This window comes from Pan troglodytes, chromosome X, assembly GCF_028858775.2.
Source record: "Pan troglodytes isolate AG18354 chromosome X, NHGRI_mPanTro3-v2.0_pri, whole genome shotgun sequence".
NCBI classification, from domain to species: domain Eukaryota; kingdom Metazoa; phylum Chordata; class Mammalia; order Primates; family Hominidae; genus Pan; species Pan troglodytes.
In genome coordinates, this window is record NC_072421.2 from 102,260,055 (window position 1) to 102,332,143 (window position 72,089).

At 38.5% G+C, this 72,089-nt stretch overlaps 1 pseudogene; it reads left to right on the forward strand.

The window, feature by feature from the left end:
* Positions 1-27,137: 27,137 nt before the first annotated feature.
* Positions 27,138-51,166, forward strand: LOC100609564 (uncharacterized; annotated as a pseudogene).
* Positions 51,167-72,089: the final 20,923 nt, after the last annotated feature.

Here is a 72,089-nt window from a genome sequence, read left to right on the forward strand (position 1 = left end):
AATATAGCACTCTTCCCTAATATTCATCCACTGGCATTTGGCATCTAGTTAATTACAAATGATTGTAGATTTTTATTATTGAAACAGCATCTAACAGATTTACTTGTGTGTGTTTGTATTGGGATGTACAAGGAAATGTGTTGTTTAGAAGGAATGAAATGTGAGGTGTCAGGTGACAAAAAAAGATGCTTTCTAGGGCTTTTCACCCAACTTGTTCCTTGTTCAAGATAACTTCTATTTAACTTGCCTCCAAATCAAGCCCTGAATATCATGCAACACAACAGAGAGATCTTCTCATAAAGTAATTGTCTTTTAGACTCATCTTGAAGTGTATGGAGTCATTTTAATAGCCATAGGGAGTTGGGCCTAGTCCCAGCAAATGCCCAGTTGAAAATTTTATGGAAGATGGAGTAAGTCTTTTTTTGCTCATTGTACTAATATTTACTGAGCACTCATAATATATCAGACACTGTTCTAGGTATTGGGCACATAAAAGTTTAAAAGCTTAGAAAAAAAATTCTGCCCTCATGTCACTTACATTTTAGTGGAAGAAACAGACCATTACCAAGATAAATATGTAGAATATATAAAACCTGTACGGAGTGGGAATGATCAAAAGAAAAAAGTGAAGGAAGGAGATTGAAGTGTATGGATAAAGTTTTAGTTAAAGGGGCCAGGGAAGACTTCACTGAGGAGGACTCACATGAAGGAAGTGAAGGAACTAGCCACGTGGATATTTGGGGGAAGAATATTTCAAGCAGTGGAAGCATCAAGTGCAAAGGCCCTGAGAGGAGAGCATGCCTGGGGTATTAGAGGAGAAGCAATGAGGCCAGTGTATTCAGAGGGGAATGAATGTAAACAAGAAGAAAAGATGAGGTCAGAGAGGTAATCGGGTAACTGGGTAGGTCCTGGTAAAAATCTTGGTCTTCTATCCAAGAGAAAGAGAGAGAGAGAGGGTGAAGCTCTGACTTATGTTTTAACAAGAGCATTCACATTGCAATGATTGCAATAGACTAAAGAGGACAAGAGAAGAAGCAGAGAGAACAGTTAGGAGGCTACTGCAGTAATGCTAGTGAAAGAAGATGATGGTTCTAGATGGTAATAATCAGAGTAGAGCTCTTAAGATTTTCTGACAGACTGAATGTGGGATATGAGAGAACAAAAGGAATCAAAGTTTTGGGGCTGAATGCCTACAAGGATGGCATTTATGTGTTAGTGAAATGGGGAAAGCTGCAGGAGGAGATTTGGGATGTGACAAACATCAGAGCTCTGTTTGGAGTATGTTTGGTTTGAGTTGCCTATTAAACATCTAAGAGAATTGTTGTATAGGCTTTAAATGTATGAGTCTGGATTCAAGGGAGACATTCTGGGTGGATATGTAAATTGGAGACATAATCACATAGATGGTATTTAAAGCCATAAGATTGGGTGAATTCACCTAGAAATTACTACATATAGACAAAAGGAAGATGTCTGGTGACATGAGAAAAAGATTTTAAAGTAGTATGCATATAATGTTCTCTTTTCTTGGGAAAAAGTGCTTATAGAAAGAAGAATGGAAATATGTTTACCAAAATCATCTCTGGGTACTAGGAATATTGGTGATTTTCATTTTATTATTTTATGTTTTTCCATATTTCCCATATTTTCTTTAATGAAAATGGATTGCCTTTATAACCAGAAAGCAGAATAAAACAATAAATACCATTAAGAAAAGAAGATTTTTATCTAGAGTTGTTCTCCAATGTCTAAAATAAAACATTTTTTTGTGTACAGTCCCTTCCACATGCTTACATCCTCAGATACCCACAGTGAACATGCTGAAAAAAAGGTTATTTGAATCAAATTACACATGACATGATTGGGACTTGCCATCAAGGACTGACAATACAGATGTTTCTATCCTTACATGGAGTTGAATTAATAGAACTAGATAAAATGTGCCTGGACAGTAAAGAATATGAAGACCTGGGGACAGTTAAACCCAACAGGACTACATCCAGCCAGAATAGATTGGGACCCTTGGGGCTGAGTCAAAAATCACATCCTTTGGGAAAAGAGAATTAATTGAACGCTTGTTCTACTCTCTTGTGACATTCTTTTCCCTGAAGGCCTTTTGCCTTCTTTTTCTAGCAGCTCCCATTCAGGGAACAGGGTATCTGCTAGTTCAGCAAGCTACTCTTAAATGTTAATAACTTATTCTTGGCCAATTTTTCACACATAGGAAAGTGTATCATCTTATCATGTTGAGTTTTAAAGATCATATAATTTTTTTCTTTTGAACATAGAAGCTCTAACACTTCTCTTTTGCATTCTCTTCATCTCCCCATTTGATTATAATAAGGATTACCCTCCCCCTTCTCTGGTGGTGACTCAGACATAACTAAAGGGGGCTTTTCTCAAACTTCTTTTGGAAAAGAGAAAACCGTCAGTGTTTGGCTTGAGGACAAACCGAGAATATTTTAGCTAAGATGCAGGATGGTTGATACAGTTATGAGTGACTGAAAAGGGAATTGTAGTGGAAGAGGCATTTGCGTTTTGAGCTATGGCATTTGCTACTGTGTTAGCACTTTGTTAAAAGTGTGTAAATGCATGGTAAGTTTTTTAAGCAGAAACTTGGAAAATTGGTACAGAAATTTATTTTTGCATATGCTTGCCTTTCCATTAAGCAGTAAGTGTAATCCTCTCCCTGATGATCTGATGATCTACTTTACTTTTTCCTTTTCTTCCTAAGAATGCCGTGACCCAATTCCAAATGTTTTGTTGCACAAATGAGCTATGTTACTCCCTCTTCTGGACTCCAAATGTCAGACCAGGCTCCCTCCAATATTCTATGAATTTTGGCGATTTTTGAAATCAAAGTTAGGACAGTAGATATAATCTATATTCACCCCCAGCCTCCTGCTCAGACATACATACCACATACACACGTGTGTACACACAGAACACATGTTGAAAGAAAGAAACTTCTACCTTTGTCTTCTACTCTTAATAGCAAAGATTGAGTCCTAAGACGGCCCGCACTTATATATGAATTTAGATCAACAATGTAATCAAAGGCATCAAATTGTAAACATTCTGCCTAGAACTAGACTTGAGATCTTATGGAATGAATACAGGTCTTGGAGTTCTGAGATCTGAGTGTAAATCTTGCATCTGCTACTTGCTAGCAGAGCAACCACTGACAAACTACTTAAGCATTTATTTAATTCTAAGGCCTTACATACTTGTTCTGATGGCAACCAGTATCATGGGGGTTGAAGTTAGACCTGATTCAAATCTACTACTTGGACAATTTGGGTTAAGTGATTTATTGCTTTAGACTCTGTTTCATTGCCTATGGAATTAGGATAATACCTGCTTTTTCAGGGCTTTTGTGAGGATTAAACAAGAAAATGTATACAATATGTCTAGGAGCAGCATTTGGGACATATGGTATATTAAAAATTCTCTCATTATTATTGTTGTTGTTATTTCTCTTCTTAGTAGCACAAATATTTTCTTACCTGTGAAAACCAGAGGCTTTCACTAAGTCAAGCCAATAGCAGGAGAAAAAAGGTAGAATTTCTCATTTTTCAATTGTTGTGGATACATAGTAGATGTATATATTTATGGAATACATGAGATGTTGTGATACAGGCATGCAGTGTGAAATACTCAACTCATGGAAAATGGGGTATCCATCCTGCCAAGCATTTTTCCATTGAGTAACAAACAATTCAGTTACACTCTTTATTTTAAAATGTACAGTTATTGTTATTGACTATAGTAATACTGTTGTGCTATCAAATAGCAGGTCTTACTCAATCTTTCTAACTTTTTTTGTGCCCATTAACCATCTCCACCTCCCTCCTATCCCCCACAACACTTCCTTGCTTCTGGTAACCACCTTTCTATGTCCATGAGGACAATGGTTTTGATTTTTAGATCCCACAAATAAGTGAGAACCTGCTAAGTTTGTCTTTCTGTGCCTGCTTATTTCATTTAACATAATGATCTCCGGTTCCATCCATGTTGTTGCAAATGATGGAATCTCATTCTTTTTATATTCCATTGTGTATATGTGCCATATATTCTTTATCCATTCATCTGTTGATGGATACAGATCCCTTCCAAATATTAGCTATTGTAAACAGTGCTGCAACAAACATGGAGGTGTAGATACTTCTTGGATATACTTATTTCATTTCATGTAGGTATATACCCAGCAGTGGGATTGCTGGATCATATGGTAGCTCAATTTTTAGTTTTTTGAGGAATCTTCAAACTGTTCTCCATAATGGTTGTACTAATTTACATTCCCACTGACAGTGCAGAAGGGTTCCCTTTTCTCCACATCTTCACCAGCATTTGTTATTGCCTGTATTTTGGGTATAAGCCATTTTAACTGGGGTGAGGTGATATCTCATTGCAGTTTTGATTTGCATTTCTCTGATTATCAGTAATGTTGAGCACATTTTTATGTTCCTACTTGCCATTTGTAAGTCTTCTTTTGAGAAATGTCTATTCAAATATTTTACCCATCTTTTGATTGGATTTTTAGATTTTTTTCCTATAGCATAGTTTGAACTCCTTCTATTTTCTGGTTATTAATTGCTTGTCAGATGGATAGTTTGAAAATATTTTCTCTCATGATGCGGGTCGTATCTTTGTTGATTGTATCCTTTGTTGTGCTGAAGCTTTTTACTGCGATGTGATCCCATTTGTCCCTATTTGATTTGGTTGCCTATGCTTGTGGGGTATTACTCCAGAAATTTTTGCCCATACCTATGTCCTGGAGAGTTTTCCCTAAGTTTTCCTGTAGTAGTTTCAGCGTTTGAAGGCTTAGATTTAAGTCTTTAATCCATTTTGATTTGATTTTTGTATACAGTGAGAGATGGGGTCTACTTTCGTTCTTCTCCATATGGATATCCAGTTTTCCCAGCAGAATTTATCGAAGAGATTGCCTTTTCCCCAGTATGTGTTCTTGGCATCTTTGTCAAAAATGAGTTTGCTGTAGGTATGTGGATTTGTTTCTGGGTGTATCAGTCTGTTCTCACACTGCTAATAAAGACATACCTGAGACTAGGTAATTTATAAAAGAAAGAGATTTGATTGACTCACATTTCCACAGGGCTGGGGAGGCCTCAGGAAACTTACAGTCATGGTGGAAGGGGAAGCAAACATATCCTTCTTCACATGGTGGCAGGAAGGAGAAGTGCAAAGCAAAGAGGGAAATGCCCCTTACAAAACCATCAGTCTCAGAAGAACTCATTCACTATCACAAGAACAGCAGCATGGGGGTAACAGCCCCCATGATTTAATTACCTCCCCCCAGGTCCCTCCCATGACACATGGGGATTATGGGAGATAAAATTCAAGGTGAGATTTGGGTGGGGACAGAGCCAAACCATATCATTCTCCTCCGGCCCCTCCCAAATCTCATGTCCTTTCATTTCAAAACACAATCATGCCTGCCCAACAGTCCCCCAAAGTCTTAACTCATTCCAGGATTAACCCAAAAGTCCATGTCCAAAGTCTCATCTGACACAAGGCAAGTCCCTTCCACCTATGAGCCTGTAAAATCAAAGGCAAAGTTAATTACTTCATAGATACAATGGGGGTACAGGCGTTAGATAAATATACCCATTCCAAATGGGAGAAATTTTGGCCAAAATGAAAGGGGCTATAGGCCCCATGCAAGTCCAAAATCCAGCAGGGCAGTCAAATCATCTCCTTCTCCTTCTCCTCCTTCTCCTCCTTCTCCTCCTTCTCCTTCTTCTCCTTCTTCTCCTTCTTCTCCTTCTTCTTCTCCTTCTCCTCCTCCTCCTCCTCCTCCTCCTCCTCCTCCTCCTCCTCCTCCTTCTTCTTCTTCTTCTTCTTCTTCTTCTTCTTCTTCTTCTTCTTCTTTTTTTGAGACAGAGTCTCACTCTGTCACCCAGGCTGGAGTGCAATGGTGCAATCTCAGCTCACTGCAACCTCTGCCTCCTGGGTTCAAGCAATTGTCCTGCCTGAGCCTCCCAAGTAGCTGGGATTACAGGTGCCCACCACCACGCCTGGCTAATTTTTTGTATTTTTAGTAGTGACAGGGTTCTGCTGTGTTGGCCAGGCTGGTCTCAAACTCCTGACCTCAGGTGATCCGCCTGCCTCGGCCTCCCAAAGTGCTAGGATTACAGGCATGAGCCATCACACCTGGCCAGGGAGGTCAAATCCTAAAGCTCCAAAATGATCTCCTTTGATTCCATGTCTCACCTTCATATCACGATGATGCAAGAGGTGGGCTCCCATGGCCTTGGACAGCTCCGGTGGCTTTGCAGGGTACAGCCCCTCTCCTGGCTGCCTTCATGGGCTGGCATTGAGTGTCTGTGGCTTTTCCAGACCTACGGTGCAAGCTGTCAGTGGATCTACCATTCTGGTGTCTGGAGGACAGTGGCCCTCTTCTCACAGCTCCACTAGGCAGTACCCCAGTGGGAACTCTGTGGCAGCTCTGACCCCACGTTTCCCTTCTGCACTTCCCTAGCAGAGGTTCTCTATGGGGGCTCCACCCCTGAAGAAAACTTCTGTCTGGCCATCTAGGCATTTCCATACATCCTCTGAAATTTAGCCAGAGGTTCCCAAACCCTTTGTGATTTCTGGTCAAGAAGGTTTGAGACTTGCACCCTCTGAAGCAACAGCCTGAGCTCTGCATTGGCCCCTTTTAGTCTTGGTGGGATGCAGGACACCAAGTCCTGAGACTACACAAAGCAGCAAGGCCCTGGGCCTAGCCCAGGAAACCATTTTTTCCTCCTAGGCCTCTGGGCCTGTGATGGGAGCAGCTGCCATGAAGACCTCTAACATGCCCTGGAGGCATCTTCCCCATTGTTTTGGCAATTAGCATTTGGCTTCTTGTTACTTATGCAAATTTCTGCATCTGGCTTGAATTTCTCCCCAGAAAATTGGGTTTTCTTTTCTACTGCATTATCAGGCCTGCAGATCTTCCAAACTATGCTCTGTCACCTTTTGAATGCTTTTCTGCTTAGAGATTTCTTCCACCAGATACCCTAAATCATCTCTCTCAAGTTCAAAGTTCCACAGATCTCTAGGGCAGGGGCAAAAAGCCACCAGTCTCTTTACTAAAGCATAGCAAGGGCTTCTTTTGCTCCAGTTCCCAATAAGTTCCTCATCTCCATGTGAGACCACCTCAGCCTGGACTTCAATGTCCATATCACTATCAACATTTTGTTAGAAACCATTCAACAAGTCTCTAGGAAGTTCCAAACTTTCCCACATCTGTTTTCTGAGACCTCCAAGTCTCTAGGAAGTTCAAACTTTCCCACATTTTTCTGTCTTCTTCTTAGCTCTTCAAATTGTTCCAACCTCTGCCTGTTACCCAGTTCTAAAGTCGCTTCCACATTTGAGGGTATCTTTACAGCAGCACCCCACTCTCTGCAATACCGAATTACTGTATTAATCTGTTCTTGCATTGCTAATAAAGACATGCCCCAGATTGGGTAATTTATAAAAGAGGAGGCCTCAGGCAACTTACAAACATGGTAGAAGAGGAAGCAAACATGCTCTTCTTCACATGGCAGCAGGAAGGAGAAGTGCCAAGCAAAGAGGGAAAAGCCACTTATAAAACCATCATATCTCAGGAGAACTCACTCACTATCATAAGAAAAGCAGCATGGGGGTAACTGCCCCCATGATTCAATTACCTCCCCCTGGGTCCCTCCTCCCATGACATGTGGGGATTATGAGAACTACAATTCAAGATGAGATTTGAGTGGGGACACAGTCAAACCATATCACTGGGTTCTCTCTTCTGTTCCATCGGTCTATGTATGTATGTTTATGCCAGTATCATGCTGCTTTGGTTACTATTGCTCTGTAGTATAATTTGAAGTCAGGTAATATGATTCCTCCAGTTTTGTTCTTTTTGCTTAGAATAGCTTTGGCTATTATGGGTCTTCTCTGGTTCCATATAAATTTTAGGATTTTTTTTTTCTATTTCTGTGAAGAATGTCATTGGTATTTTGATAGGGATGGCATTGAATCTGTAGATTGCTTTGGGCTCTATGGACATTTTGACACTACTGATTTTTCCAATCTATGAACATGGAATTTTTTTTTTCATTTTTTGGTGTCTTCTGCAATTTCTTTCATTAGTGTTTTATAATTTTCATTATAGAGATTTTTTACTTTTTTGGTTAATTTCTAGGTATTTAATTTTATGTGTGGCTATTGTAAATGGGACTACATTTTTATTTCTTTTTCACATTGTTCACTGTTGGCATACAGAAATGCTGCTGATTTTTGTATATTGATTTTGTATCCTGAAATTTTACTTAATTTGTTTATAAGTTCTAATAATTTTCTTGTGGAGTCTTTAGGTTTTTCCAAATGTAAGATGATATCATCTGCAAACAAGGATAATTTGACTTCTTCCTTTCCAATTTGGATGCCCTTTATATCTTCCTCTTGTCTGATTGCTCTATCATGGACTTCCAGTACTATGTTGAATAACAGTGGTGATAGTGGGCATCCTTGTCATGTTCCAGATCTTAGAGGAAAGGCTTTCAGCTTTTTCTCATTCAGTATGATACTAGCTGTGGGTCTGTCATATATAACTTTTATTATGTTGAGGTATGTTCCTTCTATCCCCATTTTTTTGAGGGTTTTTATCATGAAGCAATGTTTAATTTTATCAAATGCTTTTACATCATCAATTGAAATGATCGCTAGGTTTTTATCCTTCATTCTGTCGATATGTTGTATCACATTCAATCATTTGCATATGTTGAACCATCCTTGCATCCCAGGGATAAATCCCACTTGGTCAGGATGAATAATTTTTCTAATGTATTGTTGAATTCAGTTTGATAGTATTCTGTTGAGGATTTTTGCATAAATTTTCATCAGAGATATTGGTCTGTAGTTTTTTTATGTGTTTTTGTCTGGTTTTGGTATCAGGGTAATAATGGTCTCATAGAATGAATTTGGAAGTATTCCCTCTTCCTGTATTTTTTGTAATAATTTGAGTAGAATTGGTATTAGTTCTTTAAATGTTTGATAGAATTTAGCAGTGAAGCCATCAGGTCATGAGCTTTTTTTGTTTTGTTTTGTTTTTTACTGGGAGACTTTTTATTATGGATTCAATCTTGTTACTTGTTATTGGTGTGTTGATGTTTTGGGTTTCTTCCTGGTTCAATCTTGGTAGGTTGTATGTATCTAGGGATTTGTCCATTTCTTCTAGATTTTCCAATTTATCCAAAAAACGTTTGAATCTTCTATATTGGTCTGAATTTTAAAAGAAATATCCTACTGAGCTTTTGTCTAAATAAGAATTAATATGTTAGTATTTCTAAAATGTTCCACTTTGTGCTTTTCTTGGTATGGATTCAAGTTTATAGTGGTAAACACATATAAATAAAGGCTGCTGCCTCCTACTCTCCTTTATAGAGCCATTGTGAATGGTTAATAAGGGTGATTAACCCTTAAAGACACACACAATGCCCCAGCATTTTAAAAATAACTTGTATTTTAGATTTATCTCTGGTCTTTGTGGGAGAACCCTATGACTCTCTCAGGAAATACATTTTGGGAGTGACCATTTACTTGCACTAGTGAGAATTAGAGACCATACTTTGTTTTGTGGACCTTTTCAGCTGTAGTCAAAGTAAAATGACTGCAGTGTCTTGAGTAGAACTGAAAATTGAAAGTACCTGCATCAGTGGTATTGATCCTGGAGGATTTCATTCCTCATACTTCCCTAAAATATTTGTCCTCTGTTTCTGAATGACAGTCAGGGATACCCCCTGAAAACTGCTGCCCATTGAGCATGGGATATCATCTTGATGAATTATTTCAAAACTCTATCAAAGTGTTTTCCAAATATCTAGTGATCTAATGAGGCCATTCAGGTCCTGATTTTCATCCAGGCCTTGTTTTTAGATATTAGCTGGGAAAAGTACAGAGTGAAGACTGACTGTCTGCCTTGGCACAGTCAGAGGGATCTTGTGGCTCAGCAGTTATTGGCTACCTAACTGGAAATCAAACCAATATAGCACTTTATCAAGTATATGTAGTAGTAACCACAAATAAGTCAACATTTTATTAAGAGGAAAGGGGTTGGGGAAACAATTGGCTCAATTTGCCTTACTGAGATATAGAAAGCCTGTCATAGAGGACCTCTTCTAAAATATCAAGGATTCAAAGCCATCACTTCAAAGCTTAAAAGATTTAAGGGAAAAGATGAAAATCCTATGACTTCCCATTGGAATAATTCCTGGCTGGCCTGCCTGCCTGCCTGCCTGCCTGCCTTTCTTCCCTCCTTCCCTCCTTCCTCCCTCCCTCCCTCTCTTCTTCCCTTCCTTCCTATTTATATCAGATATAGAAATTTTCCTTGCAGGTTCTATCTTCATTGATTTCTGTACTCCTTTCCCATAGTATGACACCATCATCATGATTAACATCATTGGATACTTATTATGTCCTAGACACTGTTCTAAGTAATTTGCACATATTGACTGACTTATTCTTAGAAACCTAAGGAAGGTACTATTCTTGTGGAGGCACAGAGACACAATGTGCCCAAAGCTTCCCAGCTAGTAAATGGTGTAGCCAAGATTCAAAGATAGGGAATCTGGTTTCAGACTCTGTGATGATAACTACTGTGCTATTAACTGCCAACCTCAAAAGTACACATGAAAAGATGATGCAAATAAGCCGTTATTGTTAGGCCAAGGTTCGTTTCTATTTTTTCTTTGTTTTTTAGTAGTGCACTGAACAATCAACAGTCTCTCAGATGGCATTTAGCTGTCCCAGTTTACACATTTGCAGGGTGGCTGGCCAGTGCTTAAGGTGTGACTTGGAACTGATGTGGGTGGATGTCAAATCAGTGACCTTGGCAGATATTTGGATGGAGAATATTTGCTTGTCAGGTGTACCCTGTTTGCTTTTCCTCCACAGGGTTCATGTAGAAGTTTCCATAGTGTAAGACACATTCTCCACTTTTTTCCTGAAAACCTAGTACATTTCAGGAAATTAGAACCAGTGAGTTTCTAGGGGCCATCCATCAGGTGCAATATCAGGTGCTGATTTGTCACTGACTGGCAGGCTCTTTCCCAATTCAAAGCATGAGAGGACTCCAAACTTCTTTTTGTGGTTGGAGTGCCCCTGGAAGTTGATTCATGTTCTCATTGCAATTTCTTTTACATTGCATCTTGGCATAATGCCTTTGACTAAAAGGGATGTTTTCTGATGTCTCTGCTTTAATTTAGAAATAACCAAACTGATTTTTCCAACATATCTCCAAAACTGAAGACACATGTGCCTAGGAAAACAGGGGTTTCTAATGAAAATGCTGACACAATCTCATGAATGCTGAGGTTTTTAACAGTCTGCCATTCAGTAAACTAGTATTTTTGTGTCCTATGAAAATACCAAACATCTGCTTGCAATGAGCGTACTTAACACCTTTTGGGTTTCTTTTTAGCTAAGCTGAATGCACTTGGGAATGAGTGAAACTTCAGATAACACCGGCAAAAAGTTTGAAATAAGGAATTTTTATTTGAAAACCATTTTGTAAGCATAATGGTACCCATAGTACAAATTACAAACACCATTCAAAACAACATGGTAGCAAGATGTTTTCAAATGGTGCAAAGTCCCTGCTCACAGGTGTGAAAGCCAGCAATGGGCCTGTGAACTAAGGCTGGTTAGTAGCATAAGTGGCAAGAAGGTAAAATATAATTGAAACTAAGAGGCAAAACTTTATATTCCAGGGTTCAAAATAAAGGACAGGAATCAGAAGCTAAAGTGAATGTCAAAGCCTAGGTAGACACAGTGGGACAGTTGGCAAAAGAAAACTTTATGTATTTTTTAATTTTAAAATTCTTTATTTTTAATTGACATAAAATTGTATTTTACATGTCAATTAAACAATTTTATATGTCAATTAAAGGTAACATGTACAACATGATGTTTTGAGATAGGTATACATCATGGAATGTCTCAATTTAGCTAATTAATATATGCATCACCTCACATATTATTTTTTGTGGTGAGAACACTTAAAATCTACTCAGTGATTTTCAAGATACAATATATTGTTATAAAGTATACATACCTGGTTGTACAATATATCTCTTGAATGCTTTCCTCCTAATTGAGAAAAGCATGTGTGATTATTAGAGTTGCCTAACTAGTCTTCCTGCCTCAACCCTTTCCCCCACCCTAATTATTTTCTACATTGCTACCAGAATCTTTCCTGAAGAACATATCAAATGATGCCTCTCCCCTATAGTAATCACCTGGAAACATTCAGTGATTCCCTATAGTATACTGAAACAGGTTTAAACTTCTTTAAGGGTTTTCATGATTGGGACCCAAACTATTCTTTCAGCCTTCTCAAACACTGTTTATATCCCTGGACATCTGATACTTATGCTCAGTGGTTCTAAATTGGGACTGGTGGCATTTGGAATTCCGTTGAGGTGTTTTGGGTTGCCAAAACAGGTGAAGAATAATATGGGTATTTAGTGATCTGGAGCAAGGGATGTCAAGCATCTTGTGTTGAGCAAAACAGACCCTTACCATTTTAGACTTGCCCGATCAAAATGACAATAGCACTCTTGTTGAGAAGCTGCAAGTTTCTAGCTAAACTGGATTGTTTTCAGATCTTCAGAGATAGTGCATGCTTTCCTAGTAATGTACCTTTGCTTCTGCTCTTCCTTCTCCTTGCTATGCTTGCCTCTTTATTCATTGTTACCTGTTGCATTCCCATCGATCCTCAGGGTCTAGCTTTCCCAAGGAATTCATTCTTCTTCTTTCCTACCAGAGTTGCTGAGCATACTGTGATATAGTAGAAAAAGTAGTAACATGAGAATCAAGACACCCAAATCTTTGCCCTGGTACTGCCACTCACCAATTGTGTGACATTGGCAAGTGGTTTTTCTTCTCTGAGCCTTAGTTTATTCATCCATAAAATGAGCAGGTTAAAAAAATGAGGGGATTGAACTAGATATTCCCTAACATTCCTTCCAGGACTAGTTTTCTATGGGCCCCTTATCACCTATCTCATTTTATTTTAATCACAGTCTAGGATGTCTTTAGATCTCTCAACATAGCGTCTTGTACATTGTGTACCTCAAATAGTTGACCTGATTGGTTCAGAGGGCTTTATATTCCTTGCCTTTTGTTGAAGATGACACCGGCCATTGATGTTGTAACTTTGTTGTGCTTAATCCAGTAAATATATATGTATGGGCTAAAAGAATGGCAGGGACCAGTTTTCTAAGGTCACTTAATAAGACAAGGAAGAGCCATGTTGGGTAATTAATTTGTTGGGAAATTACTAACATTACCTAACCTCTACAGAAAAGATCATACACATTTAATGAATGTAAAAGAATATAGTAAATTTTGGGTTTTTGCTACATGTAGAAAAGTCTTCTCTGACAAAGTAGCAGTAATTATGAAATATATATCATGTAGGTTTATATTCCTGTGGCCTGCAACAGGCTATTTGTCTTAAAATTAGAAGTTTTGTAGGCTTCAAACATGTTCAACTGGCACTTGCCTTGATATAATAGTTCCCTTAGAGATTGGTTGGAATCACATTTATGTTGTCCAGCTGTGTATTCACAACTGTGAGTCTGCATTATGATATATGGGCACAATGCTCAGTACCTAGTTTGCATAATCTTTCCCAGATGTGGGGTTTTTCTTAAGCCTTCTTAAAGGGCTGTCACTAAACCTAAGCATCTTGGCTTGGTTTCTATTTGAATCTGAGAACTGCCTCAGCTGTTAACTTGGTGAAGCCAATCATGTTTTCGCTGGTATTTCTCTAGTGTTGCCACTTTCACAGAAAGGTTTGGACACATGCTGTGTCATTAATGCCCAGTTTTTTCCTTTCTTTTTAGTAAGTCACATAAATGTATTACCTGATTGTCATGACATCTAGGATTTTTTTTGTCCTAGGCCTATCTACCTTGAAGCAAAAAAGGTGAATTAGGCTTTGATCACCTCCTCCTCCAGCCTAGGTTTAATTAGTGACCTTTTGAATTCATGGGGCCCCTGTTTTCTCCATTGCTGCCTGCTCCCAGAATAATCTTAGCCCTTTTTTCCACATTCCAAGCCATGTTTTAGAAAGTTAATAATAGCACAACAAACATTTCCATAGCACGGTATGATTCTGTGTACAGGTTGCTACATATTATATTCAGTGAATGATAAGTGCTAAGTAAGAATAACTCAAAAGAATGAGAGATGTAAGTCATCCTATGTTCTAGTTTGCAACATAAATCCCCAGGAAGCTTGATGTAATGTTCATCACCACCACCACAACCACCACCCCCATCATCATCATAGCAACTACAGTTTATTAAGTATTTGCTCTTTGTCAGGTAACATCTATAATATAATTTAAATATCAAGGCAACTATATTAGTTAGATTCTATTATGATCTCCATTTTATGGATACGGAAACTGAGATTTAGAGAACTTAACTAATTTGTCTAAAGTAATACAACTAGTAAGTGTCAGAGCCATGATTTAAAGCGAGAGTCTGACTCCAAAACCTGTGCCTTAACTATTATGCTGGACTGCATTCTGTTATAGAGAGGAATTCGTTGAAGAGACTTTTTAACTTTTATGTTAAGTTCAGGTGTATATGTGCAGGTTTGTTACATAGGTAAACTTGTGTCATGGGGGTTTCTTGTACAGATTATTTCGTCACCCAAGTATTAAGCCTAGTACCCATTAGTTATTTTTCCTGATCTTCTCCTTCCTCCCACCTTCCACCTTCCAATAGGCCCCAGTGGAGATTCACTTATTTTGATGACCATCCAAGGGAGTGAATACTTCTAAAATGCCCAGATAACTCATTCAAAGATGGTCTATTTCCCATAAATTCCAAGGAAAGTGTTCTGAAAAGGGTCATGTGTATTTTGAGCTTCTTTTTAAAACCTAGGGAGAAAATACAATATCCCCATGATCCCTGCTTCTTTCTACTCTGTCTTTAGGTTTTTTCATATCAAAAATGCTGCAACCTGAAGGAACTCTGGGCTGTCGGATCTCCTAAATTTAACTTTTAAACCTAAGTTGTAATCAGCATAGCTTTACTCCCACATACCTTCTATTTTACCAGCCATATCTCCCCTCCAGCAGAGTATCAGCACCAGGGATGTTGGGCAGAAGCCCAGTAGGGGGTGGCCCCAGAGTTATTTATTGTTTTATAGGCTGCAGAATAAAGTATATGTGATAATTGATTTACTCTTCATCAGCCTTTGAGGCTGATAACTCAATTAGCCTGTCAGATACTGACTGTGTATCTCTTTCAAAAAAATCCTCAAAGGTGATTTTGTATTTTGTATTAGATAAGGTGTGAGAGGTATTTTTTGCTTATATTGTATTAAAAGTTCTTATTTTCTCTGACGATCAGCAGCAGAACAAGCAGTGTTACCATAATAGTTGGGTTTTTTTCTTCTTTTTAATCTGTGTGCTTCAAGAGAGAATGATGATATTTTGAAGCAGGCACATAAGGAAATAAAAATTTAACAATCTCAGGTGAAATAATTTTGATTTCCAGTCCCCAGCTGAGAGAGAGAGAATATGTATTCAGCTGATTGGCAGGGCTGCTTGTGCTCAGTAGCACAAATTGCTGGATTAGAGAAAGGGCCAGAAGGGTGGTGAGGGAAAGTCTGGTCCATGGCTGAGTTATGATTTTAAGACAGTAGATTTTGATTGGGCATAATGATCAGAAAAAAACTTTTGAGTGCACAAACCTCTGCATACATATTATGTACATAATAAAACACAAAAATGTTATGGACACTAAATATTTTCTTTCTATGCTCTATGGATGTCCTTTTATAACCACAGGGTACATATATCCCCATTTTGAAGACTACTGACCTAGGAGTTATACTTTATGTGACCCTAGAAGAGTCTATTAGATGGTCTGGACCTCAGTTTCCCATATATAATATAAGAGGGATGGGCTAAAATACAGTTTCAAGTTTCATTTTATGCACGGGTATTCCTATGGACTTTAGCCATTCTTTCAGGATGAGGTTTTAACTGCTGTTTTGGAGGCATTATGAGCCAGATTATTACTGAAGAATAAGGATAATATTAATTGTTGCAATTAGTAGCCCTCCTATTGCATTTGTACATTCACATTTATATGCATGATTATTTCAATGTGGCAAAAATACAATTTACTAAGTTAAGGCAGTATCACAATTTGTTTTCCCTATGTGCTTTACGTATTTCCACCCTATCTTTTAACAAGTGATTTTTTGTTAAACCACTCAGATATATTCATTGATACAGTGGTTTTAACAATGGAAATTTATTTGGCTCAGACCTAAAGCCTTTATATAAAAGTTAGTACCAAAATTCAATAAATAAAGCTATCGGTTATTTGGTTGTTTATTGGATAGAGATCAATATTGCCTTGTTAAAGGTAATCTGAGTGTTAGACTAGTTTGTATGATCCATCTTTGCTACAATTTCCACATGTTTAAAGCACAGAGATGTATAATTCTTGGTTTGTCTATAAAATCCTATGTATATATTAAATTGTCTAAAGTCATATAAAATCATACCCTCTAGACCATAGACAAATGGGAAATCTTCTGTGTATTTTGATATTTAAGCCAAGTTCATTCCACTTGTGTTATTGGGTAAGTTAATAGATCATTTCTTATTAGAGTTTTTGAGTTAGGGAGACTTAACCCTGCCTTTCACACATCCATTATGAAGACATTGTAAAAATACTTCAGGGTACCACAGGAAGTACAATTTTTTTTTTCTTTTTCTTTTTTTTGAGACAAGGTCTTGCTCTGTTGCCCAGGCTGGAGTTCAGTGGCACACACACAGCTCACTGCAGCCTCAACTTCCTGGGCTCCAGTGATCCTCCCACCTCAGCCTCCCAAGTAGCTGGGGCTACAGGTATGTGTCACCACACCTGGTTGACTTTTAAATTTTTGTAGAGACAGGGTCTCACTGTGTTGCCCAGGCTAATCTTGAACTCTTGGGCTCAAGTAGTCCTTCTGCCTCAGCTTCCCAAAGTGCTGGGATTACAGGCATGAGTCACCACACCTGGCTAAAGTACAACTTTTTAGTCTTTGAAAAGTAAAACATATTTGGATCTATGAAATCAAGAAAACAACTTAATGTGTGTACCTCTCCCCTTCTATATCTATATAATAATATTGTTATAGTGTAGTTCCATTCAGTTATTTTAGTTTGGAATCATGCTTTTTATTGAAATTGTTGGTAATTTTATTTGTATGTATTAACTGAACATTGATTATTTTGCTACCCAGAATCTATTCACCTTTCTTTTTGAAACCACACTTTTATTTCTTTTGTAGATCACCGCTCCCCACACCCAGCCCACGTGCTTACCATAGGCATATGAGGTAGGCCTAAGCCAATTAGAGCCTTGCATTTCCATAGGCTTCAATGATTAATTTAAGGGTGGGCACATTACCCAGTTAGCGCAAGAGATACAATGAAACTTCAGTGGACACACCTGGGAAAGAAGTTCGTGCTGTTGTCAATAAACTTGGAGTTATGTAAATATAACTTCTGGAGTTGCTACAGCCATCATGTGACCATGAAAGACAAATCTGAAATGGATGAGAGCAGAGGTCAAATTGAAAGAATGAGGGATGAGATCTTTAGCCATCCAATCAGACCTATTTAACTGGAATTTTTCATTATGTGATCCAATAACTTATCGTTTTGCTTAAGCCACTTAAGGGTTCTGTTTTCTGTCACTTGGAACTGGAAGAATCCATTTGATCATCCCTGTGCAATCTTAGGGGAAGGCATGGGCTTTGTATAACTACCCGTAGTGCCAAATCTTTCAACATGGAAGGAGAGAAAGAGACAGAGTGAACAAACATATTCAGGCGCTTTGGCCTGAATTAACGGAATGGGTAGAAGTGAGGCATATTTTTTCTCTTTAAATGGTAGTTTATTTCACGTTTGTTTAGTGATGCATTATGCCAGGCACTGTGCCAGACACGACATTCAGAGGTGAATGATAATTCAACTCTGAAGTTCACAATGAAGTGGGAGATTATTCCAATACAAGGAACACTTTCCAGGGTAACGGGAACATATCCAAGAGACATCTAACTAGGATATGAGACTTGAACTCTGCTCTATTGTGTCAATAGTAGGCAGCGAAGTGGAGAAGGCCATTGCAGGCAAAGGAAATAACATGAGATATATTCTTTAAGAGTCCCTGAGTTTTGAGTGCCTTATGTAGCTACTGGCAATTGTAGTAGGGATTTATAGTGGAAGAAAGTTTTGTGCATGACTAAGTAGTAGTACTTGGGTCACTGAGACAGCAATTAAAGGGCTGATACTCCTATTTATAAATGATACCAGTGCCTAGATCTATGTCTGAATGATAGAATGTGGATTTAGCTTCTCCCTAGAATCCAAACCATATTATCTGAATGCGTGTTTGTGCCTCCTGCAGAGTGCCAGTGCAGCACAAATGATATACCAGAGACGTGATCTCTATCCTCAAGGAGGGCAAAATCTGAAATGCGCCACTTTGATAGGAAGCAGAAGAGTGGTGGGATCGAGGCAGCAAAATTTACATATTCATTGATATGTGACTGGGTATTTACTTCATTTGCAAATAATAGGTAAGTGCATTGTGCAGAATAGAAGGCACATGAAATTATGTAATTTGAATGGGAAATGGGGAAAATATCTGTAAATTACTAAGATGTGTGGTGTAGTAATCAGCTTTCTCTTCTGATAAAATATGGCACATCAACCCTCTCACTTATTATGCTCTATTATGTTCTTTTACCAGTCACGCTAGAAGTTTCACACACTCCCACCATGAAACTGCCAGTCTTCCTACTCCATCACTGCATTGCTAATGAAATGACTTTTAATGTGCACCGAGTGTCAGCAGTCTTCTAGGTGCCCTGGAGGAAGAAGACCTCTGCCTGGGCATTCATTCTAAATTAAGCATAAAAGTTAGTGCTCAATTGTGAAGATGTGCAAATTATAATTTCAAAATACCTTACCATCTTAAAGCTACGTCCCAACAGCTGGGTATTAATACTACCCAGATACTCGTTTACTTCAGTTATCTTACAAGCTGTCTACAATCAGGGTGGATGGTGCTTTAGAATAGAAAAAGAGCTTATAGCTGTAGATGATCAAATAATCAGTGGCCATTAAAACACACAGGGGAGTTGCGTTTTGGAATTTTAAAATGTTTGAATCAAAGGGAACATAAAAATAGTAATAGGGAAATACAGTCTGTTATGGTTCACAGACTATAGATGTGCCTACATTTTGAAAAATCGGCCATTTAAAATCCAAATTTAATAAAACAAATGGGGTGATTAGTTGCATTTCTGAAGGGTTTTGTTGAGGGAGATTTGTTAAAATATGTATTGCATCTGCTGCTTTTAAATGTTGGCTTTAATAGATTATGAACTATCTGGTGAGATGAATAGCAAGGAAACAAAGGTCAAGTATTTAAACTAATGTCAATTGAAAAATGAAGATGAACCATCTCTGCAATTATAATGTGTTAATGGGGAAAAATTCAATTTACAATTAGCAAAGCACTGCATTCGAAGAAGCACTTGTGTTTTGAAGGCCATACAAGGGAATCCTGGCATGTGTAATAGCAAAAACATAACATGTTTAAACAGCTCATATAGTTAGTTAAGCCACGTTTTCCAAGACATGCCATAAGTAAAAGGGTTTATGAAAAAAAAAGAGAGGGAGAGGGTAAGTGGGGTGGGAAGGCAAGAAGTGGGGAGAGATAATGCTTAGAAAATAATTTGGTTGATCACAGTAATGGGTATATGAGGGAGGATTGGGATGCTGAGAGAAGAGGTATTCTACCATTTGTCTGGCTGTCATGTGGACTTGGGAGCAAGAGTCATTCCCAGTGGAGTCCATTGATGTCCCTTTCCCTTGACAACTTACTAATTTATTTATTCTTACATATACATATTCCCTTATTCATTTGATGGACACATTTTGTGAGCAATTATGATATATAGGAACATAATAACTGGGGAACAAAGAATGTTGGGGGTAGGCAAAATATCAGGGCACAAATTTGGAGGATCCTTGCAGTAGTGCATAGAAGGAGCAATTGCATCTTCACTATTTACAGAGATATAGCTAAGCTTGGGCCACATTACTGAAGTCTTGAAGACATCCAATTGTACTTGCGCATCATGAAAGTCTCATTAGGGAAAAAATGCCTTTGGATGCTAAGCTGGAAAATGAAGACAATGTTGCTCTCTTGGCTTTGACACTAAGTTAGATGTTTGACCTTGGACCAACACTTAAGCTTTCTGTGCCTCAGTCTCCTTGTCTAAAAAAGAGGATAATTCTGTAATGCTGCTTGCCATGGCCTCACATGGATGAACTCAGGATTAATTAGATTAAAGAAGTGATCAGTGAAGCACATGAAAGCTCCTCAGAGGTACTAAGTGAGCAGGACGAATAACAATTGGAATGTCAGCTATAGAGCTGTAATTGGAGTTTGTTTTAAATAGGTCACTTCCTGAAAACCAGGGCAAATGGTACTTAAAAAAATAAACTTTGTTTTACAATAGTTTTAGATTTATAGAACGATTAAGATAGTGCAGAGTTCCCATATACCCTACACCCACTTTTTCCTGTTGTTAATATCTTACATAATATGGTATATTTGTAGAATATATTAATGAACCAATATTTATGCATTATCATTGAGCAAATTGTGCATATCATTTAGATTTCCTTAGTTTTTACCTAACGCTCTTTTTCTGTTCCAGGATTACATCCAGGATAATACATTTCATTTAACCATCGTGTCTATGTAGGATCCTCTTGCTGTGCTGACTTCTCAGACTTTTCTTATTTTTTTATGACCTTGACATTTTAAAGATTATGGTAAAATACACATAACATAAAATGTACCATCTTAACTGTTTTTAAGGATACAGTTCAGTGGCATTAAGTACATTCACACTGTTGTGCAACCATCACCGCCATCCATCTCCAGAACTCTTTTAATCTTGCTAAACTGAAACTCTATATCCACTAAGCAATAAGTCACTATCCACCCTCCCCCTACCCACTGGTAGCTACCATTCTACTGTTTCTATAAATATGACTACTCTAGGTACGTCATATAAGTGGGATCATACAATATTTATCCTTTTGTGACTAACTTATTTCACTTAACACCATCAAGGTTTATCAATATTGTACCAGGTGTCCAAATTTCTTCCTTTTTAAAGCTAAGTAATATTTCGTTGCATTTATATACCACATTTTGCTCATTCATTCATCTGTGGATGAACACTTGGGTTGCTTCCACTCCTTGGTTATTGTGAACAGTACTGCTATGAATATGGGTGTACAAATATCTCTTTGAGACTCTGCTTTCAATTATTATTATTATTATTATTATTATTATTATTATTATATTTTGAAACAGAGTCTCCCTCTGTCACCCAGGCTGGAATGCAGTAGTGTAATCTCACCTCACTGCAACCTCGGCCTCCCCGGTTCAAGCAATTCTTGTGCCTCAGCCTCCTGAGTAGCTGGGATTACAGGCTCCCGCCACCATGCCCAGCTAATTTTTTTTTTTGTATTTTTAGTAGAGACGGCGTTTCACCATGTTGGCCAGGCTGGCCTCAAACTCGTGGCCTCAAGTGATCCGTGTACCTTGGCCTCCCAACTTACTGGTCTGCTTTCAATTCTTTTGGAGCTATACCAAGAAGTGGAGTTGCTGCATCATATGGTAATTCTACTTTTAATATTTTGAGAAACCACCATACTATTTTCTATAGCAGCTGTACCATTTTACATTCTTACCAGCAATGCACAAGGTTGTACATATTGTTGCCAACACTTGTTTTTTTTTATTTTTGATAGTAACTATCCTAATGGGTATGAGGTATTATATCACTAGCATTTCCCTAATGATTAGTAATATTAAGCATCTTTTCATGTGCATTTTGGCCATTTGTATATCTTCTTTGGAGATATGTTTATTTAAGTTGTTTGCCCATTTTATAATCAAGTTGTTTGATTTTTGTTGTTGAGTTAGATGAGTTCTTTACACATTCTAGGTATTAGCCCCTCGGAGATCTTTAATTCAGAAAAGAATTTCTATGCAATGAAAAGAGAGAAAAGTAAAGAGTAAGTAAATGAATGAATTCATATTGGCTTCCCATCGAGCAGATCTCTGATTCATAAGAATTATCTCCAAGATACTTCCTAAATATATAATTTTTTCTTTTTTAAAATATAAAACTTTGCACACACCTGTAGTCCCAGCTACTAGGGAGGTTGAGGCAGGAGGATTGCTTGAGTCTGGGATGTCAAGGCTGCAGTGAGCTGTGATCCTGCCACTGCATTCCAGCCTGGATGACAGAGTGAGACCCTGTCTCAAATAATATATATATATATATAAATATATATGTTATTGTGAACAGTAGTGCTATGAATATGGGTGTACAGATATCTCTTTGAGACTCTGCTTTCAATTATTATTTATTATTATTTATATATATAAAATTTGAGATATATAGATTATTATTTGAGATATATATATAATTTTTTACCAGCCAATTAAAATGGATTTTTACTTACTAAGCAGGTAGACTGGGGCTACCTTGGATTTTTACTTACTAAGCAGGTAGACTGGGGCTACCTTTCCTAAAAATCACTTCCTTATCCATGAACTCAAGTGACCAGATGCCTTCAAACCAAGTTTCAAATTGCCCAAATGTCTTCTCAGGAGAGAAAAATTTGTCCCTGTGAAGCAGGCAGGCAGCTCAGGGGACAGATGGATGCCAGGGAGTGTCCCTAGAGATGGTAGTAACCCATCCTAACATAACCCTTCTCTTCCTTTATGCCCTCTCTCAAACCACTTATCTTCTAATTTCCATTGATTTCTTCTCCCTTTTTAAAGGATGAAACCACCCAACTGATACATCTAAAGTACTAGTGGCAGAACTGGGCTTAGGCATATAGCTCATAACTTGTTATTAGGAAGATATAATAGATAGAAATGTGTTTTTTGACAGAATTTGAAGATGAGGAAGAAAATTATAGGGAGGCTTTAAGTGTTCCTAGCTTTCAGCTTCCCTTCTAGGAACCATCTGATGGTCTGGGTTCATGTGCTTGGAAGCACTAAGTGCAGCATCTCCACACTGAGCAGGCTGATGTTTGCATCGTCTTCCGGGTACAAACAGCCTCCTCACCACTGAGGGGCACTATCAGATGTAATTGGGTCTAGCAGGAATAAGACCTAGGAAGAAAGAACAGATAGAAAAGAGGTACACAAGATGAAACATAGCATTCTACCACTAATGGGGATTAGGGGTTTGAATAGTGCCTAGGGCATCCTGCTTTTTCAGAATATTTACAAAGAATGGAATGTCTAGAATAATGAAGCCTGACATAGTGCTTGGTGCTGTATACATAATGTCTCACTTAATACTCTCAACCCAATGAAGTAGGTACTGTTATTATCATCTCCATTTTAAAAAGGAAGGAACTAGGCACAAGGAAGTTACATAGCTTGTCCAAGATAATACAGGAAAAATTAGGGACCAGGTCACATTTGTCTTATTCCATAACTCTTGCTTCTAACCCAACCGTTTGTTTGTTTGGCTTAATGAGTGGTGAGTTAAAAATGTGAGCAATGATATGAAGGCAGAAAAATGTGGTCTGCAACATGGGAGGTACAAAGTGGGGGTGGGGAAGTATAGTACCAGAAAAAAAAATAACTAAAGTTGGTTCAGAGGGAGAAGAGTTAGATGGTTATTAAGGAAACCCCTGGAAGAAAATATTTGGCCCCTGATGTCTCAGTAACTCCTATATCTTCAATGTGAAAGAAGACTAAATGAAATTGATAAAAATGATTTTTTCATTTCAAAATGAGCATAAAGGTGTTCTTCTCCCTCTAATTAGTACAGATTAATTAGATGTAAACTATAGTCCACAGGCCAAGAAACAAATTCAGGTAGGGATATATAGGTGGATTAAAAAAACACCAAAATATGAATATCAAACAAATCCTAAGAAAAACAGTACTTACACATTGCAGAATTGCTTACCTTATGTTATTTCTGGGGATACCTAAGCCATATCTGTTTATTCAGCCACTGATAGCCTCTGAAAAGTAAAAGCCACTTTTACAAATCCGGGGTAACACTGGTGTCTCTGTAATCACAGGACACAGATCAAGCTAGAGTTTGTTACTCTGATATCTCTCTGTCACAGAAATATGGCCCCATATGCAAGGACTGAGTAAGCTAGTTGCCAGAATGGCTAGGAAGGGGGTGTCAGTTTCAGCCATGGTATTCTTGTAGTATTATTTAGGCTCTGTGGGCTGCCACGTTCCAACAGGTCTCACTAGGCAGTGGTTGTGTATTTTTGTTGCAGGATTACTTGTAACACCATTTCATTTCTAAGACTTGATGTTCTCCCTCTCTATTTCTATAGAGCATTGGAAATTGGCAAAAATAAAAAATAATAATATAGCCAATTCGATCCAAGCTGACAACATGTTCCTATTTTTCTCCATCTGCCATGAATTTTATATTCTGACAAGGGCTTGACCTTTGGAGAAGCAGACCTCTGTTGGGTTACTTCTTTGGTACATTTTTATCTTCCAGGTATTTTGGAAACTATTTACCTGTGCTAATAATTTGCCATCCAAATAGGTCAGTGCTTCACTGACTTATTATTATTTGTGTATTCTAAGGAAGCCTATTTGGTATGAACAGAATCATTCTTACTTTTAGAGTTTCTTATTCTATCAGAATTCAAATTAACAGAACTTCTATATCATTTGCAATGTGTCAAAATGAAATGGAGTCCCTTGAGAAGTTTCCCAAAAATGGTATAGTAGGAAACCTCAAAGCAAAGCTTTCTACTTTACTTAGTTTTATTTTTTTTTTGTTAGAGAGACTCCTATTTACTGCTTTAATTGACTTTTTTCATTTTTTTAAACCTCATTGAGCCACACCTTATAGAGCTACAGGTAACAATTATTAAGCACTTAATGTGAGACAGACATTGTATTATAGTGTTTTGCATGTGCTATCTTTATAATATCCCTAGTATATTTTTAGCTCCACTTTACAGATGAGGAAATTGGGGTTCACGGTACTTAAGAAAGTCTCCTGAAGGCCTGCAGCTAGTGATATGGAAGCTAAGATTCAAAACCTGTACATCTGACTTTGAAGCAGATGTTTTTAAACAGTTAACTGATATTAGCTAGTGTATTGGCTAAGTTACTGTAACTTGGAGACCCCAAAATATAGTGGTTTAAATAATATAGAAATTTCTTTCTCTTTGATTTCACAGTCTGTATAGAGTAGCTCTGATCTATGAGATCATTTAGGGGCCCAGATGCCTTCCATCTTATGACTCCACCATGATTTAGGAATGCCCCTCATCTGCGTAGTTAAAACTGGATCACTGTTGCATCTGCATTCCAGCCCATGGGAAGGAAAGAAGAAAGAGAGGTTATGGAGGTCAAGTATTTTCATTTCTAAGAATGTGAAGCAGAAGATGCTCACATCAATTCTGCTTATATCCTTTTGGCTAGTCACATAGTCACACCTAGCTGCAAGAAAAGCTGGCAAATGTAGTCTCTAAATAGGCAGGCGTGTGTCTAGCCAGAATGCTGTGGTCCAAATGTTGGTTTTCCCCCGAAATTCACATGTTGGAACCTAATACCAAATAAGATAATATTAAGAAGTGGGGGCATTTGAGAATTGATTAAGTCATGAGGGCTCCAACCTCACAAGTGGGATTAGTGCCCTTATAAAAGAGGTTCAAGGGAGCACCCTTGCCCCTTCTGCCATGTGAGGATACAGCAAGAAGGCTCCATCTCTGAAGCGGAGAGCAAGCCCTCACCAGACACTGAATCTGCTGGCACCTTGATCTTGGATTTCTCAGCCTTCAGAACTGTGAGCAATAAATTTCGACTGTGTATACATTACCCTGTCTGTGGTATTTTGTTATGGCAGCTCGGATGAATGAAGACACAGAACTTGGGAGGGGCTTCTATTACTAAAAGGAAGGAGGAGAGAACAAATTTTAAGGGGCAACCGGTAGTCCACCATACCACCATAGTGTCTGGTGTTATTTATCATCATCCCCTTCCAGAATACAAAAAGTCAAGTAGAGGGCATCAGTAGGAGACTATCTTCTGTAGAAAAGAGAATGGTCTGGTGTCAGATACTCTGGACATTGCAGGTAATGTATAAAGGTTCAGGGATGGGAGCTTTAAATAGCACCTGTGTTGACTTAAATATTCATGCTAATATTCACTTAGTTTTATATCCCTTCCTGAGAAGTTAGGTTTAGGGGACATTTATTATTTTAGTATTTATACAGTAGTCAAACTTTTGTTCTGTCTGCAGCCATTTTTTCAGTTGTTACCATTATAATATTGATAACCTGAACCATCAAGTTAATCCCTTTCTTTAGACTTTTATTCTTGTAAATATTCATTAGCTCAGCATTTTCTTTGCTGAGCACCTTACTCAACTAGAAAGGAGAATGTTGCCCCCTGGAAATATCAGCAATGATTTAGATGTGATCGTTCTCAGATTTCCTCATGTCTGTGTCTCAGTGTGCGTAAATATACAGGCTAACTGTTGCTGAGGCAAAGGGTTGGAGATAGATTCCATGGTTTATAGCAACCCTATTTGAGTTGCAAATATAAATGTTGTATAGATGCTCTCCCATAGTGGTCTTAGAGTCTGTGGATTTACAGAAGAGAGTTCTTGACCTCACAGGAGAATATGCAGTAAAGAGTGTTCTAGGAGTAGTTAGTAGTAGCTTTTCTGGGCTTTCTTTAGGAAAATTTAATGCTGGGATTTGGGCATTAAAAGTTCCTCCACAGTTTGGTGCAAGTGCAAATACTTCTTTAAGGGAATTTTTAAAAGCCACCCAAAGAATTGGATTGTGGAGGAAATCAAAGAATGTTAACATAGAAGCAGTAGAAAATGTTTCTCTATGTGAGTTCTCATTTGAATGTAGATGTGAGTGGGTGGGCAGGTAGGTACTTTATGTAATCTGATAGGAGGAGAAATGTAGAGGTGGTAGACTTGACAAGTATCCCTCTGGTTCTCCAGAACTTTAGGATGACATGTTAGACATTTTCTTGAAAGTTAATGAGAGGTGTTTCCTCTGCAAACAGATCGCTGAAAGTGACCAGTTTCTAGATGTAGAAACCATCCCAGTTGCCCAGGTTTATCTCTATAAACCAGAATCAACACCAACCGACTCTTGTCTTAGCCCAAGGGAACAAGAAGGTATTCTGCTTACCTGTTTCCCACCACAAGACCAATTTTAGAATTCATTTTTATTTATCTCAATACAGCTGCCTTTTTAATTGGCAATGATCTCTATTGAATTTCTAACTTATGCTGAAACGGTGGCTGCTGGTGGCTGTTTGTATGAGGTATTTGGTATTTTATTTTGGCTTAAATCTGTTTTTATTGCTCAAATATTGTCAGCAGATGCATTATTTCTACCGGAATTTCCACTGCTCAATGTACAGGTTATCTCCACTTTGACAGCTCTGTATCTTCAATGTCAGGTACACTGCTCCCAAGTCATACTAGATTTACACATTCTATTATACTTCTATTGAACAGCTCTTAATCTGCTCAGAAGAAAACATGCTACAACCAGCAAATTTTATCCTCTTGCATTTAACGGGAACCTTTCTTGGCAAGGATGGACAGTTGTATTTGAACCGTTCCAACAAGATCTGGCCAGTTTTGGAAAGATTTTGAAGGAGTTAACCCTGTAACAGCCAAACTCTGGTTGATACTTTAATATTGCCTGAACACCCAAGTTGTAACCCTTCTCTATTTACTGAGTTACTCCCTCCCCCAGCTGCCAATATTTCCTAGGAACCTTGCCTAATATAATCCCTGTTTTAGTCACTATAAGTTAGGTTTGATTTACAATGGAATTTCATGCTGAAATTGGGTGGCAAGATGCACATGTATTTCTTGGGATAACTTTACTGCATAATCTTATATTGATTGTATTTCAAAGGATGTGTTTTCAATTGTGCTACTCTTAGCTTCATGCAGCAGTGGGTTGTGTTATAATGGGGTTATTCCACATTTATTGGCTGAGTTTGTCTCTGGAGAGATGTGTTTGAAATTAAGAGGAGGTGGGGAAGAGTTTTCTTCTACAGTTTGCATTCTGAGGTAGGTAATATCTGATATTCAGGCCAGTTCATTTTTCTTATTGTTTCTTCTCTCCTAAGACACTGTGAATATCAAGTAACAAGAGACAGGACAGAGGCTATTGCTAGTCTCCTCATTTGTATGATGGGAATAATAATGCTTACCTTGCAGAGATGTGATGATGATAAAAAGAATATAAAGATTGTAAACATGTTCAATATATAGTTAATGCTGGTGGAAGCTTCTGAGTAGAAGGTAGACTCTAGGATTATCCACACACAACCCTTCATGTATTTTCTGATCTCCTCCACTGAGATCTGTCCTTTGAATACTATCTCTTTAAGTATGTATGATGGGGTATTAAGTCTTTTTCTTTACTGTAGAGTTATCTAGTATGTCTTTTTATATCTTCTTTGACATCTTTATCTAGTGAAAAATCTCTAAACATCTGTAACTGTGCTCAGAAACCTCTTATCCCTGAAGACCCCCAGAAGGGCTAAGCGGTAACCAGAGCAGAGACAGGAGAAGAAGTTGTAAGAAAGAGGAAGAGGACAAAAAAAGGAAACTCAATGTTTATGTTGACAAATCAGCTTATTTATCAAGCATCTTTTTTATGTCCAGCACTATGCTAGAGGTGGAGGAGGTGCTCTGGACTTCAAGGATTATCACTCTTTCTTTTGTTTTTTTGAAACAGTCTGACTCTGTTGCCCAGGCTGGAGTCAGTGGTGCAATCACAGCTCACTGCAACCTCAACCTCCCGGGCTCAAGTGATCCTCCCACCTCAGCCTCCCAAGTAGCTGGGACCACAGGCGTGCACTACCACACCTGGGTAATTAAAAAAAAATTTGGTAGAGACACGGGATTTCTCTATTTTGCCCAGACTGGTCTCAAACTCCTGGACTCAAGCAATCCTTGTGCCTTGGCCTCCCAAAGTGCTGGGATTATAGGCTTGAGTTGCCATGCCGTGCCTGGCCTCTCTTTTTTGAAGTGTTAAGTATTTTAGACTTGAAAATAATCAGATAATAGCCATCAAGTAATATAAAAACAAGTCCTAAGGCAGGCCATTTTTGCTTCAATTATAATTTCCAGGTATAACACCCCCATGTTAATTTAGCCTATGTTGGTGTTTTCTCTGGTGTGGGAAGGTTATTTCAAGTATTGTAAGATAGTTGGGCACTGTCTATCTTCTCCCTCCTTATTCAGAGTCTTCCTTCTGCCCTCAGTTTTCTGACCTTGCATCTGCCTTCAGTTTTGCAGTCCTAACTCCTTTTTTCCCCTTATCAACCCCCACTGCTAGCATTTTAAATGCCATTGACTTTATAAGGTGTCCCTTCCTATAGCTCAGCAGTTCTACCTTGTTGCAGCTGCTATATAGCACTGACCTCTTATCTCTTTCAAAAGGAAAGATGAATCTAAGAAGCGACTGTGGCAAAGCAAACTATTCAGAAACTGGCTTGATGCTATCTCTGAGAGAGGTTTGCTTAGTTTGCAGAAGCAAATGTCGTGCATGCTTCCATGTTGCTTAGTGTGATTTGTCACTTGGGATTCTCAAGCATTTGATATGAGGCCCTGACTGGCTTAGCTCCTCATCAGAATGCACTACAATTTGTTCACTTCAAACCCACCAGGAATAGAGGGCATTCACTTTGACATCTGCTCTTCAGAAGCAGCCCATTAATACTGTACTTGATGTGTCAGGTTCTTAAAGAAATACTTTTAGTTCTTTTATCCACAATCAGATGACCTGGTTCAAGGTCAGTGCCAACCCTAAGCTGTTTTTCTTTTTGCTTTTCCCTTTTGACAGTCATTATATGCCTTTGCCTGTTTGTAATCCTCAGAGCCTCTCAGCTCAGGCACTGGTAAGTGTGGTGCAAAGATTGAGGTGGGACCAACATTATTGGCATCCCCGGATTTTGGCCACTCTCAGAGGTACCTCAGTAAGCTACCCAGTGATCTCATATCCTCTCTTCCTTCCTCAATCTGTATCTGTTCCAAACTTCTTCATTCCCACTGCTGTACATGGCTTCTAATATAGAAATTATCATATAGTTAAAACCTATCATATGCCAGGTGCTAAGCCAAATATTGTGCATGTATTATATGTACATATATTATCTCATTGAATTCCTGTAGAACCTCTGCGAGGAAGGTGGAAACTCAGGCTCTGAGAGACTAAGCAACCTGCCCAAGGTCATATAGCTGGGCAATGTAGAATGCAGGGCTGCTAATAGCTTAACAACTTAACCCCTTCTGGACTAGTACTCTTTATAAAGATAATCACTTGTTTATTATTTTCAGGCAACAAACACTTATTGCACATTATTTTGTGACTGCCACTATGCTAGGCATTTTGGATATATTAATAGATTAAAAATACAGTAGCTACTCTCATAGGTATCAAATATGCTAGGGGAACGAGACAAACAGACAAATGAAGTGCCATAAAAATATAAGATTTGAGGTGCTAAGGAAACCCAGAGGGGAACTTAACCCAGACCATGAAGGTTATGTACCCTATGTTGCCTCGCAGGATGAGTAAGAATTCCCTCTCTCATTCTCATTCTCATTCATATTCTCTCTCTCTCTCTCTCTCTCTCTCTCTCGTATCCCTATGTTGGATAGGTCCTTCTCCTTCCTTTGTACTTTTTTGTGTATCTCAGTAATAGCACTTATTTATTCTTTTCATTCACTTAACAATAGTTTGAGTACCCACTTTGTGCCAGGCAACGTTTTCAGCACTGGGAACAGAGCAGTGAACAAAACAAAGTTCTGCCCCTCTTGGATTTTACTTTCTAGTATGGAGATAGACAGGAAACTAATAGATAAATGGATATGGAATAAAATGTCAGGTTGTTAAAAGTAACATGAAGGAAAATAGATTGAGAAGCTGGAGAATGACAGAAGGTGCTATCTTATAGGGAAGACTTCTTTGAGAGGTGACGCTTCCCATGCAGTACTGTGATTATGTGTTTACATTTCTGGCTCGCCCTTGATACTCCATACCTCTGGAGGTAATGGGCTAAATCTTTACTTTGTAGCCCCAGACAAGAGAATGTAGGAGTTTGGGGGTATCAGCCAAGGCATAGTTGAAGTGATGAGTCAGTGAGTCTACAGATGTCAAGAATGAAGAACAGATGATGGGGGAGGTAAGGGAGTGAGGGAGCTAGAATGCTGGGAGATTATTGTCAGAGAAGAGGAGATTTATATTTCAGATTTAAAAGATTGAACAATTCCTGATGATTCTGTGGTACACTTACATGTGGGAATGACTGGGTACAGTAAGGGGAAGCCCACTGAGTCATGTAGCTCAAGAACCTGTGAGGCTAGCACAGTTGTTCTTAAACTTGGGCATACATTAAAATCAACTAGAGAGCTTTCAAAATTGCAGCATGAGATCTTGCCTTAGGAGATTCTGATTCAGGAGCTCTGAGTAGGTTTCAGAAAAGGGATATATATATTTTTTAAAATAAGTTCCAAAGGAGTTTTAGATGCACAGAGCCAAGGTTCAGAATCACTGGACAAGGATGTTAGAAGTTTGATTCATGTGGGTTTTAAAGCCATGAAAGATTATGTCAGGACTGAGTGGAAAGCCTATAAGCCAGGTGTAATGGTCCTCAATGCATCTTGGAACTGACCAGAAATCAGTAGATGGCTGTGACAAGGAAGGAGAGAGTGTGGTGGAACACAGGGGATGATTTTGGAAAAAGAAGAGTTTTACACAAGGATGAAGAAGTGATTAAAGGCTTTCACCAATTCAGGGCTATGTAGAAATTTAGGCATCAGTATGCAGTTTGGGGTACTTTGCATGGAAGAAAAGTCCTGGCATTAGTCTGCTTAGCAGATCTGACATCATAACAGTTAGGCATGATCTGCTCCACCTAGATGTGCAGTCAGCCTTGGGCTTAGGAGACAAAGTCCTCAGCTGCATTTATGAATTTCAGAGAGACACTGGGCAAGTAACTTGAGCAAACTTCTCTAAAGTGGGCCTGCCTTTAGGGAAGAATATATAGGTAAAGCCTAGAGCATTTCTCTGAGAGTTTTTGGAACTAGTACTATACATAGCAACTAATTAGAATCATTGGTTCAGCGTCAATTATATGCAAAGTATTAATCAACTATATGCAAAGTACTCATCAACTATATGCAAAGTACTGAGAAAGAAGTTACTTTCTCCTGAAAGCAGGTTGTGGGGCAAATAGCGGCTATTTGATAATAATACTGGTTCATTGGGTTCTGAATATTTGAAGTTTCTGATATATGGAATCATTTTGGTTTTGAAGTAAAGATTACCAAGAGCTTTCACTCAGCCTGTGATTTTCCCTAGGCAGGTGAGACTTCCAATCTTAATAGGGCTTACTTAAATGATGCAAAAGGCATGCACATGAACCAGTAATTTTTATTAATAACATTATCATCATTGTAATTACTTGCAATCTTGGAAAGATCCTGGGGTTATAATGTAAGAAAAGCCTGTATTTGATTTCTGGCTCTTGATTCTTAGTGTTGTGCCCCATTAGGCAGCATAGGGAATGCCTCTGAGTTCTAATCCCCTCCTCTGTTAAACTGAGAATAATAATAATAGTTTCTTTATGCTATTGTGAGAAGTAAATTGATAATATATGTAAATGCATGAAGCATATATTAAGTGGCTCAATAGAAGCCGCCTTTCTTCTCAGCTTTTCTTTAGACACCTTTTCCAATCTCACTGTAGCAAGTAAAAATTATTAAAATTGGAACCACAAATCTTTATAAAAAATCATTTCAACTTTTAAGATTCAGGGGGTACATGTACAGGTTTGTTACTTGGGGCATATTGCATGATGCTGAAGTTTGGAATACAAATGATCCCGTTACCATTGTAGTGAGCATAGTATCCAATAGTTAGTTTTTCAACTCTTGCCCTCATCCCTCCCTCTTCCTTCAAGTAGTCTCCAGTGTCTATTTTGCCATCTTTATGCCCATGAGCACCCAATATTTAGTTCTCACTTATAAATGAGAACATGAGGTAGTTGGTTTTCTGTGGAAATATAAATCTGACTCTGCTTGATGTGTTTAGAAATTGTTATCCCCTGTCAATGGGATAAGTTAGTCTCTAGCTTATACAGTATATGCATTTGTTACTTGCCTGCAGTGGAATATATTTGAAAATGGATCACCAATTGATAGTTAGACTGTTGACTTCTGGAATGAAATGTGAGAAAATATAACCACTCAAGCTACATTCTTCTATTATTTGCTAAATATCCAAATTGTTACCATAATGGAGAAATATGCCTCATGAATTGCCATGTGACTTTGGCATATGACTGTGGTAATCTCATTTTTAAGACCTGCATGTAAATTTGAAGTAAGAAATTCTAGTTTCAATTAAAAACAAACTGAGCTGAAATATCCAAAATTCACTGGCTATGAGCTTATCTTTAACAGTTACTAATTTATATGACCAAGAGGGGTTGTATTTGCAAGGCCATCCCCTTAAGAGCTGAGGTTAAACAAGTGAGTGGCATGGGCTATAAATGAATTGAAAATTGCCTTCTGTTCCAGCCCAGTGCAATGGTTTGTGTTTTGTAATAAGCCCTAGTTGATGAGGTAACTCATGTCACCAGGAGGAGCTGTCCACAGACTGCTTGATTTGTCACTGCTGTCTGAAGGACACAACAGGCTGGGGAAGCTGGCACTCTGCAGAATTTTTATGGTGCTGCATGCATGCATTGGTCTCCCTTATCAAGCTGTAATTCAATAATAAATACAAAAAACATTTTGTTTAAATAAATCTAGGGTTGTGACACAACCTGACCAAAGCTAGGAGAGTTAATGCTGATGCTGGGATATTAACTTAGCCAGGGAGCAGTTTGGGTGAAGGGAAGAAAAAGATGGATGCTGGGAGAGAGTCTCTATTTGTGATAGAGTATTCATCTGCATGGCTATTTTTCTGGAATGCTTTGGTCTGTGCCATTGGCTCAATGTAGTCATTTTTCAACTTGGCGTCTTTTTGTTCTTCGTGCCCTCACCCTCCTTTTTAAAGAGAGACCAAAGAGCATGAAGGGTGACGAGAACCACTACAAGAATTTTGTTGCGATAAGCAGAAGCCAGCCTTATAGAGTGGGTTCTGCCATTTTCTCCCAGAATGGTGAATGGTTACAAGAAAATTACTGGGACAGGTAATTTGGGGAATGGATGGATTTGTGAAACATTTTTTTTTCCACAAAGAAAACTGCTTTTTATTTTTTGTTATTATAAAAGTAATATGTGTTCACTCAAAAAAAAACCTTCAAGCAGTACAGAAAAGTATAAAGAAACCATAAAAATCACCTATTATAATTTTCCCCCTCATATCAGAGATAACATCTGTTAACATTTTGGTATATCTCCTTTTGTCTCTTCCTGTTACCTTTTTCACAGTGGTTTATTAGGAGAAATTTCTAGAAATGTAATTCACATTTTAGGAACTTGTGATTCCTATATAAAAATGATCCTCCACAAGACAGTGCTGATTTCCACTCCAGCACCAGTGTGTGAAAGTACAGAAGGAAGCCCATGGTCACAATTTATTGCATAATGACCACGTGCCAGTCACTGCTCTAAGTACTTTGTAAATATTAACTCATATCATCCTCATAACAACCCTATGAGATGGGTACTACTAGCATTCCCATTTTACAGTCAGGGAAACTGAGGTTTAGAAAGGCTACACAGCTAGTCATGAGACTGAACCAGAAGGTTGATCAGGCTTTGGTATAGGAGAAAGAAATAGCTTCTCTCTCTCTCCCTCTGCCTTGCCTGCCCTGCCTTGCCCTGCCCTTCCCTTCCCTGCCCTTCCCTTCCCTCTCCCTCCTCTCTCCACCCCCACCCCTCCCCCATCTGTTTACCTCAAGGCCCAGGGAGAAACAACCAATGAAGGAAGAAGTAGCAGCCTAGTGGATAAGCAGAGAGCCAGAGGAGTCCCAAGCAGCTGTGAATCTTTAAATTTAGGAGTTCTGGGCAAAGATGTCCTTGCATTATTTTCATTCCTAAATGAGCAGAACAGAACTTCCTCTCCAGTGCTGGGCTTTGTGAGCTGAATTTGAACCAACAATGAGAGGGAAAATAGCAACAGATATAGATACACTTATGTATGTGTGCAAACACACACATATACCCATGGCAAGGAGTGTCCCTCTGTGGCTCTGATTTCTGCTCAGAATCAGAACACCAGGAGAAATGATGATCTTTGTCAAATGAGGTGCTCCCTTAGTTTCCCAGCATTAAACTAGAGTGGGTATAGATAAATGTTCATAAATGCAGTGATGGAGAGAGAATTGAAAGTCTCTTATTATATTCCAGAATAATTTTGTATGAAGTAGCAGAACATGTGAATAACTTTCTGTGTGACCTTAGGCTACTCCCTTCCTCTTACTGAACCTCAGTTTCCTCCCCTCTAAAAGAGACCATAGAACTAATGTATTTGAGCGTTAAGAACCCTATCTCTACTTTAAACAGTTCCTAACTGATTTGACTTTGGGTTTTCTTCTCCTGGACCACTCTTAATTTTTATTTTTTTATGCCTTTTCGGGGCTACTTGATCTGTTATTGGTCTGCTGTTGCTAGAAATTGTTCTGTGGATGCTAAGAAGGTGAGTTGCTTCATATAGTCTATCAAGTGAGAACAATTAGGAAGGCCCCTATGGTCCTAGAAGACAGCTTATCATAGTATCTTTGAGTTTTTACTCACACCTTTACTTTAGAACTATTGCCTCTTTTAGAGGGGAGGAAACTGAGGTTCAGAAAGAGGAAGGGACTAGCCTAACAGTTATTCGCATGCTCTGCTACTTCATAAGTAGCAGATCTTACTCTAGTAAGATGATTCAAGTGTCTCATTTTTATAAAAATGATTGGGGCACAACGATATTATGTGATTTTTCCCCAAAGTAACATATCTAATTAGTAGCAAGGGCAGGATAGACCCCAGATCGCTTCACTGTCTAGAGTAAGGTTTCCCAAAGTGTATTCCACTTAACACAAGCCCCTCAATATACTCTGGGTGGAGATCGGGGCATGAGGAAGAGGATTCTGAGGTCAAATAAGTTTGGGAAATGCAGCCCTGTCTAAGGAAGCCACAATGTGCATTGAAGACTCTGAGAAATATAGAGTAAGGGAACATATCACTAATATTGTTATAGCATTTATGGCTTTCAGAGCACTTTCATAGCCATTTTTAGTTGTGTACTAGAAGAGACAAAGCAAAAATGCATATAAAGTAGATCATGGGATTGAAAAGGGGATAAGTGTAGCCATATAAACAAAGGGTGGCTGACAGTTGTGGAGGTTCAGCAAAGAGTCCTGCAGTTATTAGAATAAAATTGATGATTTTGGGCCTGGTCACAGTAATCAGATTGCTGAATCTTCATTTTATTTGAATTTATTTAAAGGATAACTCCAAAATCCTGCAAAGAGAAAGGAAAATAAAATTCTTAAGATATTTATAGTATTAGGGGCTTTTAAAATGGATTTCCATCCATTGATAAAGAAATAAATACCCAAAAGAAGCAAGACCAGAAAGTAACTATTACTAAGCCGTCTTGTATTATTTCTCTTGGTCAAAATTTATTAAAAGTTTGAAAGCTCATTGTCCCATTAAATGTTGGTGTTAAGACTTCAGTTCTTTATTCAGAATGATTGGAGGTTATATTTTACACTTAACATTTTCCAGCTGGGGAACTGAGGTCACGACAAGAATGGCCACTCAAGAATTCTGTTGATCCAGCAGTTAAGGTCATATATGGGCTTCTTTTGTGGCTCAGGCAGTAGACTGCCATTGTTTTCATATTTCAATTTGATTTTCTTGTTCATAATTCAAGTTGGGAGTGAACTAAGTGGTATATTTTCTCCATAAGCCCATTGAGAGGCTGAGAATCTGCTTTTCTGCCTCTAGATTCTAAGTTAAGAAGAACAAGGGCAGGGTGCATGTCATTCCTCTTCACCATTATATCACCAGTGGATAGCATGGGACCTGGAACACAATATATGTTTAGGATATAATTGTTGAATAAATAAGTGTTCTGTAGAGAAAGGAAAGTGGATCAAGGTAGAAATCATGTACCTATTTGTAGTCTACTCAAAGTATACAAGCAATGTTTGTTGTTGATGATGTGTTTTTCTCATGATAATTGGGTTGTATTTGCAAGACCTCACTTATGGAAGCAAATTAATTGCTATTTAGGTTCTCTGACTGCTATTTGGGTAGGTGGCACAGTTGGATGATAGAAATTATAGTTTTTCTAACCAGAATCTCTTAGTGACAACATATATTAGATCAGTGGGTTTCTAGTGAATTGGAGTAGAGGTAAAGTAATATCCTATATTTGGATTTTCGAAACAACACCTATTAATTATCCTCCTGCACCATCACCATTATAAAGACGTGGAAACTCAGTGTCAGTAACTTACCCTGAGCACCTTACTGGTTAATGGTACCACCGTAACTCTGAGGTAAATCTACTGTTTTCCAGTTTGGTGTTCTTGGCCACCCCTCCTGCTACCACTAATCAACAACATGGGGATTTGTCTTGGAGCTGCTACTTGGTTTCAGTGCTGAAAAATATTTCAGGGACTCTGTAAAATTCTTGATGGGTCATCAGCCATTGACTAACTCACCTGAATTCCGACTGTGTCTGGTAAAGTTCTACCAAGGATGAATGTATTAACTTCTTTACAAGCTCAAAAAGTATTAGAGGAGGAATATGATATTACCAAGTGTTTACCGCCCACTTCTCATGTAGCATAGGGGATATGTGAAAGCATACAGAAACATTCTGTACTTTTCAGGAGTTTGCAGCTCTGTACAGGAGGTCACATGGAAGTGCCTGGTATCTTCAGAGAATAACGCACTATGATACAGACATGTTGCAAGTATGGCAAGCATTTAAGTGGTGCTGGAGTTCGGAGGAGGGAGGGATCAAGAAGTAAACTTCTTGTGATGACAAGATAGTGGCTTTTGGGAGCAGACTTCAGTATTCTCTTTTTGCTCTAACTCTCCCTTTCTGATTCATTTTTTTTTTCTACCAGTTTGGTGGTTAATTAGATAAGCAGTGCCCCTACATCTACCACTAACTCACTTTGTTGATTTCCTATTCCACAGTGACTCCTCAGGGAGGAAGATAGGTGGTGGAGTTCATAATATGGTAAATATGTAGATGCCCATACCTTGGGGATACAGATTTTGGTACATGATATTATGGAAATAGGTGAACTTAGTTGGAGAACAGTTTTCAAAAGAACAAGCTATGTTTTGATACGTGTGGAGGGATTTATGCTGTCCTTGATATCAAAATTTTATGTTTCCATAAATATGTGCCTATTTGTAAGTAGTATTTCATGAGGGAATTAGGTGGATGGAAGTGTTGATAGTACAAAAGATTTTCCCAGTAGTAACAGTTAATGCATGCTTTCCCTTATAGCTTAAAACAGGTGAAGGGACTTGAAGTGAGATGCTTTTACTTGCATTAGAGTAGTTTCTCTGTAACCATGTTCCCCTTCCTCTTTATTCAGGTTTTCAGCATATACAATATGTGTATTAATTATTAGGCTTTGCTGTGGGGCCATTTTTTATGAACCTCCAAATGTTGCTGAGTGTGGAATAGCTCTGGGGCTTGATAAAAACATGACCTTTATTTTCCCACCAGTCTTTCCAAATAAACCTACCTCATAGGAAAGTATAAAGTGGTTTACAGAAGAAGATTTGGAAGCCAAGTTCCCATCTTTGGAGTCAAATGGTTCAGCATTCTGGCCTGGAGAATGGTGGGTAGAGGGGAAAATATGCTCCTTCGTGCCTTTATGCCTTCTCAGACTGGCTAACATCAGAACTGCATAGCACATATTCTGAGCTGATGGAATTGGGTATAAAAGCAGGTTTAATTTGATCTCAGCACTAGATTTAGGAGCAAGTCAACTCTGAGGAAAGATTCAGTTTCAGCAGAGTGGAGCTGAGAAGAAACCATTTGTTTTCATGAAGGAAAAATAATCTTTGAAGCAAGACTTCTATCCCTCTCTCCCTTCCTTTTTTTTTTTTTTAACTTCAGCTTCATTTTCTTGGTCTGCAAATCTCAATTCCTCAAAATCTCAAGCTATTTTTATGTGTCTTTTTTTCCTTTCATAATGTATAAACATTAGCAATAAAAAGTGATGGATCAAGTTGTTAGAAAAGGGGGCAACTGTAGCTTTTTAGGACCCCACCTTGAGGAAATATTCTGTTATTTGAATCCCTCCTGGAGTGTAAATTCCCTCCTTAGGTGATGAGGTATGTATAAGTTTGCCGTAAAATTATTTTTGTTACACTGGGGACTCAGATACACTTCTACTCCTACTGCTGGGACTTGGTCTGCATGAATAATTTGTGTGAACAAGTTTAAATCCTTGACTTTCCAGACACAAGGATGTCATCTTCAGGATCCTCACTGACTTATATGGACAAATAGTATTGAAACAGATGACAATCTGAAGTTCCTACAGTAGGTTCAAAATCCAGGCAGATATCCCCAACAAAAGACTAATGAAAAAGTCTACTCCGTAAGAGAACCACGCCAGGGAAGGTCTTTGAATTCCTACTTCTCTCTGTTACTGCTAAGCTCAGCTATAGATCTCACTTCCATGAGAACAAGGCTAGTCCTTGTGGCATTTGCAAGGAATTAGGCTGGGAATTTGTGGACTATGGTTCTAATTTCATCCCTGACATTAACTGACTAACCCTGAGAAACTTGTTTCACTTTTTTGCTTTATTTTCTCTGTCTATAAAATGAGGGTGTAACTACACCTGCCCTAGCTGTTTCACAGAGATATTGTAAGAATGCAACATAAAAATGGGGTGTTTTAAAACCTGTTGAAAGATGTAAACAAAAGAGACATACAAACTAAAGGTATTGTCAGGTATCATTATTGTTAAATATTTTTGGAGCTCTTCAGGAGCAAGTTCTTTGGCATTGTCTCCCTAAGGAGACAATGGATATGAGACGCTATGAGGAAAAAGTAGGTAATAATACAAAACAGGAGGGTTGGCGGTGGTAGAGAGACTCTGGACCTTTCTGGAAGGGCTCAAGTGGCTGAAGGGAAAACAAACATTCATGGGCTGGCCCAAAGGGTAAAGAAAGTTCCTGCACCCCTAATCTATGCATTGTGCGGTGATGGGGAAAATGGTACTCCCATTCTTTCAGTAAAAATGGTTGATATCTGAACCCAGCTTTGGTGACTCCTTTGCCAGTCCTAAGCTAGCACTGCTATGCAAAAAGAGACAACAAGGGGAAGAAGTCCTCACAAAGAAATTCCTGGGTTAGGATAAAGCCAGGAATGCAAAAGCCTAAGGGAAAAGAGTGTTTTTTGGTTTTTTTGTTTGTTTGTTTGTTTTGAGATGGAGTTTCACTCTTGTTGCCCAGGCTTGAGTGCAATGGCATGATCTCAGCTCACTGCAACCTCCACCTCCCAGGTTCAAGTGATTCTCCTACCTCAGCCCCCTGGGTAGCTGAGAGTACAGGCACCTGCCACCACCCCCAGCTAAATTTTGTATTTTTTGTAAAGATGGGGTTTCACCATTTTGGTCAAGTTGGTCTCGAACTCCTGACCTCAGGTGATCCCGCCCGCCTCGGCCTCCCAAAGTGCTGGGATTATAGGTGTGAGCCACCACGTCTGGCATTGTTCTTCCCATTTCTTCTCTCCCCTACAGATAACTTAAAATCCTTTATCTCTCCAAAAGACCAAGTACCATTTAGCAAATCCTGCTACCTAAGTTGTAATGATCTCTTCAGCCCCCCCCCAAAGTAATGTTTGCTATGACAGAATTACAGTATGTCTGGAAGAGTTTGTACTTCTCTGTGATTTGGTACGAGGCAATTTAATCTACGTGACAAAGGGAGATATCTGATTTGTGGGAGCGCTGCCTCTTTTGATTTCCCTCTGTGCTACTGAAAGAATGGTTGGAATGATAAGAACAGTATTTTTAAAGTGTGTTCTGTGCAATACTAATCTCTGTAGGTGTTTTTTGTTTGTTTTCAGAAAAGGGCTTCTATGGTCAAATAAATTGGGAAATGATTCATGCTATGATTCCCTCTAGGAAATGTGTTGTGCATGTTAGGATACCAAAAGCTTTGAGCAGTTTAACAGTAAAGGAATCTGTTTAACTTTGTTTAATCTAGCATTTCATAAACTTATTTCCTTTTGGAAGCGCCCTTTTCATATAATACCAATCACTATTACCCTTTAAGGCCTTTAAGAGGTAGATTCATTCTCAAATACCTGCATAGTTCAGATTGCTATGCCAGACAACAAAGCCTCAAGTTAGAGAATTCAGTATTGCTGGTTAGCCTTCTCCAAAATTAAAATTGCTGTGCTAAGACAAAGATAGAATCAGGGCAGTGATGTTTTCTGTCCAAAAAACTATTAAAATGTTACAGTGATTCCACAACATCTTCATTATGAGATAGGCAAATAATGAAAGCGGTCCACACTTATTGCACGCTCAGTATGGGCCAGCCACTGTGCTAAGCGCTTTCTCTTGTTACTTCTAGGCATAAAAATGACCCAGCAAGATAGATTGAATGAGTCTTCATTTTAGAGCCCAGGGAACTGAGAGCTAGAGATTAGGTAAATCACCCAAGGTCGCAGACCTAGTAAGAGGCAGATCTGGGATATGAATTTCGGTCTGTTCAACTCCAGAGTCGATGATTTAGATTTAAAATATTTAAAGTCAGACTCTGTTTTCTAAGTGGAAAATGGCATTTCAAGAAATCTCAAAATTCTATATCTGAATAATGTATCAGCTAAGACTCTAAGGCATTCAGGAGGCTGTCTTTTGGTTAAGGGGGGCTCCACCTGCATCGCCAGAGTCAGTCTAAGTATAATTATAGGTATCAGCAACCTAGAGAACAGCTGGTTCAATTTAAAGTGCCCTAAGGATCACAAGCATGGTTCTGTTTACATTTACAAGCTGATAGGCCAGTTGCTGTGGCTCATGCCTGTAATCCCAGCACTTTGGGAGGCCGAGACAGGCGGATCACAAGGTCAGGAGATCGAGACCATCCTGGCTAACACAGTGAAACCCTGTCTCTACTAAAAATAAAATAAAAAAAAATTAGCCAGGCGTGGTGGCAGGTGCCTGTAGTCCCAGCTACTCGGGAGGCTGAGGCAGGAGAATGGTGTGAACCCGGGAGGCGGAGCTTGCAGTGAGCCGAGATCGCGCCACTGCACTCCAGCCTGGGTGACAGAGAGAGACTCCGTCTCAAAAAAAAATTTACAAGCTTATTTTTTTGCCCATTTACTAAGTTTCAAGCCCATTTCCATCTTCTTTCACTGCTGTTCCTTGAGGCCACCTCTTTAAGCCACTTGCTTGGGTGCTTATAAATACAATGTCCCTCAAATGGGTACCTTTAATTGTCCCTCCTAATATCACTAGGTCCCTATCCACTCCTTTTTCATTGCTCTGGAGGAGTAGCTTAAAGCCTTATTTTGTGGACATAATGAAAACATGTCCACATGCCTCTAGACTAAGCTGTCTACAACTGAAGAAATATGACATCCAACTAATTATAACTTAATTTTATCATACATTTATTATTATATATATGTTCTAAGTATTTTACATGGATCAACTTATTTAATCCTCATGGCAACTCTATGAAGGAGGTACTGTTGTTATCCTCATTTTACAGATGAGAGAACTGAGGTTCAGAGAAGTTAAGTTACTCGCCTAAGATTACACAGCTAGCAAGCTAAGTCTCAAACCCAGGTCTATATGACCTGGTTTGATGAATAATTAATGGTATTATGTGCTATTACTTATTTTATTATACTAGTCTTGCTGCGCCTGGATTAGCCTTCCTCCAACCAGAATCTTGCCTTTATTGTTAGTATGCTCATTGCCTCCTCCCAGCTCTGCCAATTTGGTAAATAGCTGTCTAGTTTGATGGTTCTCCAATGAGCATCAATGTGTATCAGAATTACCTGGAGGCCTTGTGAAAACCTGGATTGCTGGGACCCATCCCTAGAACTTCTGACTTAGGAGGTTATGGAGCTTGGCAGGGGGAGGAGCAGTGAATTTGTATTCCTGACAAATTCCCAGGTGCTGGTCCAGAGACCACATTTTGAGAACCATTGATCTCCTGTTACCACTCAATTAACCAACTCTTCTTAGAAACTGGTTTTCTCTTGAGCAACTCACTGTTTATTAAAACAGAACTAAATGTTTCCATTTTGATTTATTTAAAACATCACCTAAACATGTACATCTCCAAGTGATTTTTAAATTATTTTTAATTGACAATAATTGTGTATATTTATGGGGTACAATGTGATGTTTTGATCTATCTATACACTGAAGAAAGATTCAGTCAAGCTAATTAACATATCCATCACCTCACCAACTTATCATTTTTTCAGGGCAAGGATGTTAAAAATCTATTCTTTCAGCTATTTGGAAATATATATTATTATTAACTGTGGTCATCATGAAGTGCAATAGATCACTTAACTTATCCAAGTGATTTTTTAAGAGCAATTTCACTGTACTGTGTCTTGATCGTATTCTTGAACCTAAGTAGTTTGGCATGCAAATGTGATTTCAGGGATTTACCTCCAATTAATTCCCCCAATGGCTTATAGCCCACCCCCACCACCATTCACATCATACCTGAAAGACTTTATGTGCTATTTAACTTGATTAAGGAAATGGTAAATTGAAGCTTATTTACTACAAGAATACTTAGTGACAGGCAATATGGCTTGGGGATTAAGTACAGGGACATTGTAATTAGACTTGGGTTTGAATCTCAACTTTGCCTAATAACTAGCTGTGTAACTGTGCTCAAGTGAAGTAACTTCTCTGAGCTCTATTTCTTGTACAGTGGGAGATGATAATGAAATCACCCTCATGAGGCTATAAATAAGATTATATATGTATAGCATACCCTATCATGCCAGGTATTTAAAAAAAAACTAAAGAAATAGCTGGTTTATGTTAGTGATTGCAAACCTCTAATCTTCAGGCCTGTGATATTCCAAAAACTGTTGCAAGAGATCAGTGACACTGTGTGCATACCAAAATAAAATCTCAAAGATAGAATTAATAAGAAGTAGCATGTATAGATGTACAATTCATTTCCAATCTAATCTATGTAGATGCTGATTTAATTAGTAAAATACAAATTCACTTAGAGGTATGACTAATGATATGATAACTTTCTGTCATTATGTAGTACATTTTCATCAGCAGATATTAAAAGACCAACTTTTTTGATATTTAAGAAAAATCTTCACACTTTAAAAAGTTGTGAAGCACTGGTTTATCTGAATAGTCTGTTAATGCACTATCCCCCAGCAGAGAGCAGGCCTCTGAAAGAGGGGAGGCCAGGTCAGCTTTGATGGGCAAAGGAGACAGAGGACATTCTAGAGCATGGGGTGTTGCTTAAGGAGAGCATGATGTGGAGGGCTGGCTGCTGTAGTGGGGGCAATCTGAGAAACCCAGGGCCAGTGGGAGGATATTAGTCAGGGAAGAGCAGGGGCAATAATGCCAAGATGTCCAGGGAATCTACCAACCAGCTAATCTGTTCCTAGGTGACTAAGGATTTCAAGTGAACAACCAGCCACACCAATAGTGTATCTAGCTTTAGAGAAGGACTATGCGAATTCATTAGGATAGCAGAGTGTGTCTTCCTGAAGGACTTGGGTGCCTAAAGTGGAAAAATGCATTGTTGCTTTATTCTAATTGCATTATTCAGTCAAATCCCTTCAAAATGATCAGCAAACAGTCCCTGAAATAGGAAAGTATTGGTGGCAGGAGTGAAATTTAGAGTTGTTTTGATAGAATAATTTTCTTCAGGGGTTTGGGCTCTGATTGCTACTTAGACTGAGTGAAAGTATTGCTGAATAAGGTGCTGAGTAAATGCAAGTTGTCATTAAGAGGACCGTGGCTAGTCTCTTAAATTATATCCATTATTCAGATAAATGTTGCATGCCTTCCTAATAGTCTGCTTCCTTATCGACTTGAGCATTTAGTTGTTGTTGTTTTTTTTTTGTTTGTTTTGCTTTGTTTTTTTGTATTTATGTAAGAGAAAAAGGGCAAGTGGTACTCATAACATCTTTCCAGAGCTTCATAGATGACATGAGTATTTGTAAATAGGGTTGGAGTTATATATATTTTCCTAGTCTAGAAGTGCAAGCTTTAGTTTGCATTCATTATTTGACACAGTTTGGTTATGGTAATAGTATATGGTTTGGTAGCAGTTTAGGCTTGATTTAGATGAGAAAGGAACAATTGTGTTTCATGTTTTTATTTCTAGGAATAGCTGAATTCAGTTTCATGTAATTGGTACTCAGAACACAGCTATCCAAGCCTTTCTTTATAGTTTCTCTTCCATGTTTCCATTTTTATTTCCACCCACTCCTATATAGGGCATTAAAAAATGTATCTCTATAACCATTTAAAAACATGTCTAAATTTTCCACCCAGTAGATTTTACAACAAATATTTATTCTCAAAATAGCTTCGCCCTGCAACCCAAAACACTCCTGAATTATTTTGCACTCATATCTACCCTTCCTACCATCCCTTAATAAGGGCTCAGAGAATGCAGACTCATTAACATCAGCCTAAGGAAAACAGCATCACAAAAATCAGTCCAAGGCCAGGCGCAGTGGTTCACCCCTGTAATCCCAGCACTTTGGGAGGCTGAGGCAGGCGGATCACCTGAGGTCAGGAGTTCGAGACCAGCCTGGCCAACTTGGTGAAACCCTGTCTCTACTAAAAATACAAAATTTAGCCGGGCATGGTAGCACATGACTGTAATCTCAGCTACTCAGGAAGCTGAGGCAGGAGAATTGCTTGAACCTAGGAGGCAGAGGTTGCAGTGAGCTGAGATTGCGCCACTGCACTCCAGCCTGGGTGACAGAACAAGACTACGTTTCAAAAAAAAAAAAACAAAACAAATAAAAAAAAAAAGAAGAAAGATCAGTCCACTTTCAAAGAAAAGTTAAAATATGCATTGTAAAACTGGATAGAACTGATTTGTACTCTTTTTTTGTAGTTAATACTTCTATGAAATAATATATTTAATAAATTTTATATGACTATCACCATTTCACATAATTGTTTTCATTGGTGTGAAGGCCCACACAATTTTAAATCATTTCAGCCGCTGTATGCACAGTTTTGTATTTTGCTTTTTCAACTAACACAGCAGTATTTTTCTATGTTTGTTCATAGTACAATTTTCTAATTTTTAATGTTTGATATTCCATCTTGTTTATTCAGCATAAGTTACTTAGCCATTCCCATTATCTGTTGTATTTTAATAATTTGTGAGGTTATTCATTTATTTTCTATTAAAGCAGCTAGGCAAAAGTTTGACTTTACAGTCACTGTCCTCTAGAATATCAATCCCTAAGTGTTTCTGCTTGACTGTTCTACCTCTCCCATTTCTACCTGGGTCAATCTGAATTCTGCCACGTAAAACATGGCTACCCAGTGAAAGATCTTTACACACAGTATATTAGGTTGCTAGGGGAAACTTACAGTAGCAAGCTTTCTGTTTGCTTATTTCACATACATTCTCTCATTAATTCTTCTCAATGTGTCTATAAGAAGGTATTGAATTATTTACAAACACTTGGGATAAAGAAGGAGGATAGGAAGAGTTGCCTGCTGTTGGGGAGGAAGAAAGGAAAGAATAATCGAGGTGATGGATTCATTAAGTTCATAACAAGCTGTCCTTGCAGGAGGTAAGTCTGTTAGGATATCTTCTTTTCCTTCTCCTACCCTAACTCTAAAATTTCGTCTGGACCAACTCTTCTGCCTGAACTATAAATCTCCACCCTGTGAATAATGTATTAATTTTCAAATATTTCTTGTGTAGGTGAATACAACCACCTTCATATCCACACATGTCTGTGCTCAGTTTGGCAATGAATCACCTTCTAAACATCCAGAACAATCAGTCAGATAAGGATCACCTTTGATTAAGATCTTCTCTGCCAGGCCCTATTGGAATAGGTGCCAGCTTCTCACTACTTAGAGCTTATGATTGTGCACAATGACAGCTAAGATTTGTCTGGGCAGGAACATATTTTTCCCACTCTTAAAGTCAACATTTGAGGTGTTTCTAAGTGGAAGAAATTCCCTTTGCTCATTCTGACTTTTCATTCAGTTCAAGCTCTCCATCTTTTGTAAGAAATGTTGTTCTCCATCGTGCTGAAGCATTAGGTTGCTGTTTCCCCAGGCCAATCAGTCTGAAGATAACTTTATGATGCTGCTAGAGCATGATACCATAGTTTATCCATTCTTCCTGATTTCATCAGGGTGCCTGATGCTTGTTAGACAACTTTGGGGATGCAGACTGTTTGGTCCAGCCTTGTTGCAATCAGCAGTTTTTAGCAAGGATTACCTAGACTTATCTTTGAGATCCTTGATAATTTAATCAGTAAAAACACGACATGGCCTTTTGTAGGCTGCAGTGAGTGCAGATAGAGTGCCACAAAGGCCTCTGGCACGCTGCAAGAGTAAAAGGTGGCAGGGCACTGCCTGCCCACTCCCAAATGCTACATGCTTCCCCTCTACCACATGCAAATCTTTGCACTTAATCATGTCATTGCCAAGTCCTGCTTCTGGTACTTTGTATCTCAGCTAAAGAAGATGAAGAAGTCTTTGGGGAAAATTGTCTTGTGTGGGTAGGTATTTGAGCAATTCTGCCTGCAGGTGAAGAACTTCAGCTTGTGGCTGCACCACAACTCATGCAGTGGCACCCACAACATGTACCAGGAATACCTGGACTCAGCCACTGGGGGTGCTGTCACCCAATACTACAGAGAAATGGGTGCCCAGCAATGTGGTTGGGCCCACTGGATCCAGATTGTGAAGGTAGAAGGGCTCTTGGCCAGCAGGTGCCAGCAATCAAACAGTTCCACAACTCCAAGATCAAGTTTGTGCTGTCCCACCGCATCCTGCATTGTCAACACAAGCCACACTTCACCACCAAGATGCCCAGCCCAACACCTTCTTTTAGGTGCAGGGCCCTCTCACTCCTGGTCTGCCCAAATAAGCCCAAAAACTCCCAGGTGCTAAAGAAAATGCCCAGGACATGGTGTTGAAATATGCAAAGAGTTGATACCATGTGGGACATCTGATAACCTTAGTATACCACAATAGTCTTTATTGTCGTGGACACAGAGAAGGAACTCAAAGACTCTTTTTGATGATCCTGACATAATCAGGAGGAGACAGTGAACAAACTTTATTTCACAGGAGGCTCTGATGATGAGTGGTAAATTTAGGATATGTTCAAGATTATTCTGCTTTCCTCCCTTTACAATAAGTCAAGTATTCATTAAGCAACCACTCTATTTAAGACCTTGTGCAAAGCACTGTGGGAGATATGATGATCTATTAAATTGGGTTTTCTTCTTTCAAACTTAAATTCTAGTTGGAGTGACAAGATCTGAAAAATTAGGTAACACAGGAGATAAATAGTTCAAGGCAATAATAGAAGAGGTGTCATGAGACAAAACATTATTATTTGACAAATGAATGGCACAGACAAGTGTTCTAGAGGTTGCAAGAAGATAGAGCTGAGAGGCATGCTAATATAGTGCCTTTTTCTCCTGCTGTTTTCTCTGCCTAAAATATCCAGTGTATACATCCCTCTCCACCTGTAAAATTCCTATTTCTCTTTTGAGATACAGTCATTGCCTATTCAGTGCAATCGTCATCAGCCCACCCAGAGTTAATCACATTACCTCTCATAAGCCCATAGGATCTTAGACTCACTGAGAGTATAAAAGCACATGTTAATGCCTAGTGTTCCATTATTGGAACGCTAAGCATGTGGGAATTATTTATATCCTACTGCTCAAGGTCATCACCACGGTCTGATTGAAAAATTAAATTGCAACCTCAGGTATAAATGGGTTTATTATTCACTGTAATTATTCACTTACACATTGGATTCCTCTACCAGACTGAGACCTTCAAGGGTAGGGGCAATTTGATAGTAATTTATCTTTCTGTCCCAAGAACCTACCTTAGAATTGGACACATAGTGTTCAGTACATTTATTGAAATGAAATGAGTGTAGTGGAAAGAGTACTGGACTTGGAATCAGAATTAAAACTGTCCTGGGCTTGGTAAATGTTTGTTTTTCTGAAATATGTGTCATGTCACCTCTCTGCACTGAATAAAATGATCTCTAAAGTTCTTATAGCACTGAAAACTGTGCAATCCTAGCCTGGGAGTAGTTATCAAAGGTTTTCCATAATTGCTGTTGATAATAAATAATAATCACAACAGTTAACATTTACTGCATACTTACTATGTGCTAGGCATAGAACATGAATTATGTCCTTCAACCCTCAAAATAACCCTATGTGATAGGTACTATTACACTCATTTTCCAGATGAAGCCAAGACTCCAAGAGGTTAATTTACTAGAAGTCACACAGCTAGAAACTGTTGAAACAGAGACTCTAGTTCAAATCTTTTTGAACCTAGAGGCCTTTGCTCTTAATAGCCACACTAGTCATTCTCAACCCTGGCTGCATATGAGAATCACCAGGGAGTTTTTAAAAAATAGTGATAGCCAGGCCCAACTCTGCAGAGATTCTGGTTCAATTGATCTGGGATGAGGACTAAACATTGGCAGCTTTTAAAAGCTCCCCAGGAGATTCTAATATGCCACCAGGTTTGAGAACTATTTCATTACATTTTTCAGCCTTTGAGAGTACACCTGGGCCTTGTAAAAGTTTGCAGTTTAGATGGACAAGAGAAAGAAGGACATTCTGGGTGGGAATTCTGTTTAAGCTTTAAGGTGATACACAACTATCTGAATGTGTCTTATTTCTCTGAAGCAGGTGCCCTTTGTTGTATCAAAGCTACTTACAGCTGAGTATTATAGGCCAGACTTAGTTCCTGATGCAATTGCATTTGGAAACAGTTTCAAGAGTTTCCTCAGTTCAGAAAGGGATGGCTTCTGCACTGGCTGCTATTAGGTCGTCTGCCACTCTTCTGACAGAGGTCAACGGGAAAAACTACTTCCTTGTGTAGGGACAGCAGGTTGGTTCTCTTTGCCCCATACAGTAGACTGAAAACCTGTCAGTTTCTAAGCAACCATTTAAATCTGGAATTCATGAATCAGATTACCTTACTGAGAAAGCTGGAATGAAGAGAATTTTGAAAAAGGCATGGAATGGCTTCCCCCTCCTTTGTGGTACAACACTTGCCATGGGGCTGGCTTTACAGCATTCTTGAAGACATTGTTCTCTGGTCACTGCAGTAAAAGAAGCAGCTTATTTGGGGTTTTGTTGGCTGTTGCTGCTGAGGTTGGGGATAGTTTCCTGAGAATGGTATACCTGAGGGATAGAGAACAGCAAAGAAGTTGGTAGTAAAATGATATTACCTTCTGCATGTGGCCATTGAGAGGATTAACTGAGATAATCCACGTAAAGGGGTTAGCATAGTGCCTGGTCCGGGGGTAGTCCTCTGTAAATGCTGTTGGCTGCTTGTATTTCTGTGTATTTGTCAAAACAGGATAGTGATAAGATGGCAGAAAGATGCCAACAGATACAGTTTGAGGTGATGTTTCTTTTATGACAAAGGATTAGAAACTAGAGGGATGGTATGAATAGCATCAGATAGGGCACCATGCTTCCTGGTGAAAGCATGGCGCTCAGGTTTCTGCAAATTTCCTTGGGGGTATGCAGCTGTGGGTGACACCACTTGCTTGAAATAAGGATTTTGTCAGGATCTGGAAGGTCCTTTTGCCATTTTTACTATATTTTATTTTAATCCTTTCCTGTTACTTCCCAACTATTTTGCAGACTCTGACTACAAATCTACCTACTCACCAAGGTCAAATAAATGACCACAACTCTTTCACATTCTTAAGTATTTATGGGAATAATAGGTGAGGGGAAGCTCACTTTGCAGGAAACATCATTTAGTGGGATAGGCCTGTTTGAGGTCTACCCCTGCAGGGCTCTGGTGATGCTTTGGAATAGGGTTTATCTTTATTTGGAAGTAGTAAGACCTTGGCTTCAAATGAGAACAAAACATCTCTTAGACAGGAGAGTTTTTTCCTTTGAAAATGCTCAATATACAATAATGCAAACTTGTAAAAATTTTAATTAGTACAGCAATGTATAAGATTAAAAATCCATGTTCTATTTTCCACAAGCCCACCATCAGTCTCAACCCCCCAGACGATCACGGTTAACTCTTCGTCATGCATCCTTCCAGATCTTTACCCATCCATCTATAAATAAATATATGTACAAAAATAGGATTCCACTATAGTATATAGTATCCGTTTTCCCTCTCACATAACAATATGTCTTGGAGATTTTTTCTATGTTAATACATTGGTCTCTGTATCTTTTTTTTTTAAAGCAACTATATAATATAAATGGACTTTTGGTTTTGTTCCATTTTTTTTTCTCTATGAACAAAACATTTTTAAATAAAAACAGCACTTATGTGTTAATTCAATTATCTAACTTCATACAGCCAATAAGTGGGGAAGTCAAGATTTGGACCAATGTTGGCCGATTCCAGAACTCATGGTATTAACTGCTAGGCATTGCTGTCATTTACACAAATTATTTTCACTCTAGTTTTCTAATGTAAGCAGTAGTTATGAGGCAACAGTTAAATCTCAGAGTTGAAAGGAACCTTTAAGACAGGTTATTTAGTTTAACCTCTCACTCTGCAAGCAAATTATTAGATGTTTACTTATTAGGAAAAATCATTCCTGAAACTTTATTTTGGTCAAATAAAACTCCATTAATTTATTTGCATTTGCAGTGGTAGAAACTGTGGGTTGCTTAAACAATAGTTTGTCTTGCCTCCTTTAGATTTTATATCACCATTTTTTCATATTATCATAATCCTCTGACATAGGTAGAGTAAGCTATTATTATGCCCATTTCATAAATGGGGACACTAAAGATCAGGGAAATTAAGAGACTTAGATTTATACAGTCAGTTGTGGAAGGCCACTTGAATGGCAGGCAAAGGACCTTAGACTTTCCCCTGAAGGGAGTGAGGAGTTATTGAAGACTTTTGAGCAGGGTTGAGGTTATGGGTTTAGGTGGATGGAGGTCAGTAGGTGGTAACATGACAACTGGAAAACATTAGGAATAGGAGTCGCAAGAGCCAAGTTAGCAAGCCAAGTCAGCCATTCAAGTACAAGTAGATAAGGAGCATGATTAATCTTGATAGTTATCAGGCTTGAAAGGAGAGGATAGATATAAGAAAAAGTAAGAAGACAATCTTGCTGGAGATGGGGGACTGGAGAGAGAAAAGAGGTAAAGATGATTCCAGAGATATTGGCCAGAAGAAAATCAATGTTGGAAGGAAGAGTAGTTTGGATTAGTTTTTGAACGCTGGCAGTTAGATATTTAAGTAGAAATGCGAAGCAATCTTTGGAAAATGTAGGACTGGGACTTGGGTGAGAGCAGTTCTGAGGTTCAGCATCAAGAGTGGTCTACCTTCACAGAGCTTTTCACACACTCAGGACATTAGGTCTGAAAAGGGATCTTAAAAGTCATGTACTTGAGGTCCCTCATTTTACAGATAAGACCAATAGATGATATAAATTGCCTAGGGCTTCACACAGTTCCTGAGAGGTGATGATAAATCAGATCTTTTGAGTCTTAGTTGTTTACTTTTACCTGAAAATGAGAAGTTGCAAACTGGTAATGGACCACTGATAGTTATGTTTGGCCAGTAGGGTTATATTACTGTTCACAAATACTTGATGCCTCTCTCTGCTCCGCTTTCCCCTTAACATCAACCTTAGCCAGATGGCTTACTTTGGTCAATGAAATGTGAGCTGGGTCAAATGGTATTTCTAGTTCTAGATCCCTGAGGAATTGCCACACTGACTTCCACAAGGGTTGAACTAGTTTACAGTCCCACCAACAGTGTAAAAGTGTTCCTATTTCTCCACATCCTCTCCAGCACCTGTTGTTTCCTGACTTCTTAATGATTGCCATTCTAACTGGTGTGAGATGGTATCTCACTGTGGTTTTGATTTGCATTTCTCTGATGGCCAGTGATGGTGAGCATTTTTTCATGTGTTTTTTGGCTGCATAAATGTCTTCTTTTGAGAAGTGTCTGTTCATGTCCTTCGCCCACTTTTTGATGGGGTTGTTTGTTTTTTTTCTTGTAAATTTGTTTGAGTTCATTGTAGATTCTGGATATTAGCCCTTTGTCAGATGAGTAGGTTGTGAAAATTTTCTCCCATTTTGTAGGTTGCCTGTTCACTCTGATGGTAGTTTCTTTTGCTGTGCAGAAGCTCTTTAGTTTAATTAGATCCCATTTGTCAATTTTGTCTTTTGTTGCCATTGCTTTTGGTGTTTTAGACATGAAGTCCTTGCCCATGCCTATGTCCTGAATGGTAATGCCTAGGTTTTCTTCTAGGGTTTTTATGGCGATTCCTCAGGGATCTAGAACTAGAAATACCATTTGACCCAGCCATCCCATTACTGGGTATATACCCAAAGGACTATAAATCATGCTGCTATAAAGACACATGCACACATATGTTTATTGCAGCACTATTCACAATAGCAAAGACTTGGAACCAACACAAATGTCCAACAATGATAGACTGGATTAAGAAAATGTGGCGCATATACACCATGGAATACTACGCAGCCATAAAAAATGATGAGTTCATGTCCTTTGTAGGGACATGGATGAAATTGGAAATCATCATTCTCAGTAAACTATCACAAGAACAAAAAACCAAACACCGCATATTCTCACTCATAGGTGGGAATTGAACAATGAGAGCACATGGACACAGGAAGGGGAACATCACACTCTGGGGACTGTTGTGGGGTGAGGGGAAGGGGGAGGGATAGCTTTAGGAGACATACCTAATGCTAAATGACAAGTTAATGGGTGCAGCACAGCAGCATGTCACATGTATACATATGTAACTAACCTGCACATTGTGCACATGTACCCTAAAACTTAAAGTATAATAATAATAAAAGAAAAGAAATGTGAGCAGAAATAATATGCATTATTTTTGAGATGAGCATTAAGGCAAAATTTAAGTGTATAATCCACCAAATTTTCTTTTCCTTCTATCATGAGGTCATCAATATTCTAGACAGAAGTAGCTCTGTCAGCTTGAGCCCCAGACTGAACATGATATGGAACAGAGACACAAGTTACCTATGATGGGAGATGATATGCGTAACAAAAAAAACTTTTGTTGTAAGCTAAGATCTCAGGGTCATGTGTCAATGCAGCATAACCTAGCCTGTCCTAACTGATACAGCCTACAACATTCTGAAAAACTGAATCAGTGGCTAACATTTAAAAATTTGGAGAGTTAACAGAAAAATCCAGACTTCGGGTTTCTGATGAGAAATTGGAAGAGGTGGCAACATTTAGCCAACTTACATACACATGGCATGATTTGTCTGAGGCTGCATAGCAGTTCTTCCCTTAGAAATTTGTGTTGAGTGTAGTTTATACCCAGTATCCACTATTCCTAATTGTATCTTATACCCACCCATTTTTTCTTTATTTACATTTACATATTTACATATTACATTTATTTACATTATCTGCCTGGGCCTTGCAAGCATTTGAATCTGCCACTCTGGCTTTATTATAGCTTTCCACTCCTCAGGGAGAAAATGCTAGAGACAAAAACAACAGAGGACTGGAGACAGAAATTTAGATAGTACCTACCTGTAAGTGTGAGAAAAAGAATCAGTAGAGAGACAAATAATAACTGCCTAGAAAAGTAACAGAAAAAAACCCGCAAATTGCATAGTGACCAAAACAAACAAAAAAACAAGGAAGAGTCAGGAAAGAGGGGATGATCAACATCAGGTAAAACTACAGAGTTCAAGAATAAAGACAGTGAAAAAAGCAGGTCACATGTAACCCATTAAGGAATAATTGCAGTGCTTTGGTGATTACGGAAGCCAGAGGATAAGAGATTAAGGGGAAAGTGCTGCTGAGAGGATGGAGGCATTGAGATAATTTCTTTTTTAATGTTTGGTATTGAATGGAAGGAGAAAAGTAATTGGTCTCTAAAATGGCAGCAGAATCAAGCCGAAGAGGATTTTTCCCCCTCTTTTTTTTCTGTTTTTGAAAGAGGGACAAATTTTTGCAAAGCAGAGTAAGGAGGAACCAGGTGATTGAGGGAACAAAGTGTGGGAGATGTCTGGGAGGTGTGGATGGAGAACACATCTGATGCAGTTATTTTAGAAATAAGGGATAATAGACTTTCATCTAAGTCTGCTGACATAGTGTATGGGGTCTTAGTGAATCATCAGAAGTGACTCAGAAGAAGCAGTGTCTGGGTCCCACAATGGGTATTGGGTAAGGGAAGAATGATGACCTTGTCTAGAAGTTCATTGAAGGTCTGCTGTCTCTGGTTACAGTTTTGAATGAAGAGCAGACAGGCAGTGAAGGATCTGATCACTGAGAGACTGAACGCTGTTTGTGGCAGGAACCTGAGCCCTGTGCTCAGATATATTCTTGGTGCTATTCTGGCCCTCTTTTCTGTCAGTTCTGCAATTGTACTAATAAGAAATGTCTCTTGTCTCCCATAGGTTAATGAGTTTGGGGAGGAAAAATGCAGAGTTTACTATGATGGCAGGAAGGGCAATGCAAATGGCCTGCTGAGAAACTTGAAATGCACCGCAGGGCTTTGAATTTCATTTCAACCGACAAACATTCTGCTCATCAAACAGCACCCCCTGAAGAAGCAATACAGAATTACTAAATATGCTATCAGTAGTTTCCAGCCTGTGATCCTAGACCCCTGGAAACCCTGCTGATGGTCTGCATACAGAGTCCTACACTATTAGTGCTTACAATATGATAGTGTCTATATTTCTGTCAATGACATAAAATGGGGACTTACTAATGCTATATTACCATCTCATTATTATGCTTGGGTTTGGAAAAAAATGCAACTGACCCATAGACCTTCCCTGTAATGCAACAAAAAGAGAGCCACTCTGTGTCATGATGTTTATGGAGACCATGCTGTCATTCCTACTATGACCACAATGAGAGTATTACCAGGGACTTCCTGATGGGGTCTTAGTGAAGAATGAAGACAAGATTGTTCTGTTTTTTTTTCTGCCTTAACAAGAGCAGCAGCACTTATCTCACTACATCCAGTAAAGTCTGTTTTGTAGAGGCATACAGGTGGAGAGGGGACTTGGAGATGAAAGCTGGTAATAGGTGGCCCATAGGATCATTTGCCTATGGAAGGGATTGAAGAACAGAAACAAAATTATAGTCACTATTTAAGTGTTATGGGGTTTGAGTTATGTGTCCATTCTGTCAGCAGATTCATTTTTCTGAGTGTTGAATGGGGCCACAATATAGAAGAGGAGGGTAGTGTGGTGGTGGGAAATGTCCTGCCTCGGGAGGGAGGGAAGGATGTGTAGAGAAGGAAGGGCCTGATTTTTGGACTGTAGAGTAAAAGCAAAGAGAGAATGACTGGTTTTCAACTGTGTTTGACTTTATTGTTTCTTCTTATGTCACTGGACTATGCTAGGCACAAAAATTAAGAATTAGCAAAATGAGCAAGGCCCATGTTCTCTTCAGCTTATTCACTCAACTATAACAGTGACACTTGGGGATATTCTATTAGCGAACTAGATTACTTCTCAGAATAGCAACTGTTTTCCTTGATTACGTGAATGTTGTAAGTGATGTACTGATTCATACTTTTATGGCTGGCCTCATATGGGAGATTGAAAAATCCTTTCTGAGGAAGTGGTATTTATACAGGGACCTCAAGGATGAGTAGGAGCTAGTCAGCAGTGGTGGGATGGGGAGAAGGGATTGCTTTAGGAAACAGTATGCATGTACAATTGCCTTGGGAAGGGAAAGAGCAAGGAATGCCTAAGGACTTCAGAGAAGATCAGTGGAGCATGGTGAACAAATAGGAGAGTGGTATCAGATGGGGCTGAAAAGGTAGACAAACACCAGAAGCATAAAGATTTTTTTTTGTGGGACTCAGCTTTGAGCATTCATTGAAAGCAAGTTTATGAATATTGTTAGATACATTGTACTAGAAAATCTTCATATTCTCGGGCTTGTGTTGTATGTACAGTCACTCGTTTGATCATTCATTCCAACAAGCTTATGTTAAATATCTGCTATATGCCGAGTGCTTTGTGCCACAGAGTTGTATACCTCCCAGATCTGTGTAAATTTCAGCTGCCACCAACAATGTGGTCACTTTTTCAGTCCTTTCCTTAGGATAGCATCAGACTCAGCTTCTTTTCATTATTATTATCTTAGGTATAACATTGCTGGTTTGAAGAACAGGGCCCAATGCCAGTGACCTCTGCTGCCAGCTATCCAGAAAATGTTTTCCAAGACTCTCCTGGTAGGCAAGAGCAGGAGACAGAAAGGAAACTGCAGCTGTGTCTTCATGCCAGTAAAGCAGCATTTGGGGAGTTATTAGGCTTAGTTCTTACAGCTCTTTTCAACTATGAGCTTTGACAAAGAGTCTGTAATTGTCATTTTGAAGGTCGGTGGATGTCACTTCCTTCCTCCTTGGTCTTTCTAGTTTTTCTTTATTTAGACTCTGTTTTTTTCCCTGCTGCCTTTTTTAATTTGTTCCATCTCTTTTATTCAGTTATCTTAGCCATCTCTCTGAGCGTGGGTACCAGGGGTAAGGACCCTGTTCTCAGTAACAGGGAAAGAGGAGCTGTACTCAGATAGGCTAGCACTGACCCAGGAATGCACCTCTGCAGACATCTTTATCCTCCTTCACAAAAAGTATTTGTGCTGAAGGAATCAAGTCAATGGCAAAGAAAAACTGGCTTTCTTACCTGGATACCTATTTAAGAAGTTTTCTCCACTTACTCTGGCCATTACTAATCTGACCTTTCTCTGAACTGTATCGTACATCCCCACTGTGAATAAGAACTATATGATTTGCCTCTTGATGATTTATTGCATTGAATTAGTTTCTGAATATTTAGTATTTATTGATTTTGTTTCCCTAACAGGATTTGAAACTCCCTTGGGAAAGGGACTATAACCATACTTATATTTTATCATCTTAGAGATGAGCAAAATTGCAGGCATGCAGTTTAGCCACTCAATGGATATTTGACTGATTTAACGAGACCTGCCACCTTATTGTACAAAGCAATCTAACATAGAGGAAGACCTTTAGATTCCCACTACCATTTCTTTGATTATTAAAAGACAGTAGAATTTTTGACAATGATTCTATTGTCAACCTCCCTCAGTTGTCTTTCTACTGGTAGACCTGTATGGAGGCATGGATTTAGATGAAACATCTATTTCTTTGTGTCAAATTCTGCTCCTTTGTGTGGCAGTCTGCATTATACAAGAATGCGCTTGCCTTATTTCTACATCAGAGAAAGTGAGAGCCAAGAAATGTTCTTAATGAGTTCTTTTTGGTTCTTATGCCCTCTGAAGCAGCCCAGGAGGAAGAGAGGACAATAATAGGGGAGGACAGCAATATAGGAAAGTAGGAAGATGGTATAAATGAAAGGGACAGATGTCACTTGAGGCCTCAAATTAACTTCATCAGATCTTTGAATTGCTGCAAATAAATGGCAAGTGCGGAGCAAGGAGCAGTATGTGAAGAAGACATTCTTTGGTCTTGGCAGCCTGTGCTTGTATAACAAAGATGAGAGATGGAGTTGCTAGTATTCTCTGTTGAAGATGTAGGAGTTCAATAGTGGAGAAAAAAGAAAAATCTAAGAAAGCAAATAATTGGGATAGGGAAAGGGGATTATGTTTGTTTCCTATTGCTGCTGTAACAAATTACAACAATCTTGGTGGTTAACACAACACACATTTATTATTTTACAGCACTGGAAACCAGGAGTCCAAAATGGGTATCACTGAGAAAAAAACAAGATGTGGGCAGGGCTGCATTCTTTTCTGGAAACTCTAGGGGAGAATTAGTTTCTTTGTCTTTTTCACCTTCTTGAGGGTGCCTGAATTCCTTGGAATGTGGTACCCTTCCATCTTCAAAGAACCAACTAACTCTGGACAAACTCTGGTGAAGAGTATGTAGATGACATAGGAGATACAGGGCAGGAAACACTGAGTGAAAGCCAATGACCTTCTGAAGATATAAAATAATTTGTAAATTTTATGAGAGACAAATGGCTTGAGAGCCTAGTCATGCTGCTTTAAAATAATTTTTATGTTTTTTAATGCATATGAATACATTTATACATGTAATGTGTGTCTGTTAGAGTGAAAGTTGATACTGTTTAGTTCTGTGATTTAAGACATAGTATAAGATAAAGTCCATGGACACAATTTTATGAATAATCTTAAACTTACCCTTCTTTTCCCAGAGCTAATTGTTTAATGCTTTCTTCACCCTCTGCTTATATAGCCTTCTGTTTCATTCTGGGACACATTCCACCCCCCTCATTTTTTTTTTTTTTTTTTGGTTCCTAGCCTTTTCCCTTTGTTCCTCTACTGACATCATACGTGTTTTTGATAATTTAATAAAATACATAGAGTCAATCACAGCATATGTACATTTTTGGGGCAAAAATTCTGTTTAGGAAGACTTCTAAAATATTTCATTCCATGCTAGTTAAAATTTAAGTTTAAAGATAATATTTTTACAGTTCCCTGTAGCCAATTCCCTAGAACCTCTTTAATTTATATTCTGTTTCTAATTCTACTTCTGATGCTTCAGTGCTCTGACATGTGGCCTGCTTAGAAAAAAAATAACTTTGTTGAGGATACTATATGACTTGTGACTTTTCCCTAACTTGCTTTGGTCAGAGCCATGGATTTAATTTTTATGTGGGCTACAGTGTAATTCTAATTCATGACTATAGTCTGTACTCCTTATCCTGGGTTATTTTACAAAAGGAGTTTAGATTAACCACCCCAAAGTGACTAGATGTATGCAAGGTTTCTATTTCTATTATTGGAGAAAGAACTCCTGAGTTTCTGCCCTACTGATAGTGAGTCAATACTCCAATAATTGTACATAGAGGAAGGCACGCAGTGAGCCCTTCAGACAAAATGCTTTCATCAGTCTCCTTAGTCTTTGATTAGTCCTTCCTTCCTTCCTAGAATGACCTCATCTCTCTCAGAATGACTTAAAAAGAAGCATGGCTTTAAAAAATGAGAATAACTGCTAATGACTTTATGATCCTGAGGCAAAGTTTTCTTTGCACAATAAATGCTTAGTTATGATTTGATAGTCAAATGTTGTGATGGAAAAATGTATGATAGGCAGTTTGAATCAGTGTAGAAAACTCAGAAAAGAGGAGGTATAGCCCAATGGTTAAATTTGGGGGCTCTGGAATCATTAAGAGTTGGTTTGGGTTCTAAGCTCAACACTTAATGGCTTTATGACCCTAAACAGTTACTTAACCTTTCTGAACTTAACTTTCAATATGTGTAGTATTGCCTATCTTAGAGGGTTAATTGCATCACAGGGAGATTTTCATTGAAGGTTGTTTCCCTAAGTAACTTGGTAGCTGCTCTGAAGTTTCACTAAGAAATCAACTTGCAAAAAGCAGATAATAGGAGAAAAGACATATACATTTATTTAACGTATGTACATGGGATCCTTTAGAATGAAGACCAAAAGATACAGGGGGAACTCTTAATTTTTATGCTTAGGTTCAACAAAGTATGGACAGCTGTGTAGAAACATGATTGGACAAAAAGTGTATGATCTAATGAATAGGTTGAGTGGGGAAACCCAGCAAGTCCTGTCTGTCTAGATTCTTCTTGGCCTCTCTGAGCACACAGTTCTTCCTTCTGGGCATGCGGCAGGACCCTCTCTGGAATGGAAGGGTCTTATGAGCTACAGCCAAACAAGGTAGGCCAGATAATTTCTTTATGGCTGGTTTTGCCACAGAAAGTCAGAGGGAAAGTTAAAGTAATATTTTTAGGTTTTATGGCTGGCTTGGGGGAACATGGGTTCTGGTTTCCATGACCTGCCTTGAAGAAGGGTGATTCTAGTTTCTATGGCAAGCCTCGAGGGAGAATGGAACTGTGAGAAAGGAGGATAGCAGAAGGTTAAAGAAAAACTTGTATCTGAGGCTGATCCTGAGGCCTTAATTTTGGGGTATTGTTTTCTGAGCCCCAACACTGCCCATCCAAGAAATTTAAGTGCAGAGGCACACTAGAAATGAAACAGAAATAAGGCAGCCTAATGTAGTTGCTCAGTGGATGGGCTCTGGAGCTGGATTCAACCCCATGCTTTACCATTTAGTAGATGTATGACTTCAGGCAAGTTACTTTACCTTCTGTACTTCAATTTTCTTATCTATAAAATGGGAACAATAATAGTGCCTACCTCAAAGCCTTGGTATGAAGATTAAATGAATACAGATAAAATAATAAGCACAGTGTCTGACATTTAATTAATGTTTAAGAAAGACTATCTCTTCTTATTACTGAAACTAATGCTGTTAGTACTATTAATAAAAAGATGATATATATAGAGATACAAGGAAGGATCAAGAATGACTCCTATTTTTCAAGCTTGAGCAACTGGTCCTGTGGTAGTGCCATTCATTGAGATGGGGAAAAGTGAAGGAGGAATAGATTCGGGCGTGTGTTTAGTGAATAACAAGTTTTGTTTTTTGACATGTTGAGTGTGAGATGCCTGTGGAATATCAGTATATAGTTAGACAGTTTTGGCCGTGCACGGTGGCTCACGGCTGTAATCCCAGCACTTTGGGAGGCCGAGGCGGGAGGATCATGACGTCGGGAGATCGAGACCACGGTGAAACCCCGTCTCTACTAAAAATACAAAAAATTAGCCGGGCACAGTGGCGGGTGCCTATAGTCCCAGCTACTCGGGAGGCTGAGGCAGGAGAATGGAGTGAACCCGGGAGGCAGAGCTTGCAGTGAGCCAAGATCGCGCCACTGCACTCCAGCCTGGGCGACAGAGAGAGACTCCGTCTCAAAAAAAAAAAAAAAAAAAAAAAAAAAAGGTCAGTTTTTCTGTGTCTGGAGATCACAGAATTGTGATCCAGGAATGTAGATTTGGGAGAAGTAGGTATTCTGATTTTTAAGATTATGATAGTGGATGACATAACCAAGAAACATAATTTAGAAAGAGAAGGGAGGAGAGCCCAGGATCAATCTCGGGGCCATAGAGGGTGAGGAATCAGTAAAGAAAATGAATAGATATGGAAAGAAGGTAGGAAGGAAATCTACCTTTCATGACAGTTGAGACAGAAGAGTGTTTCGAGAAGAGAGTAATCAACTGTGTAAAATCAGGACATAGAAACATCAATTGAATTTGACTCCTTTGAGAAGCTTGGTTATGAAGATGCATAGAAAAATTGAATGCTGGCCTGGATGAGTCATCAAGGAAGGATCTATTTTTTATAATATAGAAAGTTATAGTGGATGTTTATATTGCAATAGAGACAATACACTAGAAAAGGAGAAATTAAAGAAGAGAAAACAGGAGGGAATGGGATCCAGAGTACAATAGAGGAGCAGGGATACTTCCTATATTTCTATGAGATAAAGTACATAGCACAATGCCTGGCATATAGTAAGTGTTCAATGAATAGTATCTGTCATGTTTATTGTTGTTGTTGTTACTGTATTAACTCAAGAGCCCAAGCTGGCTTGCATGTGGAAAAGACAGTTTGAGCATGCACAGAGCCAATAGCCTTCATGGAATGAAAGGCCTTGGTGAGCAGATAGCATTTAGAGTGCCGTATCCTAAACAAAGGCAAAAAAATGTGGTTCCAACATATACAGATGCTTCTCAATTTACAATAGGATTACGTCCAGATAAACCAATCGTAAATTGAAAATATAAAGTCAAAAATGTGTTTAATACTACAACACAGCAGATAGTTCCCAACTTATGATGGTTCAATTTATGACTTTTTCACTTTATGATGGTGGGAAAGCAATACACATTCAGTAGAAGCTGTAACCCCATCCTAAGTCATAAGGAGCTCCTTGACTTATGATGGGTTTATATCCTAATATACTCATTGTAATGTCAAACAATTGTTAAGATAAACTATCCTGAATCAGAAACTGTCCGGAAAAGCATTTGGTTAGGTTGGCCTATCTACCCTAACCAATTTTTTTTATATCATGGGAGGATGGGAGGTTTCTTTCATTATCATATGGATGAAAAGATAAGGTACTTTTATTTTAGCAACTGTACTTCAAAGAAATGACTCTAAGAAATGGGTAGATCTAGTTCTGTTGAGATTCATTGATCAGCACATCCCTGGAGAGGTAGCCAACACTCTCCTAGTACACGTTGTCCCTATAACATGTGTGCTTAAAGGAGAAATGAAGTGTACCCATTGATTATATTTACCTTAGCAAAATGTGCTTCCATATGATAACATTATGCGGTAAAAATGCTTTGTGATTTACACTGTTTGTGTGATGTTATGTTCTCAATACAATGAGCTGAAGGCTTTTGGCTATTATTCCTGTAGAAACAAGTGCCTCTTGTTGAGGGCTGATTTTGTCCATATTATCTTGAAATGCTTTTTGCCTATTCATCTCTAAGTATAAATATGAGGGTTTTTTTTTAATCCTGCAAAATTTCCCATAAACGTGTGTTTTTAAATCTTTCCTAAAGTGGTCTTTATGCAACCAATAGAAATCTTAAATATATGATCAGTTTTCCACCCTGTGTTCTCTAGATAAAGAAAAGTTTGACTGGTATTAGATATGAAAAATGGAATGTGCTTTAAAATTTTCAATCTGTCATTTGAGATCAATATCAGGGAGAGATACCTATTAGACTCTTTCCACAACTGTCTCTTATCGTTGTTAAAGTTTATAAGAAGTTACCTGGCCAGGAAATGGGTTTCACTGGTTTTAAACATCCGTTGTTATTGGTATCATGTATCTGCTCTCCTGAGTACTGAGCCCAGCCATTTGGTTTATGTGAGTTTCTAGACTCCTGTGTATTTGCCTTACTCTCTAGGATTTAGGCTTTTTTGGTTCCCATATTTTGCTTGGTCTAGCCTGTCACACTTTGTTCTTTGTACCTTTAGACCTGTGTGTGCTTGCTTGATTTAATTTATTATCTTGTCTCAACTGCTGATTCAGCTTTGCCTTCTGACTCTTGAGCCCTGGGCTAATTCTCATCCTAGAGCAGCAGGTTTTGAGCCTTGCCTCCATGCTACATTGTGACCTCAGCACCAGCATTGAGAGCTGGTCTAACTCATAGGTCTAACTCAGTACAACATTTCTGATTTTCATAGCAGTTGCGGTAGAATAAAAAGAATACTGTGCTTAATGTTTGAATCTCTGGGTTTAAGCTGTAGCACTGCCAGAAACTCACTAAATGCCTATAGACAAATATCTTAGCATCTCTGAATTTCAGTTTTCTCCTTTGTAAGATAGGAATAATATTCTCCTTACTCATTTTTGTGATTAAATAAGATATCTTATGTAAAAATGCCTAATGTGATAACTGGCAAATGTTTGTAAAATATTTAATCTCAATTTTGGACACTGTGATACTCTCATATGTTTCTTTGTTTCCATTATTAGCCTGTTTCTTTTTATAAGCAATTACTTAATTTATTTCCATGACAAATAATCATAAGTAAAATGTATCAGTCCAAAAGTTTTCTGGTAAAAAATCAAAGTGAAATTACAGCACAAACTTATTTTAACAAGGTCCCAAGTTTCCCAATTAACTTGTCTCCAATTCTTATGCATTCTGTTCACCAATTGCATTGTATCTCTTCTGAAAACAATTAATATGACAACTTGTAAATTTCTGGCAAAGAAACTGAGTATCTAGAACTGAGCAAAAATATCACAGTGATTACAACAAATAATTTTTGTCTATTTGCTTGTAAATCTGTTTTTTTTAAATTTTTTATTATACCCTAAGTTCCGCGATACATGCGCAGAATGTGCAGGTTTGTTACAGAGGTATACGTGTGCCATGGTGGTTTGCTGAACCCATCAACCTGTCATCTACGTTAGGTATTTCTCCTAATGCTATCCCTCCCCTTGCCCCCCACCCGTCGACAGGCCCTGATGTGTGATGTTTCCTTCCCTGTGCCCATATGTTGTCATTGTTCAACTCCCACTTATGAGTGAGAAAATGTGGTGTTTGGTTTTCTATTCCTGTGTTAGTTTGTTGAGAATGATAGTTTCCAGCTTCATCCATGTCTCTGCAAAGGACATGAACTCATTCTTTATCATGGGTGAATAGTATTCCATGGTGTATATGCGCCACATTTTCTTTATCCAGTCTATCATTGATGAGCATTTGGGTTGGTTCCAAGTCTGTGCTATTGTGAATAGTGCTACAATAAAAATACATGTGCATGCGTCTTTGTAGTAGAATGATTTACAATCTTTGGTTATATACCCAGTAATGGGATTGCTGGGTCAAATGGTATTTCTAGTTCTAGATCCTTGAGGAATCACCACACTGTCTTCCACAATGGTTGAACTAATTTGCACTCCCACCAACAGTGTAAAAGCATTCCTATTTCTCCATACCCTCTCCAGCATCTGTTGTTTCCTGACTTTTTAATGATCACCATTCTATCTCGTGTGAGATGGTATCTCATTGTGGCTTTGATTTGCATTTCTCTAATGACCAGTGATGATGAGCTTTTTTTCATATATTTGTTGGACACTTAAATGTCTTCTTTTAAAAAGTGTTTGTTCATATCCTTTGCCCAGTTTCTGATGGGGTGGTTTTTTTTTGTTGTTGTTGTTGTTGTAAATTTAAGTTCCTTGTAGATTCTGGATATTAGCCCTTTGTCAGATGGATAGATTGTAAAAATTTTCTCCCATTCTGTAGGTTGCCTGTTCACTCTGATGCTAGTTTCTTTTGCTGTGCAGAAGCTCTTTAGTTTAATTAGATCCCATTTGTCAATTTTGACTTTTGTTGCAATTGCTTTTGGTATTTTAGTCATGAAGTCTTTGCCCATGCCTATGTCCTGAATGGTATTGCCTAGGTTTTCTTCTAGGGTTTTTATGGTTTTAGGTCTTACAGTTAAATCTTCAATCCATCTTGAGTTGATTTTTGTATAAGGTGTAAGGAAGGGATCCACTTTCAGTTTTCTGCATATGGCTAGCCAGTTTTCCCAACACCATTTAATAAATAGGGAATCCTTTCCCCATTGCTTGTTTTTGTCAGGTTTGTCAAAGATCAGGTGGTTGTAGATGTGTGGTGTTATTTCTGAGGACTCAGTTCTGTTTCATTTGGTCTATATATCTGTTTTGGTACAAGTACCAGTACCATGCTGTTTTTGTTACTGTAGCCTGGTAGTATAGTTTGAAGTCAGTTAGTGTTATGCCTCCAGCTTTGTTCTTTTTGCTTAGAATTGTCTTGTCTATATGGGCTCTTTTTTGGTTCCATGTGAAATTTAAAGTCGTTTTTTTCAAATTTTGTGCAGAAAGTCAGTGTTAGCTTGATGGGGATATCACTGAATCCATAAATTACTTTGGGCAGTATGGCCATTTTCACAATATTGATTTTTCCTATCCATGAGCATGGAATGTTTTTCCATTTGTTTGTGTCCTCTCTTATTTCCTTGAGCAGTGGTTTGCAGTTCTCCTTGAAGAGTTCCATCACATTCCTTGTAATTTGTATTCCTAGGTATTTTATTCTCTTTGTAGCGATTTTGAATGGGAGTTCATTCATGATTTCACTCTCTGTTTGTCTATTACTGGTGTATAGGGATGCTTGTGATTTTTGCACATTGATTTTTTTTTATTATACTTTAAGTTTTAGGGTACATGTGCACATTGTGCAGGTTAGTTACATATGTATACATGTGCCAGGCTGGTGCACTGCACCCACTAACTCGTCATCTAGCATTAGGTATATCTCCCAATGCTATCCCTCCCCCCTCCCCCCACCCCACAACAGTCCCCAGAGTGTGATGTTCCCCTTCCTGTGTCCATGTGTTCTTATTGTTCAGTTCCCACCTATGAGTGAGAATATGCGGTGTTTGGTTTTTTGTTCTTGCGATAGTTTACTGAGAATGATGGTTTCCAATTTCATCCATGTCCCTACAAAGGACATGAACTCATCCTTTTTTATGGCTGCATAGTATTCCATGGTGTATATGTGCCACATTTTCTTAATCCAGTCTATCATTGTTGGACATTTGGGTTGGTTCCAAGTCTTTGCTATTGTGAATAATGCCGCAATAAACATACCTGTGCATGTGTCTTTATAGCAGCATGATTTATAGTCCTTTGGGTATATACCCAGTAATGGGATGGCTGGGTCAAATGGTATTTCCAGTTCTAGATCCCTGAGGAATCGCCACACTGACCTCCACAATGGTTGAACTAGTTTACAGTCCCACCAACAGTATAAAAGTGTTCCTATTTCTCCACGAGACTTTGCTGAAGTTGCTAGTCAGCTTAAGGATTTTTGGGGCTGAGACAATGGTGTTTTCTAAATATACAATCATGTCATCTGCAAACAGGGATAATTTGAATTCCTCTCTTCCTATTTGCATACCGTTTATTTCTTTCTCTTGCCTGATTGCCCTAGCCAGAACTTCCAATACTATGTTGAATAGGAGTGGTGAGAGAGGTCATCCTTTCCTTGTGCTATTTTTCAAAGGGAATGCTTCCAGTTTTTGCCCATTCAGTATGATATTGGCGGTGGTTTTGTCATAAATAGCTATTATTATTTTGAGATATGTTCCATCAATACCTAGTTTATTGATAGTTTTTAGCGGGAAGGGATTTGAATTTTATCAAAGGCCTTTTCTGCATCAATTGAGATAATCATGTGGTTTTTGTCATTGTTTCTGTTTATGTGATGGATTACATTTATTGATTTGCATATGTTGAATCAGCCTTGCATCCCAGGGATGAAGCTGACTTGATTGTGGTGGATAAGCTTTTTGATCTGCTGCTGGATTCAGTTTGCCAGTATTTTACTGAGGATTTTTGCATCGATGTTCATCAGGGATATTGGCCTGAAATTTTGTTTTGTTTTGTTTTGTTGTGTCTCTGCCAGGTTTTGGTAACAATATGATGCTGGCCTCATAAAATGAGTTAAGGAGGAGTCCCTCTTTTTCAATGGTTTGGAATACTTTCAAGGAATAGTACCAGCTCCTCTTTGTACCTCTGGTAGAATTGGGCTCTGAATTAGTCTGGTCCTGGGCTTTTTTGGTTGGTAGGCTATTAATTACTGCCTGAATTTCAGAACTTGTTATTGGTCTATTCAGGGTTTTGACTTCTTCCTGGTTTAGTCTTGGGAGGGTGTATGTTTCCAGGAATTTATCCATTTCTTCTAGATTTTCTAGTTTATTTGCACAGAGGTGTTTATAGTATTTTCTGATGGTAGTTTATATTTCTGTGGAATCAGTGGTGATCTCCCCTTTATACTTTTTTATTGTGTCTATTTGATTCTTCTCTCTTTTCTTCTTTATTAGTCTGGCTAGTGGTCTATTTTGTTAATATTTTCACAAAACCAGCTCCTGGATTAATTTATTTTTTGAAGGGTTTTTCATATCTCTACCTCATTCAGTTCTGCTTTGATCTTAGTTATTTCTTTTTTTCAAATCACACTATTTATTCCCATACAGTTTGTTTCTCTTTTCTTTTGGTTCACAATGCTTAAATGGGGAGGATAATGAAAACAAATCTCATAGGGAATATACCCTATAGACGAAATACATTAACTACATAGTGAGTTCCGAAATTATTAAAGTCTAGTTGCTCAGTTAGGATGGAAGCAGGCCTCTGTGGAAAGTATAGTCTAATTAAAGTTTGAGGTGTGCCTTATACCAGGGGTTCTCAGGGGAGATGATCTGACCTGACACAGCAGAGGTTCCTAGATGCTAAAGGGTTGTTCTGGTGTTGGTGGGCAAAGCTTTGGGGGTTAGCTCAAAGGCAAATAAGGTATGGCCCTGATAGCATGAGCTCTCCCTCTTTGAGAGGCCACTAACAGTGCAGCCCTGCTAGGGCCTAAGTTCTCAAACTGTCTGTGAAACTTTTAGGATTATATGTATTTTGGATTCCAGTAGTTGAGGTCAGTAGCTCAGATATGGGGCCTGATAAGGTATGGCCTAACATTCTTGAGGGGAGAGGGCTTATCACAGCAAAACATGTCACTCATTTAGCAAATCATATAAGTGCTTGGAATTATTTTAAGGCTACAAAACAATAACACAACATGAATTTCTCCAAGTGCTCTGGAATATATCATTGTTAGATGCACCATAATTTGATCATAATTTAAGCTGATCACATAATGTTTTTAAATTTAGTTGGTCAAATGAAAGTCATTCAATAAACATAACTGGTGAAGTGGAGGTCATATTCGTTAGTTTTAGTAATTTCCTATTACAAAATATATTATCAGTTGCAGATATCAGTTGCTCCAGTAATCCTGCATAACAAACCACCTGAAACCCGAAGGCTTAAAACAATGATCATTTAATATTGCTCATGAAAGTAGAGTTTAGGTAGGTCATTCTTATGGTCTTGGCTAAACTCATCTGTCTGCAATCAACTGCAAATTGAGGAGGCTGCTTTGTTGATCTTGTCTGAGTTCTTTGACATGTTTATGCATGCTTGAGGGTTGAATGGATTTTGTCTAACCTAAAATGGCCCTTGACTGAAACAGCTGGGATGACTGAAAATAAGGAAGCCTCAACTCTCCTCCATATCTCTCACAGCCTTTTATATATTACCCAGTTTTAGTTTACTGAGGAAAATGTCTTTGGAATATTTCTGAGGATACTATTTAGAATTTGTTTTTATGTTTTTTTAGTAGTTATTTCTTATCTTCTGCTAGATTTTGAATTTGTTTGCTCTTGCTTCTAGTTCTTTTGTGATGTTAGGGTGTCGATTTTAGATCTTTCCTGCTTTCTCCTGTAGGAATTTAGTGCTATGAATTTTCCTCTAAACACTACTTTAGCTATGTCCCAAAGATTCTGGTACATTGTGTCTTTGTTCTCATTGGTTTCAAAGAACTTATTTATTTCTGCCTTTATTTCATTATTTACCCGGTAGTCATTCAGGAGCAGGTTGTTCAGTTTCCAACTAGTTGTGTGGTGTTGAGTGAGTTTTTTAATCCTGAGTTCTAATTTGATTGCACTGTGGTCTCAGAGACTGTTTGTTATGATTTCCATTCTTTTGCATTTGCGAGGAATGTTTTACTTCTAATTATATGGTCAATTTTAGAATAAGTGCTATGTGGTGCTGAGAAGAATGTATATTCTGTTGATTTGGGGTGGAGAGTACTGTAGATGTCTATTAGGTCGGCTTGGTCCAGAGCTGAGTTCAATTCCTGAATATCCTTGTTAATTTTGTTTCATTGATCTGTCTAATATTGACAGTGGGGTGTTAAATTCTCCCACTATTATTGTGTGAGAGTCTAAGTCTCTTTGTAGGTCTCGAAGAACTTGCTTTTTGAATCTCGGTGGTCCTGTATTGGGTGCATATATGTTTAGGATGGTTAGCTCTTCTTGTTGCATTGATCCCTTTACCATTATGGAATGCCTTTCTTTGTCTTTTTTGATCTTTGTTGGTTGAAAGTCTGTTTTATCAGAGACTAGAATTGCAACCCCTGCTTTTTTTTTTTTTTTTTTTTTTTTGCTTTCCATTTGCTTGGTAAATCTTCCTCCATCCCTTTATTTTGAGCCTATGTGTGTCTTTGCACATGAGATGGGTCTCCTGAGTACAGCACACCGATGGGTCTTGACTCTTTATCCAATTTGCCAGTCTTTGACTTTTAATTGGGGCATTTAGCCTGTTTCCATTTAAGGTTAATATTGTTATGTGTGAATTTGATCCTGTCATTATGATGCTAGCTGGTTATTTCACCCAATAGTTGATGCAGTTTCTTCATAGTACTGATGGTCTTTACATTTTGGTTTGTTTTGCAGTGGCTGGTAGTGATTTTTCCTTTCCATATTTAGTGGTTCCTTCAGGAGTTCTTCTAAGGCAGGCCTGGTGGTGACAAAATCCCTCAGCAATTGCTTGTCTGTAAAGGAGTTTATTTCTCCTTCCCTTATGAAGCTTAGTTTGGCTTCATATGAAATTCTGGGTTGAAAATACTTTTCTTTAAGAATGTTAAATATTGTCCCCCACTCTCTTCTGGCTTGTAGCGTTTCCACAGAGAGATCCACTGTTAGTCTGATGGCCTTCCCTTTGTGGGTAACCATACCTTTCTCTCTGGCTGCTCTTAACATTTTTTCCTTCATTTCGACCTTGGTGAATCTGACAATTATGTGTCTTGGAGTTGCTCTTCTCGAGGAGTATCTTTGTGGTGTTCTCTGTATTTCCTGAATTTGAATATTGGCCTGTCTTGTTAGGTTGGGGAAGTTCTCCAGGATAATATCCTGAAGTGTGTTTTCCAACTTGGTTGCATTCTCCCTGTCACTTTCAAGTATACCAATCAAACGTAGGTTTGGTCTTTTCACATAGTCCCTTATTTGTTGGAGGCTTTGTTCATTCCATTTCATTATTTTTCCTCTAATCTTGTCTTCAAACTTTATTTCATTAAGTTGATCTTCAATCTCTGGTACCTTTTTTCCACTTGATCAATTTGGCTATTGATACTTGTGTATGCTTCACGAAGTTCTCGTGCTGTGTTTTTCAGCTCCACTGGGTCATTTATGTTCTTCTCTAAACTGTTTATTCTAGTTAGCAATTACTCTAACCTTTTTTCAAGGTTCTTAGCTTTCTTGCATTGGGTTAGAACATGCTCCTTTACCTCAGAGGAGTTTGTTATTACCCACCTTCTGAAGCGTACTTCTGTCAATTTGTCAAACTAATTTTTCCTCCAGTTTTGTTCCCTTGCTGGCAAGGAGTTGTGATCCTTTGGAGGACAAGAGGCATTTTGGTTTTTTGAATTTTCAGCCTTTTTGTGCTAGCTTTTCCTCTTCTTCGTGGATTTATCTACCTTTCATCTTTGCTGT